Below are 72,089 nucleotides of genomic sequence, written 5' to 3' on the forward strand. Positions count from 1 at the left end.
TGACTGACATCCAGGATGGTTCCAGTCCTTAGCTATTACAAATACTGCAGTGACGAACGTGAATGGATAGGCATCTTTTCATGGATGAAAAAAAGAGATGATTTCCCTAATGTCCTAGCTCAAATTGAGTGGAAACTCAATAGTTGTTAGCTATGAATCTTTTAATCCTGTTAACTTATTTTATTTAGAAAAATTAGCCTATTTGAAAGCTGAGTCTGATTGCATGGCACCAAACCTCAGTAACTTGGGCTAAGGTGATGTTCACTTGTATAGCAAAAAGCCATGGCCTACCATGTTTTCTGAAACATGCTTAATGATAAAAAATATCAATAAGGCCACATATAGCTTCCTAATATTCAATAAATATTTCCAATATTTTATGATTATGTTCTACAAATAGGAGGAACTTTGCTAGTTTAATCCAGTAGGAAGCTGGGTATTCTGGAAATAGATTGCATATATTCTGGAGATAGACTTTCAACTTTGTGTTTATCTTTTTTGTTTATTCGTTTGGTTCAGACTATCATCTTCCCCAACCTTTCTACTCTTCCTCTTTCCTTCCCCTCTTCTCTCATCCCCTTTGACCTTTCATCATCTCTGCCCTTCCTCCTCCAGCTAGTCGCCTCATTTCCTTTCATTTGCAATCTATAATGCACATTTCTTTTCTATTCACATCACTTCTACTATGTTTTTAGTGTGTTTTAATTTTTAATTTTAGATTTTCATTTTAGACATTATTCTAAAATTAGTTTTAATTTGGGAAATTGAATATTTCATTCCTTTGGCAAGGATTTTGTCACTTCATTTAGGTTTGGCTGGAAACCTATATCTTGGTCTTCCTATATCAAATTTTAAATGCCATAATGAACCATTTGAATACATCATTATAATCACAGTTTTATGCCAGTGTTCACATACTACAGTATATCATGAAGTACTTTTGGGTTTTAATGCTATTACTCTAGGCAAAACTTAGTTAAATATAATAAATAACAAAGAGTTATCTAATTATTTAATTATTCAACATAAAATATCTAATTCTAAAATTATATTAATATTTTAATTACTTAATTCTAAACTTGCAAATTTCATTTTGTTGTCAAGTTTCTTAATCAGAAGAAGTCAAAATATCACTATTTGCAGATGATATGATAGTATATTTAAGTGATCCCAAAAGTTCCACCAGAGAACTACTAAACCTGATAAACACCTTCAGCAAAGTGGCTGGGTATAAAATTAACTCAAATAAATCAGTAGCCTTCCTCTACACAAAAGAGAAACAAGCCGAGAAAGAAATTAGGGAAACGACACCCTTCATAATAGTCCCAAATAATATAAAGTACCTCGGTGTGACTTTAACCAAGCAAGTTAAAAATCTGTATGATAAAAACTTCAAGCCTCTGAAGAAAGAAATTGAAGAAGACCTCAGAAGATGGAAAGATCTCCCATGCTCATGGATTGGCAGGATTAATATAGTAAAAATGGCCATTTTACCAAAAGTGATCTACAGATTCAATGCAATCCCCATCAAAATACCAATCCAATTCTTCAGAGAGTTAGACAGAACAATTTGCAAATTCATCTGGAATAACAAAAAACCCAGGATAGCTAAAACTATCCTCAACAATAAAAGGACTTCTGGGGGAATTACTATCCCTGAAGTCAAGCAGTATTACAGAGCAATAGTGATAAAAAACTGCATGGTATTGGTACAGAGACAGACAGATAGACCAGTGGAATAGAATTGAAGACCTAGAAATGAACCCACACACCTATGGGCACTTGATTTTTGACAAAGGAGCCAAAACCATCCAATGGAAAAAGATAGCATTATCAGCAAATGGTGCTCATTCAACTGGAGGTCAGCATGTAGAAGAATGCAGATCAATCCATGCTTATCACCCTGTACAAAGCTTAAGTCCAAGTGGATCAAGGACCTCAACATCAAACCAGATACACTCAAACTAATAGAAGAAAAAGTAGGGAAGAACCTCGAACACATGGGCACTGGAGAAAATTTCCTGAACAAAACACCAATGGCTTATGCTCTAAGATCAAGAATCGACAAATGTGATCTCATAAAACTGTGAAGCTTCTGTAAGACAAAGGACACTGTGGTTAGGACAAAACAACAACCAACAGATTGGGAAAAGATCTTTACGAATCCTACAACTGATAGAGGGCTTATATCCAAAATATACAAAGAACTCAAGAAGTTAGACCGCAGGGAGACAAATATCCCTATTAAAAATGGGGTTCAGAGCTAAACAAAGAATTCACAGCTGAGGAATGCCGAATGGCTGAGAAATCCCTAAAGAAATGTTCAACATCTTTAGTCATCAGGGAAATGCAAATCAAAACAACCCTGAGATTTCACCTCACACCAGTCAGAATGGCTAAGATCAAATAGTCAGGTGACAGCAAATGCTGGTGAGGATGTGGAGAAAGAGGAACATTCCTCCATTGTTGGTGGAATTGCAGACTGGTATAACCATTCTGGAAATCAGTCTGGAGGTTCCTCAGAAAATTGGACATTGAACTACCTGAGGACCCAACTATACCTCTCTTGGGCATATACCCAAAAGATGCCCCAACATATAACAAAGACACATGCTCCACTATGTTCATAGCAGACTTATTTATAAAAGCCAGAAGCTGGAAAGAATTCAGATGCCCTTCAACAGAGGAATGGATACAGAAAATGTGGTACATCTACACAATGGAATGTTACTCAGCTATCAAAAACAATGCCTTTATGAAATTCATAGGCAAATGAACAGAACTGGAAAATATCATCCTGAGTGAGGTAACCCAATCACAGAAAAACACACATTGTATGCACTCATTGATAAGTGGCTATTAGTCTAAATGCTTGAATTACCCTAGATATACAGAACACATGAAACTCAAGAAGGATGACCAAAATGTGAATGCTTCACTCCTTCTTTAAAAGGGGAACAAGAATACCCTTGACAGGGAATAGGGAGGCAAAGTTTAGAACAGAGGAAGAAGGAACACCCATTCAGAGCCTGCCCCAGGTGTGGCCCATGCATATACAGCCACCAAACTAGATAAGAGGGATGAAGTGCAGGCCGACAGGAACTGGATGTAGATCTCTCCTGAGAGACACACCCAGAATACAGCAAATACATAGGCGAATGCCAGCAGCAAACCACTGAACTGAGAATGGGACCCCCATTGAAGGAATCAGAGAAAGGACTGGAAGAGCTTGAAGGGGCTCAAGACACCATATGAACAACAATGACAACCAACCAGAGCTTCCAGGGACTAAGCCACTACCCAAAGACTATATACATGGACTGACCCTGGACTCCAACCTTATAGGTAGCAATGAATGGCCTAGTAAGAGCACCAGTGGAAGGGGAAGCCCTTGGTCCTGCTAAGACTGAACCCCAAGTGAACGAGATTGTTGTGGGGCTGGTGGTAATGGGGGGAGGGTGGGGAGGGGAACACCCATAGAGAAGGGGAGGGTGAGGTGTTAGGGGGATGTTGGCCTGCAAACCGGGAATGGGAATAACAATCAAAATGTAAATAAGAAATACTCAATTTAATAAGGATGGAAAAGAAAAAAGAAAGATTGACAAAACTAAAAGGAGAAAAAAAAAAGAAATAGATATCTATTCTAATCTAAATACTTTTTTTATAATGTGTAAAAATAAATTATATTCTTCTGTCTGATAGAAAAATAAAAGTCCCCAAGGCTAGAAATTTTTTAATGATTTGTTTCCTTGTCCTATGGATAGAGAAAATCCTAATATAGTCTTTCAAGTTTAAGCACTCTAGGAAGAGTTCTTGTCTTAATTAGGGTTTTATTGCTGTGAATAGAAACCATGACCAAGGCAACTCTTATGAGGACAACATTTAATTGGGGCTGGCTTACAGGTTCAGAGGTTCCGTCCATTATTGTTAAGGAAGGAGCATGGCAGCGTCCATGCAGACGTAGGGTCAGAGGTGCTGAGAGTTCCACCTCTTGTTCAGAAGGCAGCTAGCAGAAGAGTAGCTTCCAGGTACCTAGGATGAGGATTTTAAAACCCAAACCCACAGTGGCATACCTACTTCAACAAGGCCACACCTACTCAACAAGGCCACACCTACTCCAACAAGGCCACACCTACTCCAACAAGGCCACACCTACTCCAACAAAGCCACACCTACTCCAACAAGGCCACACCTACTCCAACAAGGCCACACCTACTCCAACAAGGCCACATATTCAAAGAGTGCCATTCCCTGGTGCTAGGCATATTCAAACCAGCATAGCTCTAGTAAGGAATTTTGATAAAATGGAGCAACTAATATGATTGAAAAGAACATACTTCTTTTTCAGACAAAAAGTATTTTCTGAGGACATGTCCTATGTTATGTTGAATAATGCCATGAATATATGAGTACTGTTCTCTAAAGTCAAAGGGACCCTTACTTGAAATTCTGCTACAGTTTAATCTGTACTCTCTTGCCAAAATCTTGTGTAGAAGTTTGCCTGAGCCAGCAACAATCTAAGTTATTAGAGATCTGCCTGGCAAAGACAACGAAAACCTTAGTCTGTCTGCCTCCCTCCCTCCCTCCCTCCCTCTCCACACCTCTCTCTCTCTCTCTCCCTCTCTCTCTCTCTCTCTCTCTCACACACACACACACACACACACACACACACACACACACACACACACACACACACACACACACCACAATGTAATCCAGCCTACTTCTCCCCATGGTCTTACATAAGGTGCTACCCTGCTTAAAACAACAGGGCCAAGAAAATTATGGGAGAAACCTCAGAAACTAAGTCACCAGAAGCTAAGTCAAACCAAACCAAACCAATTAATTTTTCCAAACATTATTAGAAACTTTCCAAAATTGATTTGTGAGAGCAGAAGGCTGGCCACCTAACACCAATTCCTCTGACATGTAGTAATATGTATTTGAAGATTGGCATAACAAAGCTAGTCCAGAAGACAGTATTGATGTTGTTAATAGAATAACAGCTTTCACCAAGTTTTTATTATAATCAAGCCATGTGCTTTAAATTAATAATTTTAATGCATTTCAGTTACCTCTAATAGAATATTATCCTTGCCATTGGAGAGAAAAGTAGGATGAAGATTTTTTTTTTCTGGAATCTCTCTGGCTTAATAAGATTTGATGTAGAGAGAAGAAAAGCTTCACTTAATGTTTTCTATAGAATCCAAAATATAATATTGTATGCAACTATGTCTTCTTTGGAATTAAAAAGTTCAAAAAGAATAATATTTCAACAGGTTAAACTCGAGCAGTCCAATTGGTTTGATTCCAAAAGCACTTCTTCGAAATCACACAGGATGTCAATTGATTATGTCCTACATACCTTAATTAATAGTCATTCCAAATGCAAAGAATGTTTCAAAGTAACAGCTTCCCAATGAGAATGGAGCCCCTCCAAACCAAGAATGACTTAGAGGAGAGTAATAGGAATGAACTCTCAAGATTTGTTTAATGGAAATAATTTTCGTTTATTAATTTAGTTAATTTGCATCTACAAATCTATTGCAGGATCTGAGGTGTGTACAGGGGAAGGAGCCCTGAGTAATTTTCTTATTCATAATGACTGTTCTACTGACAGAAATAATAAATGGCAATTAAGTAATTGCAGATTACTAGTCACACATTTACTTTCCATCTCTAATCAGTTCATTAGCGTAATCTTAAATAGTCGCTAATCCTTGCCTCAAAGTTTTAATAAATAGAATTAATATGATACCCTATGAATACTGTAATTCGGTTTATTTCTATTCACACAGCTGCAAATTCTGTGTTAGTTCTGATGCTCCTATGTCTTTGTTATTGTTCCTCATTTATATAGCTTGGATAGTTAAATACCTCAGTGGAATACTTAGCTTCTGATTTCCTTAGCTCTTCTGTCTCAACACACTTTTTTGTTCAAAACATTGCACCAATCCCTATCTGTGGTCAACTCTTAAGTCTGGTTATCCAAAATGGCAGAAAATAAACAAAAGCTGCCCTCTTGCCTTCGACCTACATTTTTAAATCTAATTTATTTTAGTAATCTCTTGCTATAGCATCCAAACTTTTCATTCATAGATACCCCAAATTCTTACTGTTCTCTTATTTATAGCTCTCCTTCTTTTCCTGAGTTCCCTCATGTACAGTGGTGCTCATTTGGTTCTCTGAAATATATTGATCTTCTTCCCTGTTCCTCTCCATCACTCACAAAGGGGCAGAAGGCAGTTTGCCTGTTGCCGGACAGAGTTGATTATTCTCTCACTACTCACTCTGACAATGCTTCACTCACTCATGTTCTCAGGTCTCTGCCATCTTACCATCGCTCTTGATGTATCTTCTCTTCTTCCTCAATTTCTTCTCAACATTCAGCCTGTCCCAGTGGGCTTCTGCTTGTCTAACTTACTCCTTTTCAAGGACTTGGACCACTCATAGTTTTAAATTCCTTTATAATTTATTTATGTTCAGTTCTTTCTACTTATAGTAGAACTCTCCATACTCTGCCTGATGTTCCCTAACATGATCCAGCTGGCCCTTTTGTATTCAGTACTCACTTTTATTTCCAATTACCCAGCCATATGGCTTTTCATTCCATTAAAAAAATAGGTAAACACTACAAGTCGTTCTTCCCATGTTAGGATTTAAGAGCTGTTCTATTTCTAGTTGATTTTTTTCTTGTCACTCAGATATTGACTCAATTGTTATCCTTTCAGAAAGTGCTTCTCTAGGGGACCATTACAGTTAAATTACCCACTCAGTCACTCAGTATAATGTGTTCATCAGCTTTCCATCATTATAAAAAATATCAATGATAACTTCAAGGAGAGAAAGGTTTATTTTGACTCAAACCTTTAGAGGTCTCGGCACACGCTTCTGGATTGGGGTAAGGCAATACATCATGGTATAAATAGACAGCAGAACAAGAGCTCTATTTAAACATGGCCAGGCATTGAAGGAAAGAGCAAGAGAATGGGTCATTAATCACCTCAAAAGGGGGAATAATATCCTGAGTGACCACAAGAGATCCTGTCCCTTCAAATTCAACCACCTTCAACAGTGCCAAAGACTGGGACCAAAACTATCATAGCCAAACTAAAGTGTAATACCAAATAGCTTCCATTGTACACACATTTGGTCACAGTTAGGGTTACTATTGCTGTAATTAAACATCCTGACTAAAGCAACCTGAGGAAGAAAGCGACTATTCAATTTATGTTTCCATATCACTGTTCATCATCAAAGGAAGTCAGAACAAGAATCAAGCAGGGCAGGGACCTGAAAGCAGGCAGGAGATGATGCAGAGGCCACAAAAGAGTGCTGCTTGCTGGCTTGCTTCCCATGGCTTGCACACCCTCCTTTCTTATAGAATTCTGGACCACAAGCTGAGGATGACACCACCCATAATGGCCTGCGTGCTCCCTCAAAAATCACTGCCTAAGAAAATGCCCTGTTAGCTTGCCTATAGCTGGCTCTCATAGAGGCATTTTCTCAACTGAGACTCTCTGATGATTCTAGATTTTGTCAAGTTGACATAAAGCTAGACAGTACAATATTGTAAAATATTTTTTCATTTGTTAGTTGTTTTCCAATTAGAATAGATTTTCAGGAAGGCAGTTTCTTGTCTGCAGGCGGCTCAGTTTATAGTCATGGGATGAGAACATTGGAGCTCAACACTAGTAAATCTATCAGCTAAATCTATAAAGTATTCCAGTGTTTACATTTGCTCTAATATTATATTTGTTTAAAAAATTAGGTCTCCTTTACTGTCTTGAAGTTACCAAAATTTTACTATACTATGTTGTCTTTATACCCTGAAGACTCTTTTTTCTCTCATGATGGGAGTTTCCTTCTCAGCTTCACTACAGAGAGAGGCAGTCCTTTCTCCTTCAAAGTTCCTCTCCTCCTATGTCATTCTTGAATCCTCTCACTAGCTATTATGTCATTTTCATATTTATTCATGTAATATTACTTTTTACATAAGCAATGACGATGGGTGTCTAAATCATGTTTTTAAAAAACAAAACAGAAAATATTCTTTCAGACCACATTACACATGAAAACGATGTATCCTTTGGATATTTATACCTCAACTAGAACTTCCTACCTCCTCCCAGGGCCCAGGTACCTCCCTCGCTGTTTTATTTTCCTCTTTTCTCTCTTTCCACTTTCATCTCTTCTTTCCTTTGTATAAAATTGAGACCACTGAGTGCTATCTGTTGTAATGTGGACTGATCTCCTTGGTTTGCTCTTGTGCAAGTAAGCACAGCTCCTGTAAATTTATGACTGCAGGCCTACTAGAAGAGGGAATTCCACAGCGTTTCTTCTCATCCTACAGCCCTTAAACTCTTTCTACCTCATTCTCCACGTGTTCATAGAGCATTTGATGGGGCGCAAGAGATAGATTGTCCACTCAAATCTGAACTTCAAGAATCACTTACTTGCAGCATTTGACCAGTTATGAGTCTCCACAAATTGCTGGCTATACAGAGAAGCTTCTTGTGTCAGGGATATAGCAGTAATAATCTATGTTCAAAAAATAAATATTTATGGAGAAGACCTTCCAAATCTCTATTTAGCAAGACATTTAGCAACAGTAGTAGTTTCTACCCTAAGGCTTATGACTTTCTGAGTCATGAACTTTTGGGCAGATTTATAAAACCAGCATGAATTCCCTCATGTGGACCAGGTCTCGAATCAATCAGAAGTGATGTCTTCCTCTCAAAGGGCACACATCTTGTGTGGAAGGTCAGAGTTAAAACATGAGGGAGGGTTTGTTTTTATTGCTGGATAATGGCAGTAACACCTTTTCTCCTTTGCTGGCCCGACTAGTACCTACAAGCTGTAAGAAAAGTAGCCAGCAAGGATGAAGTTTTCAGGTCAGTTCCAACCTCATTTCTCTACATTCACAAAAACAATTGTGTTGTATCTCCAACAATAAGGACTTATCAACTAATTGTATTAGAAATAAAGAATGGTGGCAGTAGCCTATATTATTTTATGGTTCTACCTAAACAATAACTGCTAGGGAGAGATCCTGAACCTGGCACTGAGATTTCCATTTAATAATTCATGTTTTATTTTTCATGGAAAGCACCATAAACTCATGTAGGTATCTACATCTAAATCCTTAAAATCAAAACATTTGTAATATATGTTAACATACATATCACAAAAATTGTGTTTCAATAAAGGTTTTTCATATATCCTTAGTTTAATGTATGCATGACCAACTCTTTTTTTCTTATTAACTCTTTACTATCCAGTAATTCTCTCATCTACTTTCATGTCATGAGTTCTATTATCCACTCATCCCTGAAGACCTAGCTCTCACCTCAACATTTCATAGATTCTTGCTCACTTCCTAAACTCTACAGATACTCCAAGTTAAACACTTATGTCTAAACTTTCTTTTTTAAAATAATGTTATAGTATATTTGTGTAAAATTCATTCAAATTAACAATTTGTAATAACCATGAAAACACCGATATACAATTAGTCAATAAAGAGTTTGGGATCCTGATTACAGTGCAATTATCAATTTATTAGAGGATCATTAGAAAAACCATGACATAATACATCTTTATTCACATTTCAACGTTTTTCAAATTAACCCTTTGATAATTGTTATTTTATATTTTATGTACTTACATTTCAAAGTTATCCCCTTTCCCGGTTTCCTCTGTGGAACTCCTCTATCCCAACCCTTGTACCCCTGCTTCTATGAGGGTGCTCCCTCCACACCCACCTCACTGCCTTGGCATTCCCTTACACTGGAGAATCGAGCCTTCACAGGACCGAGGGCCTCTCCTTCTACTGATGTCAGACAATGCCATTCTCTGAGACATATGTGGGTGGAGCCATGGGTCCCTTCATGTGTACTCTTTGGTTGTTGGTTTAGTCCCTGGGCAGTCGGGTGGGGGGCTTGGGTTGGTTGATATTTTTGTTCTTCACATGGGGTTAGAAACCCCTGCAGCTCCTTCATTCCTTTTTCTAACTCCTCCATTGGGATCCATGTGCTCAGTCCAATGGTTGGCTGTGAGCATCCACCAAAGGTAGGGTTCACATTTGAGGGAGATTATGCAACATGTAGTTCTGGGTCTGGTTTACATTACTAAATGTAGTATTTTCTAGTTTCATCCATTTTTTTCTATGAAGTTCATAATTTCACATTTTTAAAATTGCAGAATAAAATTCCATTGTATGCATGATCCATAGTTTTCTTATCCGGTGATTTCTCATGAATATTTAGGCAGATGATTAATATCTAAGCAGATGACATTACTCAGCAACAGGGAGCATGGATATCTACAGTTCTCTTTAGGAAGATATGAAGTTCTTTGACTTTCCACCCAGAAGCGAGACAAGATTATCATATGGTAGTTCTGTATTTAAGTTTCTAATAAGCCTTTGTACTGACTTCCATAGCTAAAATCTTTTTCAGCTGTAATGAAAACCATAAAATAAAATTCCTGTAATAAGGACTTTACAGGTGCAATTTAGCTTTTAAAAGATCGTTGTCAAAAAAAATCCATACCCATAATATAAATAAATAGAGGCCAGCGAGATGGCTCCAGGTTAAGAGCACTGACTGCTCTTCCAGAGGTCCTGAGTTCAATTCTCAGCAACCACATGAAGGTTCACAACCATTTGTAATGAGATTCGAGGCCCTCTTCTGGTGTGTCTGAAGACAGCAACAGCGCACTCACATACATAAAATAAAAATAAATAAATCTTAAAAAAATAAAAAGTATATTAAAAAGATAATTTAAAAAAAAAAGATCCTTCTCTAGTTGATCAAAATTTCCTGCTAACCCGAAGAAATTTAAAAGAATATAGAGACAAATTACAACATTGTGCAATTTGATCCTAAATTTGTTCATTTTAAATTCATGATTCTGCATAGGTCTGAACTTAAATTCTTGAGATGACCACAAAATATTCAGTTACCCAATTCCTGTGGTTCATTTTTTGTCTTTGATTTTATCCCCGTACCTTTTTTATCTAAATTATTTTGAATATAACTTTTCTCTCTTTTCTATTTTCTTTATACTCTTTAAGAAGACAAGTTATATGTTTATAATTTTTCTACATTTAAAATAATTATTCCAGGATTTGATCCATGCTTTCTTGGATACTTCAAAAGTGATTAAAAACCTAAAATAGAGGGGGAAATTAGAGATGCTTTTACTTATGATTCTAAGTGCTATTGTTTAGACAGTAACATTACGAAGGAGAAATTATCTCTGCCACTGAGCCGTCATGCATATTTATCTTATGTGTATAATGGAGTCTTGGATGTTCCACTGAACAAGAAAACAGTAACTGAAAATAGAAACTTGTATTCTGCTACCTGCTGTAGAGAACAATGTAGACAAAGATAGGGAGAATTTAACAGAGTGGACAATATTGAGGCAGAGCAAACAAATCCTTGAAGGTTCTGATGTCATTTGCAAATCAGAGTAAAGTTAAATAACATGGTGAATGTATGGAAATGTTTCTAAGTATGGGAAAACAACACAACTATTTTATGACAATTATATTCTATTCTCCTATGACTCAAGAAGCAACAATAGATAATACTTTGGGTATATTTTTTTATTCTGATAAAACTCATGTCCATAGAGTTTCTATCTTAATCTAATTTTTATAATTAGTTATCTTTATGGAAGATACATAATTACTCAGTGTTAAAATATGAAAATAATAAGATCCAAGATTCCATTGATGAAAAATTTGATTTTGCATTTTGTTACCAAGAAAAAATTCACAATACTATTTTGTTGACCATATTAGTTTATGACATTCCTTAATTAGTTACTTATTAATTATATTAATAGCTTATTGATTAGAGATTTTGTGAAAAGTTATGATCCTTTGTGAGGTTGAAAGAAGGCAGACAGCTTCCAAATAGGCCTCACCTTTGGGTATAGTGTTCCTGTATCTTAAAAGGTACTAATAACACTTAGTAACTAATTAATAATTACAACTGTAATAAAAGTTACTAATACATAGACTTGACTTGAATTCTCCAAGCAAGTCAACACTGTTGATTTCCTGTCTTCCCTTTCTGTTTATGCTCATATTCATTATGCGTGTATACAACACCCATTTCTGTCTTTTTTAAAAAAAAATATTAGATATATTTCTTTACTTACATTTCAAATGTTATTCCCCTTCCCGGTTTCCTGTCCATAAGCACCCATCCTCTCCCCTCCGCCTCCCCTATACAGGTATTCCCCCATCCATCCCCCTTACCACACCCCCATATTCCCCTGACGTGGGGGTCCAACCTTGGCAGAACCAAGGGCTTCCCCTTCCACTGGTGCCCCAACAAGGCTATTCTCTGCTACATATGCAGTTGGAGCACTGGATCAGTCCATGTATAGTCTTTCAGTAGTGATTTAGTTCTTGGAAGCTCTGGTTGGTTGGCATTGTTGTTCTTATGGGGTTGCAAGCTCCTTCAACTCTTTCAATACTTCCTCTAAGGCGGTCCTGTTCTCAGTTAAGTGGCTTGCTACTAGCATTGACCTCTGTACTGGACATCTCTTTCAGGAGAGATCTATATCAGGTCCCTTTCAGCATGCATTTTTTAGCTTCATCAATCTTATCTAGTTTTGGTGGCTGTATATATATATGGGTCACATGTAGGGCAGGCTCTGAATGGCCTTTCCTTGAGTCATTGCTCTAAACTTTGCTTCCATATCCCCTCCTATGGATATTTTTTCCCCTTTTAAGAAGGAGTGGGAGCATCTGCATTTTGCTCATCCTTCTTCTTGAGCTTCCTGTGGTCTGTGGATCGCATCTTGGGTAATTTGAGCTTTTTGGCTAATATCCACTTATCAGTATCAATGAGTGCATACCAAGTGTGTTTTTCTGTGTTGGAGTTACCTCACTCAGGATGATATTTTCTAGTTCATTCCATTTGTCTGTGAATTTCATGAAGTCATTGTTTTGGATAGTTGAGTACTCTATTGTGTAGATGTACCACATTTTTTGAATCCATTCCTCTGTTGAAGGGCATCTGGGTTCTTTCCAGCTTCTGGCTATTATAAATAAGGCTGCTATGAACATAGTAGAACATGTGTCTTTGTTGTACGTTGGAGCATCTTTTGGGTATATGCCCAAGAGAGGTATAGCTGGGTCTTCAGGTAGTGCAATGTCCAATTTTCTGAGGAACTTTCCAGACTGATTTCCAGAGTGTTTGTACCAGTTTATAATCCGACCAACAATTTTATCTTAGCCATTCTGACTGGTGTGAGGTGGAATTTCAGGGTTGTTTTGATTTGTATTTCCCCGATGACTAAGGATGTTGAACATTTCTTTAGGTGCTTTCAGCCATTCGAAAATCCTCAGCTGAGAATTCTTTGTTTAGCTCTGTACCCCACTTTTTAATAGGAGTTATTTGACTCTCTGGAGTCTAACTTCTTGATTTCTTAGTATATTTTGGATATTAGCCCTCTATCAGATGTAGGATTGGTAAAGATCTTTTCCCAATCTGTTGATTGCTGTTTTGTCCTAATGACAGTGTCTTTTGCCTTACAGAAGCTTTGCAGTTTTATGAGGTCCCATTTGTTGATTCTTGATCTTAGAGCATAAGCCATTGGTGTTTTGTTCAGGGAATTCCCAATGAGAATATGTAAGTCACTTTGGCTTATATCTTTCTTCTTTTCCTAGTAAAATTTTTAATTAACCAGTATGCTAAAAAACCAGGTGTTTAAATAAATGTGTGTGTGTGTGTGTGTGTGTGTGTGTGTGTGTGTGTGTGTGTGTGTGTTGGGATTAATATATTCAACTGAGTGTATTTATAAGAAAGGACAAGGTTTAGGTAAGAATATTTGGGTTGCATGTTATTTGACATGCTCTAAGACAGAAGTTTTGTATAGAATGACATGTAGACAGAGAGTGTGTATGTTTTTCTTCCCTTCATACTATCTGCTATTTTCCTGCCTGGGCAACTATCCTACCATATATATCTTGAGGTCAATATAAGAAGGTATTATTTTAATGAAGTAGGGCATGGAATAGTGTTTTGCTTCCTATTAGCTGTTAACTGACCTATATATCTGTAACTGCAGGAACGGAGCAATGCTCCTCAAATGGGACAGTAATGGGACTGTGTTCCTCCACACCCGTGATGTCTGCCATCTTTCTGCAGAAAACAGTGGGTGCATTTTGATTCTTAATGTGAGAGAAAAAAAATCTCAAGGGAAGGGAAAAGCATGCTGGAATAACAATGAGAAAATTGTTGCTCTACATGACATTTTATTTCTGGATGGCTAGAAAGATCAATGTACTTGCCTGCAGCTCATGAATTAATATCCTCAGCTATCAAGAACGCAGACACCGTGCACGGCAACTTGTTCTTCATTGTGAACTTCTTGTCATAAGTAAAGTAATAATAAGGCAGCTTCCAAATAGGTGTCACCCTTGGGTATAGTGTTCCTGTATCTTAAAAGTCACTAATAACAGTAATACATAGACTTGACTTGAATTTTCCAGGCAACTGAGACTATTTCTACTATACATGTGGAAAGCACAGACTCTAGGCTACTGTGCCTTTTATAAATTATCTTTCTAGTCCTGCTGATGTCATCATCTTTCCATCTGCTCTAATGTGAGGGATAGGCTGGGTTCTTGAAGAGGGATTTCATTATTATCTTATATATCTCATGTCCGTGGTAAAGAATACAAAATTCTAATACTAATGTTTGTACAGTATAAAAGTGTGTTACAAATGTTACACTTGTCCTTGTTTATTCAAAAAAAAATGAAGTGTTTACTAAGATTCAGCATTGTGCTAGGCATAATGCATGCAACCACTATTTCTGTTTGCTTTAAGTGGTAAAAACATTGGAGACAGAAACTTGCTGTGTCACAAATGCAAGAAGAAAGTGCAATTTCCTAAACAGAGCAGTCAGGGATATTTTTCCTAGATGTAGGTGAAATTAGACCCATATTACATAGGATGAAAAATATACATACATGCATTGTAGCTAGGTAGCACATCAGCCAGGTAAAGCATTGTAAGTCCTCAAAGAAGGGATGTTGCTTTACCTATATAATTGTCAGAGTCAAAATCATTCTTCAGTACCTCAAAGATAGTATGACATAAAATGAAATGAATTCATAAGAATAAGATGAGCAGAATGATTGTTCTTGAGAGCAGTGGAAATACAAAAGGTTACTAAGGATTTCTGTAACATTTTTGAAGAGGCCAATTGTAAGAGGAATGAAAGACGGTGGTGTCATAATGGCCTTGAGTCTGTCATAAAGGAGCCTCACAGGATCTTCAGTTCTTTGCAGAATACGGCACTATTTGAATGATATGCCAACAGTAAAATATCTTCTTACTGGCACCTAACATGACGTAGTCTTGTGAGACAGCAGTGAATTCTCTTTGCATTCAAGGTGGAGGATGTAAGGCCCTGACATTTAAGAGCATCTAGCATAACAAAGAAAGCACGGCGATCAGAAGAACTTACCTTCCATCTATTTAATTTTCCCTTCATTCTATAGGCAAATGTGGAGTAGATAGCCAAAGCCACTGACACTGTTTAGCACAGCTGCCATTCTTGGAAAACTTTAAACTTTATCCTTCACCCTTGTTACATCTGCAGTTTTCTGAACTTCATTTATAGGTTTATTATTAAAATAGCATATATTAAAAACAGAACAAAATGAAAAGTAGTTATATCATATTCCTTTATGGCATAAAGTTAATCAATGTGTGTGTGTGTGTGTGTGTGTGTGTGTGTGTGTGTGTGTATGAATAAAAGCAAAGTGATCTACACTATGACCTCGCAAAGAAACAATTTCCAGTATTTGTCTATCACAACTCCCTCACCTATGGTGAGGTTATAGGGAACAGAAGATGAGAGTGTGGTTTACTCAGTGAGCCCAGTTGGGATGCCTCATGTCCTATTTTAATTAAGCCATTTTGAACCAAATATATCCACCACCAAGGAGCCAAGGTGATGAATCAGCATTCAAAAAGCCTATATCAGGAAAGTTTGAAGATCTCAATTGAATCCCACCAACCTGTGTAAGAATTGGATGTTGGTGGAAAACATCTAATTCCAGAACTTTTCCCGCAGTAGATTGAAGGTGGACCCCAGAGAACTTCCCAAAGGCCTGTGGGAAGGCTAGCCTGGAGTACTAACATTTAAAACTAACAAGTGAGACAGCAAGTCCACGTGTAGAAGAAAAGAAACAATTCCCCAAAGTTATCCTCTGTGTTCCACATGCTAATTAAGTATCTAATTAATTATTAAAATATATTTATGAGCAAATTTTGTTTGTTCCTAATGTCATACATAGCTAGTGTTGTCCTCCCTTACATTTATAGAATAAGTTAGACTTGCTAACTAATAACTAATAAAAGAATCCCATAATTAATTAAGTTTCAGAGTTTCAAGCAATAGCATTCAGGGCTCTCTGGACTGTGATTGTACTCTTTGGTTCTTCTCTTTCAATTTCCTGAGCCCAGAACTGTCAGATATCTGTTCCCACTCTTTCACTGAAACTACTCTCAAAAAGGTTATCAATGGTTTGTGTAAACAGGTCATTCCACACATCCCAGCGAGAGCCGGCCACAGTTTTCACACAGGTGAGCACAAAATCCTGACTGAGATACTTTCTGTTTCAGAGTATTCTGCTTGCCTGGGTTTCCCCTAACAAATTCTTTGATCCTTTTCTCATATTGCCAGTCTTTAAATTGTTATTTTATTTTATATTGTGTGTTTATGTGGGGGTGTGTGATGTGTGTGTGTGTGTGTGTGTGTGTGTGTGTGTGTGTGTGTGTGTACTTTTGGATGCAGGTGTGTCAGAAGGTACGAGCATGTGGACCTGGAGATTAAAATAAATATTAGTGACTTTCATTGCTTTCCTGCTACTGTTTGAGAGTTTGAGAGGGGGTCTCTCACTGAATACCAGAACTTGTGTTTTGGGGAGTGGATGGTCTTCACGCCAACACTGCAGTTACAGGTACTCATTGCTACTGCTACACCTGGCTTTTCCAATGAATAATGGGAATCAGAACCCAGGTCCTCCGCCTGTGTGCCGGCATTTAGCCCTCTGTCTTCACACTTTGTGTCCCTGCTTACTGACAGTCTGCAAGGCAATAATTGTAAATTTGCTCAAAGGTGGCTGAACTATTTTACTTTCGCTCCACTGGAATGTCGAGTGGGCAGCTCAGAGCCACAGAGAGGTACTCCTAGGATTTCCACCCACATCTGCATTTGCCCCAGATCCTTATTATATTTTCTTCACCCCAGTTATTAGTTCCCTGTGACTGCTCTGAAAAATTACTACAAGTTTTGTAGCTCAATAAAGAAAAATGTGTTTTCTGACAGTAGCAGAGGGCAGAACATAAAATCAAAACCAAAACAGGACAGGATGGCCTCCCTCTGAGGCTCTTGGGAGCCTTCCTGTTTCTCCTGTGTTTGGGGGAGGCTGACAGGCCTTGAATTATAGTTTCATTTCTCTGTCGTATAAACCATTGCTTATATTTCCCTCTCCATTCTATTTACTAGTAAAATCTCTTTCTGCTCTTTAAACACACACAACTTTGCCCATGGCATGTCTGGCTCAATTGTTTAATTCAAGATGTTTGTTTGTTTGTTTGTTTATGTCATCTGGAATTCCTGGGCTGACTCACACTTGTTAAAGGGCTTGCCTGCATTGCCCTGTCCCCTATCTCTTCTATTCAGTTCCTCTCACTTCTCCTCCTACTTCTCCTCCCCTTTCAACTTTCTCTCTTTGACTCTGTCTTTCCGCCCTCTCTCCACTACTTCCCTCTGACTGGATGCTTTCTTTCCCCCCTGTTTCTGTCTCTTCCTATCTTCTAGTTACCTTCTCCACTTCGATTTCTCTCCCATTCTCTCTACTTCCATCCCCATTCCTAACGACCTCTCCCTTCTCCTGGTGTCATAGGCAGCTTATATGATTGCTAGGAATTGAGGAATATACATCTACTGGGTAGGGGTGAAATAGTGCTTGAAACAGATTTTAAGATCTTGCTAGAAAAATCCTGTTTAACACCATTAACTCTAATTAGGAGAACACATGTTGAAGGTCCATCACCAAACTTTCTCCTGAGCTCATGGTGGTGTGGATTATATCTCAACATTGACTTGTGACAGTAAAACTCAACTTCTGCAGTTATTCTCAAAATTTTATTTTTGGTGACAGAAAATACATAAGTAATAGTGTAAAATATAAATGACAAGGATTGAAATCAGATGCAAGAAATAAAGGTCCCAATTAAGCAAAAGACAAATAGGGATGGCTAAGAAAATTCATCACTTAGAAATTTCTGATCTTCCAGTTTCCACCAGTGACCCCACAGCTGAACCTGTGCCACAGCTCTCCATATCCAAATCCCACCAGGATTAGTCTCCTAGGAGTGCTGACACATCGGAGAGCACAGGTGAGACCATCACTTCTGTTCAAATACCTGGACCGACAGGGACCTGCCCAGAGCCTCAGGATACAGGAATCAAGGAGTAGCCTGGAACAGGATCTTTCTGGTTTTCCTTCTGTACCCTGGAGCAGATCCTGGGCCACAGCTCTCCATATCCAATTTCTGCCCATAGTGAGCTGGTCTCCTAGGAGTGATGGCCCCCAGGTTACAGAAGAGACAAGCCATAGTCAAAGAAAGCAAGGCCAGCTAACATCAGAGATAATCAGATGGCAAGAGGCAAGTGCAAGAACCCAAGCCAACAGAAATCAAAACTATTTGGCATCATCAGATCCCAGTTCCCCCACCACAGCAAGCCCTGGATACACCAACACACCAGAAAAGCAAGATTTGGATTTGGATTTAAAATCACATCTCATGATGATGATAGAGGACTTTAAGAAGGACATCAATGCCTTCCATAAAGAAATACAGGAGAGCACAGGTAAACACGTAGAAACACTTAAAGAGGAAACAGAAAAAATCCTTAAAGAATTATAGGGAAACACAACCAAGCAGGTAAAGGAATTGAACAAAGCCACCCAGTATCTAAAAATGGAAATAAAAACAAAAAAGAAATCACAAAGGGAGACAACCCTGGAGATAGAAAACCTAGGAGAGAAATCAGGAGTCATAGAGGCAAGAATCAAGAATCAAGGAGCAACCTGGGACAGGATCTTTCCAGTTTCCTTCTGCACCCTGAAGCAGACCCTGTGCCACAGCTCTCCATACCCAAATTCTGCCCAGAGTGAGGTGATCTCCGAGGAGTGATGGCCCACAGGTTACAGGAGAGACAAGCCAGTAGAAGATAGAATCTCGGGTACAGAACATAGCATAGAAAATATTGACACAACAAAGAAAATGCAAAATGCAAAAAGCTCCTAACCCAAATGTCCAGGAAATCCAGAACACAATGAGAAGACAAACCTAAGGATAATAGGTATACAAGGGACAAAGATTTCCAACTTAAAGGGCCAGTAAAGATGTTCAACAAAATTATAGAAGAAAACTTCCCTAACCTAAAGAAAGAGATGCCCGTAAACATACAAGAAGCCTACAGAACTCCAAATAGATTGGACCAGAAAAGAAATCCCTTATGTCACATAATAGTCAAAACACCAAATGCACAAAACAAAGAAAGGATATCAAAAGCAGTAAAGGAAAGAGGTCAAGTAACATAATGGCAGACCTATCCAAATTAAACCAGACTTCTCAACAGAGACTCTGAAAGCTGAAAGATACTGGACAAATGTCATACAAACCCTAAGAAAACACAAATTCCAGTCCAGGCTACTATACTCAGCAAACTCTCAATTACTACAGATGGAAAAACCAAGATATTCCATGACAAAAGCAAATTTACATAATGTTTTTCCACAAATGCAGCCCTGAAAAGGATAATAGATGGAAAACCCTAACACAAGGAGGGAAATTACACCATAAAAAAAGGAAAGAAAGTAATCTCCTTTTAACCTACCCAAAAGAAGATAGCCACACAAGCATAATTCCACTTCTACAACAAAAATAACAGGACAATCACTGTTCCTTAATATCTCTTAACATTCATGGATTGAATTCCCCAATAAAAATACATAGACTGATTGACTGGATATGCAAAGAGACCCAGCACTTTGATGCATACAGGAAAAGTACCTCAGTGACAATGACAGACCCTACCTCAGAGTTAAATGTTGGAAAAAAATTTCCAAGCAAATGGTCCCTAGAAACAGGTTGGAGTAGCCATTCTAATATCAAATAAAATTGACTTTCAATCAAAAGTTATCAAAGAAAGATAAGGAAGAACACTTCATACTCATAAAAGAAAAATCTACCAAGATGAACTCTCAATTCTGAACATCTATGCTCCAAATGCAAGGTCACCTACATTCATAAAAGAAACTTTGCTAAAGCTCAAAGCACACATTGCACCTCACACAATAATAGTAGGAGATTTCAACAACACACTCTCATCAATGGGCAGATCATAGAAACAGAAATTAAAAAGAGACACAGTAAAACTAACAGAAGTTATGAACCAAATGTACTTAACAGATCATCCTAAAACAAAAGGATATACCTTCTCCTCAGAACCTCAGGGTACCTTCTCCAAAACTGACCATATAATAGGTCAAAAAACTGGCCTCAATAGATACAAGGAGATTGAAATAATCTCATGCATCCTATCAGATCACCATAAACAAACTCAAAGAAAAAAAACACATGAATGATCATTTAATCACCTCTTTATGATAAAAGTCTTGGAAATATCATGAATTCAAGACCCATACCTAAACATAGTAAAGGTAATATATAGCAAACCAGTAGCCAACATCAAACTAAATGGAAAGAAACTTGAAGCAACCATATTAAAATCAGGGACTGGTCAACGCTGTCCACTCTCTCCCTATCTATCTGATATATTACTTGAGTTCTAGCTAGGGCAATAAAAGTGGTCAAAGAGATACAAATTTAAAAGGAAGAATTCAAAACAATCACGATTTGTAGAAGATATAATAGTATACCTCAGTGACCCCAAAAATTCCACTAGAAAACTCCTAAACCCGATAAACCACTTCAGCAAAGTGGCTAAATAGAAAATTAACTCAAACAAATCAGTAGCCTTCCTTTACTCAAAGGATAAGCAAGCTGAGAAAGAAATTAGGGAAATGACACCTTTTATAATAGTCACAAATAATATAAAATACCTTGGTGTGACTCTAACCAAGTGAGTGAAAGATCTATATGACAAGAACTTCATGTTTCTGAAGAAAGAAATTGAAGAAGATCTCAGAAGATGGGACGATCTCCCACGCTCATGGATTGACAGGATTAATATTAGAAAAATGGCTGTCTTGCCCAAGGCAATCTACAGACTCAATGTAATCAATCCCCATCAAAATTCCAACTCAATTCTTCATAGAGTTAGAAAGAGCAGTTCTCAAATTTGTTTGCAATAACAAAACCCCAGGATAGCAAAAACTATTCTCAACAATAAAAGAACTACTGGAGGAATCACCATCCCTGACATCAAGCTATATTACAGAGCAATAGTGGTAAAAACTATATGGTATTGGTACAGAGACAGGCAGGTAGATCAATGGAGTAGAATTGAAGACCCAGAAATGATCATACACCTGTGCTCACTTGATCTTTGACACATGAGCTAAACCATCCAATGGAACAAAAAAGGATAGCATTTTCAACAAATGGTGCTTGTTCAACTGAAGGTCAGCATGTAGAAGAATGAAAATCAGTCCATTCTTATCACCCTGTACAAACTTTAAGTCCAAGTGGATCAAGGACCTCCACATCAAACCAAATACACTCAAACTAATAGAATAAAAAGTGAGGAAGAGTCTCAATTACATGGGCACTGGGGAAGATTTCCTGAACAAAACACCAATGGCTTATGCTCTAAGATCAAGAATGGATAAATGGGACCTTATAAAACTGCAAAGCTTCTGTAAAGCAAAAGACACTGTCATTTGGACAAAATGGCAACCAACAAATTGGGAAAAGATCTCTACCAATCCTACATCTGATAGAGGGCTAATATCCAATATATACAAAGAACTCAAGAAGTTAGACTCCATAGAACCAAATAACCCTATTAAAAATGGGGAACAGGGCTAAACAGAAAATTCTCAACTGAGGACACTCTAATGTATGAGAAGTCCCTAAAGAAATGCTCAACATCCTCAGTCAACAGGGAAATGCAAATCAAAACAACCCTGAGATTATACCTCACACCAGTCAGAATGGCTAAGATCAAAAACTCAGGGGACAGCAGATACTGGCGAGGATGTGGAGAAAGAGGAACATTCCTCCATTGTTGGTGGGATTGCAAACCTGAGGACCCAGCTCTACCATTCCTGGGCATATACCCAAAAGATATTCTAACACACAGCAAAGACACATGCTTCACTATGTTCATAGCAGTCTTATTTATAGTGGCTAGGAACTCAAACCAACCCAGATGTTCCTCAACAAAGGAATGGATACAGAAAATATTGTACATTTACACTATGGAATTCTACTCATCTATTAAAAACAATGACTTCATGAAATTTTCAAGCTAATGGATGGATCTAGAGAATATCATTCTGAGTGAGGTAACTTAGTCACAAAAGCACACACCTGGGATGTACTCACCGATAAGTGATATTAGGCAAAGAGCTTGGAATACCCATGATACAACTCATTGACCACATGAAGCACAAGAGGAAGGAAGACCAAAGCATGGATTCTTCGGTTCTACTTAGAAGATGGACTAAAACATTCAAGGGAAGTAGAGGGTGGGAGGGACTTGGGAAGAAGAAAGGAGAGGGAGGCAAAGAATAGGGGCACAATCGGGTATGGAAGATGTTCAGGAGATTGAGCAGAGGCTTTTAGCAATGGCGGATGGGGAACTGAGGGTACCGACCAAAAATGTCCCAGATTCCAGAAAAGCAAGAGCCTTACAGGACAACACAGCAATGACATTTGCTGAAATAGTACAAAAAGGAGAGTGAAAACCTGTTGAGACCATATCCAAAGTTAGGCATGACTCCCTGGTTGAGGGGTGGGGTCACCAAAATTTTAATCCAGAATTGCTCCTGTCTAAAAGAAATACAAGGACAAAGCATGGAGCAGAGATTGAAGCAAAGGCCATCTGGAGACTACCTCACCTGGGGATCCATCCCAAGTGCAAACACCAAACCCAGACATTCTTGTTGATGCCAAGAAGTGCTTGCTGCCAGAAGTCTGATACGGCTGTCTCCTGAGAGGCTCTGCCAGATCCTGACCAATACAGATGGGGATGTTCGAAGCCAACCATTGGATTGATCACAGAGACCCCAATGGAGGAGTTAGGGGAAGGGCTAAAGGACCTCAAGGGGCTTTATCTGGTATCAATTGAGGGGGGAAGCCCTTGGTCCTGTAAAGGCTTGATGCCCCAGTATAGAATAATGTTAGGGGTTTGATGCGGGAGTGGATGGGTGGGTGGGGGAATACCCTCATAGAAGCAGTCTATGGTGGAATGGAGATGGAGTTTGCAGAGGGTAATCTGGGAAAGGGGATAACATTTGAAATGTAAATAAATAAAATATCCAATTTTTAAAAAAGATGAATGATGGGAAACAGCCTGTTACCGAAACATCTTAGAGGTGACACCTTCCTCATGAGGGTACGTTCTCTTTTTAAAATTAAAATATAATTACATCATTAAATAAAGAAATTTTTGCCCTGGCTATGTTCTTTGTAACCAGGCTTATAGCCCCTTGCTTGTATCTAAACTAATGGAAATTTCAACTCATCATCTTACAAATAAAATATTTCCTAATTCCACTGTATATTTTCTTTGCCCTATAACACTGATTTTATTTTTGTAATAAGACCCAGATAAGGGAATCTGCTTATCTGGTAAATATAGGGAAGTTCTCATTTTTGAAGGGATATTATTAAAGAAAATATTGTGTGTACTCTGAGAGAGTGAGTAGAAGCATGTTTGTGCTGGATCTTAGATTTCATATAAACAGAGAATGAACATATCAGTCACCATATTCTTATTCATTCACTATAAAAAGACTGTCAGATGAAGTAAGGCAAATTAGGATGCATTAAATGTTGTTATTTAATCTTTTCAATCCATTTTGTTCCCGAGAAGATATAATTAAAGGAACAAATTGCATTAAATCAATTTGGTGTTTGCCAGCTTTTATTTTGAATAAGTACAAGGTTCAGCAGCAGTAGGTGACTTTTTCACATTTTGTCCTGTGTATTTCTTTGTTAAATAGCGAACACTTTTGTGCTTTAGATAATACTTGTTTGCTACTTACTAGTTTTTAGTAACTAGTGATAACTATGTGATGATGGCCACCTAAATGCAACTACACATTGCAACTTTTCCTTGACTGGGGATAAAGTGGTCACGTTTGAAATCTACCGCTAGTCATTGAGAAATAGCACACGGGGAGTTCAGAGAGGTTAAGAGCACTTGCAGCTCTTGCAAAGAACCTGGGTTAAAATTCCTAGCAAACTTATTGCTCACAATGATCCTTAACTCCAGTTCTAAGGGATCTGATGCCCTCTTCTTACTTCTAGAGGCTCAAATCATGTATATGACTTACATGTATAGATACATGAAAAGCACTTATGTATATAAAATAAAATAAATAGATCTAATGCAAAATATAACATTGTGAACTATTGCCATATAACATCTTTGCAGCAATGAAGGTTCTTGTATGCAGAGGACTCAGACTAGGGTCTTACACATACTGATCTCAGCATTAACTTATATCCTCAGCCCCTGAATTGGAATTTTAAATGTCAAAGATCAAAGTGTTCCTTATATACTGTTAGAATAATCACACCCACAAATTATTAGCACAGTAAACTTCATATTAACTGCCAGATGTAGGAATACATGTATTTGGAATAAATGAGATAAATTGTGGAGTATTTTAATAATTCTGCCAAAGAATACCCAAAAAGCATATATTTATTGTGTGCTACCACCCAGCATGGTTTGACTTAGAATTGAATATAAATGATATGAAAATATTTTTATAATGTATGTCTATAATTACTGATCACTCATTATTGTTTCTAACTATAAGTAGTTGCACAGCAAGTATAGTTTAGGCTCATGGCTTTTCATGACATGGGGATATGGCTCTCTAATGACATTTTATTACTTTGCTTCTGAAAATTTATTGAACGGGAAAAGGCATCTTGTGTACTGTGTCCATTTTAAATGTGAGCATTTGCCTCCTCAACAGAGTTCTATTTTAATATGTTGACTATTAATAATTAAAATGTTTTAGCCTCTGGGTACACAGTAGTAGATTAATAACTACATCCACTGTGGTAAAAAATATAGCATAAACTTTAGCTAATCAATGTGTAAAGGGGATTTGGAAGGAGGACCATTTGTAAATGTACATATTGTAGAAGTACGAGGACTTAACATCCCATCTCCAGAATCCACATAAAAGATGGACATACAGCATAAGTGTCTGTAATCCTAACACTCCAAGGGGATAGAAAGCCAAGACAGAAGAATCTAGAAGTTTATAGGCCAGCTGGCATTGCCTATAAAGCAGAAAACACCAAGAACTTTTATACAAAATGGACTATAAAGACCAATACCCAAGGTAGCCTTCTGTCTTCAGCATGAGCACAGCACCACTGCATACTCACACGCACACACTCATATGCATACACACACGCACACGCGCATGCGCACACACACACACACACACACACACACTTTTGCAAAGATCGTGAATCTACTATAGCTTCTTTAGTCTAGAATAAATGAACAGTTCACAAATGAATAAAGTTGTGACTTTTGTAGCATGTTTGTATGGAAATGCCTGCAGGTGTACTTTTCTGTCAATTATAAAAAAGGTCTACAGGGCTGCTTTCCACCATCACTCTTCATTGTATGGCTTTCTGGGGCAGCCACTGAAGATGCCACCCATTCTTTCATCAAGAGTGTGTGGGCAGAGAAACTCTGAGATATGCCTGCCTCCATCCTCTGTTGCTGGATATATATATATATATATATATATATATATATATATATGCATGCATAATCATGCCCAGTTTTAATATGGGTCCTGGGGACCCAAACTAAGATATTCAAGATTGTCCAACAAGTGTATTACTCACCTCTCTCAGCCAACTCTAGAATCTTATTTTTGATCTGACAACATTTTTCTCCTCAAAAAAAAAAAACACATGTGGTTCTTTTTTGTTGTCTCCCAGGGTATCATCTCATCTACCCTCCATTCTATTGCATTTCAACTGCAAGGCATTCATCAGTGACCAGAGAGATTGAACTTAAATATATACTTCTTGGTTATTTAGTTTTTGTTTTTTTTTTTAATGTAATATCCTTGTAGGATGATGTCACAGGTGAGGCAGGTACAGGATAGAAGGAGGCCTGTCATTGGAGGAGAAGGAAGGATGGGCGGGAGAGAAGTTTGAAGGAAGAGGAAGAGATTAGGAGAGAAAGGAGGAGAGGAGACGGAGAGAGGAGAGAAGCCGTGGCGGGACAAGATGGCAGGTGACGTTAAGATTCTGCTCTGTGTATTTACAGGTTGTTATTAATGTTCTCAAGGGATGGATACTACCGGGCTTTGTATGTTTAAGTGGGCAATTATATCTTACCAATTGGATCTAAGATTATTGTGTTGTGTGTTCTTTCATGTGAAGGTTTGAGTGTAGGAAAGTGTGCGGCTGAGATGTGTGTCCGCCAAGATATCTAGCAGATATCTTGGCACCACGGTACAGAGCTAGCGGGGTAAAAGACACCATTACTCTTTATTATTTTTATATTTTTACAACAACATATCCTCAGAGGTGCAAAGGTAGCTACTATATCAACTGACAGACCTGATCATTTAGAACTGGCAGCTTTATTACCAGCTTGCCAGAAAACATTGTTAAGCTAAACTTAACATTGGCTTAACAAACATACCTATATGAGACTCTTGTACTTTTGTTGAAAACAACCATTGAAGAGATGGAATAAGAAAAAAAAACACAATTAAGAAAATATGATACATGTGAGCAGTCTGTAGACCTGATGTGATACCTGCTGGTCTCTAACGTATTAAACACACTAATCTCTCATTTATAGAGACACAGAACACTTAGGATGAAGTCAAAACAGTCCTTTCCCACATAAGTCCTCTTTGTAAAAATATGATATCCTAAAGTCACAAATCTATAATTTATCTGGAATTCCATGTGGGAGTCCCATATCTTGTTCTTAATGTCTCTGAGTCACCAGTTACCTGTAGGTTCACCCAAGACTGCTGACTATCACAGGTCAAATTCCTGATTCACATTACACCTTATACATTACACATTACACATTATAGGGGAATTAGTATGTTTCCTATACCTCAGTATGGTTCCCTTCCCATCTCCTTCTTCTAACTCATCAATAGACAAGTATATTTTAGATGCATCTGAATAACTGATATGCCAATGATCTATATTTTACAAGTAAAAATATATGAGGTTGCAGACATCTTTGAAAAACACAAATGATGATCCATCCACTGATTGTGGAAAACTGATGCCCTTCTTGTATTGAAATGCTTATGATTTAAGAAGCTTAGTATAATAAGACTTGAAAGTTTTATTTTGATGAAGATAAACTATATGCTTAACAGAGACCATTAGTTATATTTTGTAATGTCTCATTATCTCAAAAGTGGTTCATTCTCCTTAAAGAATTTCAGAAGGATTTTTAAATGCATAAAAGAGGAGACAAAGAAATGCTCCTTGGTCTATTCAGTACTATTCTAGACTACAGTGCTGAACAAACCCTCTTATTAATTCAAATAATTCATCTACAGTACAGTGAAACTTTGCTCACGTTTTATTACTTACTGTAGATGAGGAAGTGATAATATGTAGTCACTAATTTTGTTTGAATGACATTAAATTATTTCTTTTGAGTAGAAAGAAACAGCCCCCACACTTATGGTTATATTTTTCTGAGGTCATTTACTAGGTTTTAATCTAAGAAGTAATTTCTGATATTCTTTCTTGAATGACTAAATACTCCATTCTTTGTACGGTCACTGACTATATTATCCCACTCTGAATTTCAATTTTAATAATTATAAGTTGTATGCTTTTTACAATGTTTTAGTATCATTTCCAAGAAACACTATTGAATAATATATATGAAGGAAAACTATAATGATGATATTCCCTCAAATAACTGGCTTCACAGTTGGTCTGTGTTCAATTAGCCTAGGTTGTAAATGATATGCTTGAGGAAAATATAGAAAGAGCATTTAAAAGGGTCTTTGGTTTCAGAGAGAAAAATGGGTCAATCAGCATTGATTGGATGTGGGAAAAGGAAATGGAAGAAGAGCAGAAAGTAGAAAAGAGAGCATTTGAAATTTTCAGATGGGAGCAGGATGATGAGCTAAGCATCAAAGCTGTGTGGAGGAAAGGGTGGGAAATGTGCAGCTTTAATTGCTTGTGCACTCTAGATCAAACCAACAAAAAACAGCCATGGCTTAAGACATTCAGAAACCTTCCTGAACCTCTCTCCTATGAAGAAATTACTTGATAGTATGATAGTATAATATTTATCTATTTTTAATTATTGTGTTAGGGAATATTTCACTTAGAAGAATAAAATCTTTGTACCTGTTTAAGCATTCAGTGGCCAAGTTTTGACTCGCATCTCTAAAACGAATGTTGTTTCTCAAGCAAGGCTGAAAAAAATTCAATATCCAATCATTTGCCATGACTACAGAGTTAATAACTGGGAAAGGACATCTAGAATTAAGCGAATTCTAGTGAGAAAAATCTTGCTTATGCAATGAGGTTTGGGTAATTTAGAGATTTATAATAAGTTAATAGAGCTTAATAGAGTGAAAAAAATCACTCATGATTTTACATTTTATATTTGCAAACGTATTTTCAGTTTTTCCATTCATCATTCATTCATTCATTTTTCTGTCTGTCTGTCTGTCTGTCTCTGTTTCTCTCTTTCTGAGTGTGTGTGTGTGTGTGTGTGCGTGCGTGAGTGCGTGTGTGTGTGTGTGTGTGTGTGTGTGTGTGTGTGTGCGTGCATAAAATCCCTCTGTGCTTGTGATGGTGCAATTTGTAGAACACGTGTGAGAGTCGGTTTTCTCCTTCTACCATGTGCTTTCTGGGAATTGATAGAACTCAAGACATTCAGGCTTGGTGGAAACACCCTTACTCTCTAGTCCATCTTGGGAGTCCAAGACCTAGTTTTAAGTAATAAATCCCACATACAATAATTTTGTTAGTAGTATTTGTTACAAGGCCTATATTTAACCAACTAATTCAGACTCTAAATAAACATTTATATGGAGAAGATGATATTAGAAAAAAATTAAAAAGTCATTCTTCCGTATCTACCAATTTGCATTTATCAGGATCATCTAGATAGGGACCCTGAGTACCTTTGTACTGTGGGTTGCCATAGTACTATTGTAGTTTGACATTAATTTTTCTTCCTCACGAGGAGTGGATCAGGTGATTCATGTGAACCTTCTTCAAATAAAGGCTAGAGCCTGTGATTGAGCAGGCCAAGGGAAAGGTTGGGCTGAAGGTCTGAGAGAGTGGAGGAAAGGTCAGGGACAATGAAGGAGAAGGACAGAGGAAGCAGAGGTGGAGGGAAGATGGAGCAGAACCACTTGACCTGGAGAAGTCCCAAATAGCAAGGGATCTCATAACTGGGGATATATAATACAAATATAACAACTGAATTGTATATTTTTGCCTGAGGTGTGAAGTTTACTGCAACACTTTACCATTAGTCGGGTATTTAATTAAACTTAGGACAATTGTCAAAGTGCATGGAAGCCTCAAAGTTGTGTTTGACTCATCATTGGAATCTGCCACGTTGTTGTGCAAAAGTATTGCTGCATTAGTTCAAAGCAGTTTTCTTCTCCCTTCCTTGTGTTTTTTTTATGTCTCAGAGTTAACTTGTGAGCTATGAGCTGGTGCGAGTAGAAATACATTTGAACTCCTTTTATAATGCGTGTTCGACTGATTTCGGATCAATATTGTCACTCTTCAGGACAATCCCAGTCTAGTCAGAGGTAACACTTAATTGGAAATAGGGGCAGTGCTATAAGACACAGTAAATGCCAGGACAGGTCACATGGTATAGTTTTACAATATGAAACACTCAGAATTGTGAAAACATGAGAAATTAGTAAGTACTCTTGTTCCATTGAGAGTCCAAAACCATGCGTCTCATAAAGAACGCCAGACAGTAAGTTTACACCATTGGAAAGCATGATCTGTCATAAGAGCTATGCTGTGAGTGATGGTTTTCTCAGCTGAGACTAATGACCCAGAATTCCAAAATAGAGTGTCACAGAAATATTGCAGTGAAAATATTGAATTTAGATAACGTCCCTTCTCTCCTCACCTAGGTGAGGGAAACCTCCACTCTCATCCTTCCTGCTTCAGTGCAACATTTTAAAAAGTCAATTCTCAAGGAAGGACCCACATTCCCGTTGCTCCACTTATGCGATAGGACCTACTGTTAGCACTTTTTCAATATGAGCGAGCATTAGAAGATAGTCAAATTAAGTGAGGAGCCTGGCTGCATCAAAAACGAAGATACTGAGGAACAGTAAAGCAGGGCCCAGACATCCAGATGCCAGGGACCGAGCGCCAACTGTGCAGCTGACTTGCGGGTGCCTCCTTATACATTTTCTGCCTAATTCTGCTATTAGCAAGGCAGCAGTGACTGCAGGACCAGGAATAGGGTTCCTCTAGAATTAAATTAGTTTTTGTGTATACAGTATTTAAATAGTGTGAGTCATTTGCTACTACTCTAAATAGGTCTATCCCATTAGTCATGCTATTACCTGATTGGGCACTTTGATTTGTATATTGAAGGACATTGAATTTCAACGCCGATAGTTCCCGCTTTTCCTGTTCTCTTTGTCCTTCTGATCCCTTTAAAGGGAGGATAAACAAAACACTGTCTTTCTCATATTCAGTGGATAGAAAGTTCTTCTTACTATAGAGGTATGAAGCTGTTTCTACGCACAGAACAGTTCTCCAGTGGATGCCAGCTAGAAGCCCCATGATTCAGTCTCATCCTGTTTTCGTGGAGATGGTGGCAGTGCCTACAGTTTAGAAAGCTCAATTGGGAATGGAATCTGTGGTCTGTCTTAGCTATCCTTAGGGCTCTAGGATCCCCTTAGGAGAGTCCAATTAGTTACAAGGGTTAGTGTAACTCACAAAAACAGTTCATTACATTTGTTGAATGATTTTTAAAAGATATAGTAAATAAGATAACAATCTCGGATGCAACATAATTGGCAGAGAGATTGTCTAGCATCCACACTATGCTGGGTTCATTTCCTAGCACTACATAAAGTGGGCATGGGGTAATGCACCTTTAATCCTAGGACTCAGGTGGGAAAGGAAAGAGAATCAGTGGTTCAAAGCCAGGTTTGCCTATAAAGCATGTTTAAGTGAAGCTGGAGGTAAGTAAAATGTTTGTTCAAAAACAAGCAAACACAAACAAACAGAAATGAACCAACACACACACACACAAATAAATAAATAAATAAATAAATAAAATATACAAAAATAAAATCATGTACTGAAGATATTTTATTCACTTTGAAGGAAAGGAATTCAAATAGGAACATTGTCACTGGACTTTTCTGCCAATCTGTGTTAGATAATGGCACAGACACACAAACCAAACACAGATTCAGTTAATTATTTAAGCAAACACACAAATAACAACAGCCAAATGCAAGGAGAAATAATTAAAGTGGGATACCGACATTGAGAAGGAAATAGAACTGTGCTTGTGGAGTTGTTTGTGCAAGGCTTTCTTGAAGTCATACTTATCCATCTCCCCAATCACTAAAGTAGGGAGGCCCCAGCAAACACTAAGGAAAAACATTACCATAGACAGAATCATAAAGAACAGCTTGATGCTGCCATGACTGTTTTGCGCCAAGAGCTTCCACAGTCCCTTCACAGCTGAGTAGCTTCTCCGAGATCATCTCTAAACACTAGACACCTCAGGCCCCTAAAGCATTATGTCCCACACTGATGAACCTAGGCATGTGGGATTTTATTATAGTTATAACATATGATAAATGCTGGACATCTTCCCAACCTTTTATAATTGAGGCATGCCAATTAAGGCTAGCTGTGAATTATAAGACAAGGTCAATACACTAGTCCAAATATACACAATTCTTTTGCCTTAAAATTGCTTTGGACCCAAGGAAATGATGACTCAGAGGATAAATGTGATATCTGATAATCTAAAGACATGAGTATGACCTTCAAGCTCCACACAGTAGGAGAGAGATACAGCACCCAGACACAAATAAAAACAAAATAAAAGTAAAGATATCTCTGAGATTGTGCAAACAATTGATCAACTGTTAACATTTTTTTCAGCTTCTTGCTGGATTACTGTAACTTTGTAAAAGTTGAATGGATATTAGTGATGAACATTCTGGTAATGATTATGTTCAGAGCACATAGCACTGTAATGCATTATTCATAAAAATAGGGCACCTCCCCGAGAAAGCACCAGGTGAGGAATTCCATCTCTGTCTAAATTAACACACCAACAACTACTTCCTATCTGATACATACTGGAAAATGGCCAGAAACTTTTTTTTAAAAAAAGTGGAATTGAAATCCATGTTCCGTCATGAACACAGTATTAGTAGCCTTGTGTCAGGGAGAGGGGGAAAGCTTTATGACAGCAACCTCCTTACATTATATTAAGGCTTTTTACTAATACCTAGTGAATACTGACTATACAAGACAATGATATACAGAAAAGTGAAAAACTGCCACAAATTGCCAATGCCTATGTGTCTGAATGGTCATACTTTAAACTGCAATATAGTAATCCTTTCCATTTTGTTGTTAATTTATATTAAGAAAACCTATTCATTGTTCCATTGTTATGTTGTGCTAAATATTAAAAAAAAAAAAAAGCCACCACACTATCTCTTGCAGGCAGGCCGGCGGACCTGGTGTGTTCTCAGCAGACTCTTTGACCCTGAGTTCTGAAATCTCTCCACCTGACTCAATAAGTACTATGGCGAGTCATTGCCATGCCAGCTCCAGGAATCCAAATTCCATGGCTGGCTGGGGTGCAGTCTGGAACCCAACTTAGTAGCTGCATGAAGGAAAACACCACACAGTCTTAGTTTAGAACCAACAGGTTAGCATGATTGTGCAGCAACTAGCCTCCTAATTTGTAAGCCATTCTATTTTAAATCTGCCGGCAATTCTTGGCGGATCTGCCATCTAAACCGGGGCCTCTTGTTTGTCCTCTAAGCTCTCCCAATCCATAAGCAAGTCACCTTTTCCTGCCTCCTCTCTTCCCCTCTCTGACCTGGAGGTCCCACCTATTCCTCACCCAGTGATTGGTCCCATGAAATCTTTATTCATCAGGGGGAAGGTCCTGCTACACTGTTATGTTCAGAAGACAATGTATCAAAAATTAAAGCAGAAAGATGTTCTTCCTTCTGTAGAAGCTTTATATGAACTTTACTTATCAAGATAATGGCAATGGCACTGGGGAAGCATCTATCAGCTATAATAATATCAGTTACAATACATACCACAGACACTGGGTTCAATCCTCAAGTCTGCCTAAACCTGGATGGTGTCATACAAGCCTGTGACATTAGCCCTATAGAGTGAGAAGCTTGTGGGTCAGAAGGCCAGCCAGTTGCTGGCCAATGTGAGTTACCATGACTCAAAATAATAACATAAAAAACACCTTTGCTCAACAAAATCATGGGAATAAGTCAAAGTATTTATAAAAGTCAATAAGCTTGTTTCATCACTTTAAACCTATTCATGAGACCAAATTATTTTTGAAATTAATAAATATTACTTTATTATTTGCATATTCAATAATGTTGTTTATCCTATTCTGGATAGATATTGTCTAAATTTGGCTTTTTCATGAAATATCTTGATGTCTTCGTCTATGATGATTGAATGTTTTGCTGGGTATAGTAGTCTAGGTTGGCATCTGTGATCTGGCATCTGTGGTCTCAGAGTCTGCAAGACAACTATTCAGGCCTTTCTGACTTTTCAAGTCTCCATTGAGAACTCAGGTGCAAGTCTAAGAGGTCTGCCTTTGTATGTTACTTGGCCTTTTTCCCATGCAGTTTTCAACATCTTTTCTTTGTTCTGTGTTTTTAGTGTTTTGATTATTATGTGGCACAGGGACTTTCTTTTCTGGTCCAATCTTTGGTGTTCAGTAAGCTTCTTATAGCTTTGCATTCCTGTCCTTCTTTATGTTAGGTAAATTTTCTTCTACAATTTGTTAAATATATCCTCTGGGTTCCTGAGCTGGGGATCTTCTCCTTTTTCTATTAGTTTTAAGTTTGGTCTTTTCATAGATGTTTTACATTAAGAATTTTTTTAGATTTAACATTGTCTTTGACCAGCATATCTGTCTGTTCTATTGTATCTCGACCCCTGAGTTTCTGTCTTCCATTCTTTGTATTCTGTTGTGAGGCCAGAGAGATTCTGTTCACTTCCCTGGATCTTTCATTTCCAGAATGCCCTTGGTTTGCATTTTCTTTTATTGCTTCCATTTCTATTTTCAGATCTTGAACAATCTCTTTTACCTGTTTGTCTTTCTTGTCATTCTTCAAGATACTTGTTCATTTCCTCTAAATATTTTTTGTTGTTTCCTTGATCCCTTTAAGGGATTCTTTGTTTCATTTCTTCTTTAAGGCTCTCTATCATCCTCATAAAGTTGGTATTTATGGTCATATTCTTGTGGTTCATTTGCATTAAATTATTCAGGTCTTGCTGTCATAGGGTAGCTGGTCTCTGGTAGTGCCATACTACCCTGGCTGCTGTTGACTGTTCGTTTACATTGGCACATAGAAATCAGGATTCAGGTGATTAAAGGTCTAGGTGCTGATTTCTGAGTTTGTCTTTTGTAGGATAGGTGTTTTTTCTTTGGTTTCTGTATCCTCTTTATCTTTGGGACTTTATGGACAGGATTTCTGGTGGCCTGCTTCAACTCTTAACTATTAGGAAGTCTCTGACCAGGTTGGAGCTTTTCTTCTGGCAACTGGCTTGGCCTTATGTGCACCAGGGGCCTCTGTTCTTTTGGATGGTATGACCTGCACTTAATATCTAAAGTCTGTTCTGACTGGTATGGCCTACATCTGAGTAGCTGGAGACTAGAGGAATTGGGGCAGGGACCCAGCCACTGAGAATGTAATGGGGTGGGAGGCAGAGATAGTAGAATGGGTCCTGGGAAATCAAGTCTAGGACGTGGGGTGTTTCAGCTGACAGGCAGGTAACTCATCTATTATGAGTGATGTGGCCTCTACCTGAGCAGCAAGATTCTCTACCTTATTCTGAGTAATTCTTATGGAAATAATAAAAATCTCTGCAGGAAAGATAACATTAATGCAAATATTTTTATAGATGAAGTAAAATTATTTAATGATAGTGTTTATTAAATTTATAAAGGGAAGGAAGCATGATCTGGCAAGCTCTATGCTGAATGCTTTTTTCTTGACGACTATGACAACAATCCTTATAAACCAATTATCACTGAGAAAATGACAATTTATATTTTTCTCTCCTTTGGGACCAGCTACTGCCCAGACTGCTCAAATAAGTTGGAAATGTCATTTTCCTGCTTTTGACAGACTTCAGGAACATGTTGAAGGGCAGTGTGTGAGTCTATTACCAACCTTCTGTCAGGAACCTGCTTTCTTCAGATTTTTGTACCATCTACAATGTTCCTTTTATTTGTGTGGTCAAAACCAGCCTTTTGTGTCTCAGACACATTTCAGAGGTCTGGAAAGACATGAAAGGATGGCATCCCATTAAGATAATGACCTGAAATCTTCATTCATTTCTTGTTTATCAGGAAATCAGAGTGAAACATGCACCCACTGTTCCCTGACAGAGCTGTTTAGAAAGGGAAAACATTCTACTGCTATAAGGCAGATGGGAGAGTAGATACTGGTTTAGGGAATTGTTGGTCTGAGATATACACATAACACAATGTAACTTGATGAGAAATGTGGATTCTGCCCATAGTGGCAGGTTCATAGCACAAAGGAGCCCTGTGGACCTATAAGTGACTAGAGCAATGGATGTAGTGTTTGGTCCCTGTCCAGTTGCTGAGATTAAGTAAGGTATCTGCCTGTTCTCAGGTTGGGGGGGGCTAATCTTTGTTACTTCATCTTTTATACTCTTTGATAATGCAGAGTTTATAGGTTAATTGATATTCCTAGATAATAAAAGTGTCTTCTGTTCTAATGGCTGCCAGTGGCTACTAATGGACCTGTGGGTGGAGTGTCTTCTGTTCTATGATTGGCACTAATAGGCTGTGAATGACGAATGGGCATCAGAAACATCAAGTCATGATAAAGTTTTTGTCTTCCTTATTCTGCCCATTTTGTCAGAGTAGAGACAGCTTGGTATTGGAGTTATTAGTGACTCCTGACTCAAAGTAAAGCATAAAGAAAACCCATGAATCATGGAAGGAAATCCAGTGTTTCTGGTACATGAAAACTTCCATTCACCAAGAGTGTAGCACCCACACTCCATGGGTACTTTCCAGCTGGAATATTTTCAGAGTTTTATTTTTAGTTTTGTTTTGTTTTGCTCTTGTTGTTGCTTTAAACCTGTCATTGGGATCTTAATCGCATATGTGCTTATGTCTTTATTTTTATTTTGAGAAGGCCTCATATAATCCAGGATGTCTTTGAACTTGCCATGCAGACAGTGATAGCCTTGAAATTTTGAGCCTTTTGACAATGTCTCTTAAAACCTAGAATTGTAGGCTCATACCACTATCACATTCAATTTTTATTATATTATTTTGAATGGATAAAAATCTCATAAGATAGCTTTATTGTGAGCAAATGTAAAAATCCTTTACAGTGTTAAAGTCAGAAAAGTCACGGAGGAATCATGTGACACTTTAGGTTTATTCAGTGTCTTTAGTTATCAAGGTATTAAGAATATATTATCGAAATACTCCAATATTTGTGATTTTGTTTTAACAATTCAAAATACCGATTCTTTAACATTATTGTGTTCAAAAGGTAGAATGTATTTTCTAATAATTAGGTGTGTGTGTGTGTGTGGTGTGTGTGTGTGTGAGTGTGTGCCCATACACTACAATTCATGCACAGAAGTCAGAAGACAACCTACAGGAATTGATATCTTCAACCACTAATTGGAGCTGGAGATTGAATCCAGATCACCAGGCTTAACAGAAAGAGCTGTATAACCTGCCTTTAAGGTCATTGTGCCCATAGGGAAAATTCAGGCAATATGTTTGTGTGAGAGTTCAGAGAGAGAAAATACATCTTGTCCATGGCTGTAATAGTTGTCAATAATAATAACATCAAATAATAAAAATACAAATACAGTATTTATAATACTATAGACAAAATTCAAACACACACACATTCATTTTATAAAGTTTAGGAGAAAATATAATGCGTATTTGCACCTCCATTTCCTTTGGATGACATGATGATACAAGCTGCCAGTAACATTTATATGTAAAATAGTTTCACCAGACCTAGGATAGCAAATGATAACTTAGCAATAATTCCTCAGATAGCGATGACTATCTGCTATGACTCAGTGACAAAATGAAATGGTTTGTCTGATGAAGCATCATAGATTCTTCACCTTCCGTAATGTTATATATGCCTGCAAGCTTGCTTCACCCAATCACCCTCCTCTCTATAACATAAAGCCAACTGACATGTTCAAAGAATGATGTACTCATAAAATGTCCCCAAATCCTGCTTACCATTATTAATAGCAAATGAGTCCTTTTGAAATAAAGGGGGCTGTCAGGCTATTATTGGATATCTTCGAGTATTTTCTGTATTATTCCATAAAAATGGTTTTCTAGGGCAGGTTATTAATTAAAAAGATTGCAGTTTTCCCCTTTTGTAAAGTATATCTGTGAAGATGTCTGTGAGCTCTACCCTCTGAAATCATGAATTAGTGACACTTTTACACTGCTGTCATTTATAAATCACGATTTCAGGTAATAAGGCAATGTCATAATTTTAAACATTAGTAATGAGGCCTATAAAATATCTAGTATTAATGGAGAACGCTCCTTTGACCTAGGGGCCTCAAGCTAATTCAAAGTCAAAATGTAGATCAGTTCCTTTAAAGGTATCTTATTGTGAAAGCAGAGTTGGTAATGCTTCCCTTGCTGTGAATTTTTTTCTCCAGCAAGGTTTTCATCTAACTCACTTTTCAGAAGGAAAAATTACTACTGTTGAGTAGTGAGAGGCATACACCCAGCTTGGGTCTCTGATTCCTGCAGCTCTGGGCAACCCTGGTGCTTGGCATCTGCATTCTGACCTTCCCTCAGTCTCTGAGGGACTGATGACAGGGTTCAATTTTACTGCTTAGTATCTACTAAACAACAACTCATTCACTTAGTAAGTAAATGAGCTCAGACTATTATCAACTAGAGAACAAACAGGTTGATTTAAGGCAAAATAAAAGTATAATTAAATTACCTACTTCCCATTATCATGAATTCTGTTTCAGTTCCTACAACCACAGTATTTCTTTTCTGCCTTCCCCACAGGTCTTTCATTAGGCTGTAAGGAGAAATCACACTTTTTCAGGCTTACTTATGATTTCTATATTTATAAAGCCTCATGACAATGTGAAAAAATATTACAAAAATGTTGAAGGTTTACTAAAAATGAAAGAAGTTAAAGGACAAAATTGAGTACTTCAGCCTTCTCGTAACATAGTATTTACCCTCACACCCTCTTCCTCCTTATATGACATCATGTGGGATGGATGTCTCCAAGTGACACTTTGGGAACCATCATAAACTTGACAGAATGGAAGTAAATATATCTGTTCAAAAAATAAAGCTGTGAAGTAAATATATCCCCCTCCAAAAAATATAAAGCTGATAAAGGATGCTGGAACGAATGTGCTATTCCATATAAGAGTCTATAATATATCAGGAGCAAATTCATAAAGCTTAAAGACTAGGCTGAGCATAAGGACTTTGAAATATCCTCGGTTCAGAAAACTAAAATATTAACAACACTATACATAGCCTTATACACTTGTCTAAATCACCTATCTATTGATGCCATTTTTCTCAATTATGTATGTGTAGCACTGGAGTAAAGAGTCTGAAAGGCAGTATACATAGAAATATTCAATTATTTAAATTTTTCATGAACCACCTAACAGCTAAATGATATATTTAAGTCATTATAATGTTGATATAATATGGAGGGCATGAGGACACGCCTACCATATGAAACTTGAACTGCATGAAGGGTCTCTCTTCTACTGTAAGTTGGATTTTAATGTGAAGATTTATGACAGAGATCAGTAATGGAGGAGTAGAGCTTTGCCCAGCATCTCCATGCTCTGCTGCCTCACCAATGAGGGATGGATGTGGGGATGCCCAGTCAATGCTCTTCTTTTAAATGCATTGTCAGTTGGTCCAAACCATTGTGTGGTTTACTCATGGGAAAATACATTTCAAAAAATACATGAGAATGAGTAGATTTTTAAAAAATACTTCATGAATTACTTACTATGTGTCACCACCCCCCTCTGTATGTATGTGTGTGTGCATGTGTGTGCATATGCATGCATGTTCAAGTGCATGTGTGTGCATATGCATGTGTGTCATAATTCCCCCTCTGTGGTGTGTGTGTGTGTGTGTGTGTGTGTGTGTGTGTGCATGCACATGAGATTATTGGGGACACATACCTTAGCACATGTGTGTGGTCACATAAATACTTTGGAAGTTGGTCCACTCCTTCAGCAGTAGGTTCTGGGAATCAAGCTTAGTTCATCATGCTTGACTAGAAAGCATTTTCACCAACTGAGCCATCTTGCTGGCCCCTAAAAAAATTAGTTTTGAAAGATAAATTACATTAAAAGTATACATACTTGTATAATTTATCAATAATTTCATAGACAATATATGCATATAATTCATATCTTCAGTCTTCTCTGAAAAGAACTTATATTTGAGCTTGAAGCATCATCATTTTCTAGTTTCAGAGGCATAATTTATTCATTTGCTTCTAATTTTCACATGCAGGTGTCCATGACAGACATTTAGACATCCGTGCTTCATTGGTGACATTTGGAAATCAAGCATTATTGAGCTGCCTGTTTGTCTCCCAACCTGCAGTGAACTGAACACATACATGATCCTATCCCATGCTTTGCTTTTAGCTGAGCCACTCTCCAGAGAACTAATTTCTTTTTTACTCACAAATGCAATTGTTACACTCAAAGGCAGTTAATAAGCTCGTACTGTAACCTTCATTAGTGATTGTGGGCTAAGTGGACAGTGCCATGAGACAGAAGTGCTAACACTGAGGTAGCCCAAACCCTGTGAAACTCATGAGTGAGACCAGTAACAGTGGGCCCAAGTTCCTGTCTATCTCTCCCTGCTCAGGAACCAGTGAGAGGATCATGAAAATCAGTCATATAAGTAAAACACGTAAAGTCTTTCCCCATGCAAACAGAGCATCCCTTGCATCTCAAACTGATCCAATGAGAATCATCTACCTCAGAATCCTACCCCATTCCTCAATGTTTATAAGGTCCTCATCCACATGGAATAAAGTGCGCAAGTTATTTCACTCAGAATCATCTGAGAGTTGCTCTTTTATTGATCTGTAATACTTCAAGGAAGAGATTTCTCTCTTGAAGCATCCATTGCTGGACCTTGGACTCTCCTGGCAGGCTGGGCTCATACCCATGTAATCCCTGCCACTGCCACCACCTGCCACTAGCCAGTCCTGGCACAGGCATGGGTGCTGCCATGGTAACAGGTGAGGCCTGGGACCCTGGCTACCTACATTGTATAGGTTTCCCTTCTGAGTGCTGTAACTCTGCTGTTTCCAGCTGGACCAGAGACACTTGGAACCCTGGTTCCTTGAAAATGGCAACCTTAAAGCAGGCTGGAATATGTCAATTTTTCAGAAAACAATTATAATCAAAAAAATCTGATGCTGGACCTTCAAACCTAGTATGGGTATAAGACCTACACAATAGAACAGATTCCCTTGTTTGCTTATTTATTCTGCTGTCTATTACTTTTGCCAAATACTTGTACAACACACACTTTAATGCTTGTATTTATTAATCAGAGAGGATACAATCATGGTCATGAGGCTTTCTTATCTTGGGGGTTTACATTCAGCAGTTGAGAATAATAATACATTCATAATAGTGATAGCTAAATATATTTACAGTATAACTCGGCTTCACACACAGTTTCGTGAGAGACATCACCTACTGTAAGTAAGTTCATAAGGATAAGATAAGACCTAATTAGGAAAGTAAGGGATGAGTTTTGAGGGACTGAAGAAAGAAAAGGACAAAATAGATAGTGGACTCGGGCATAATAATTGATTCTGTGCTCATTCACTCTCTGTCATGTGCTCATTCACACAGTCCCTGCTGTGGGCACTGAGAATACAACCAAGAGGAGCTTTTTAATTGTGGGCTAAGTGGACAGTGCCATGAGACAGAAGTGCTAACACTGAGTTAGCCCAAACCCTGTGAAACTCATGAGTGAGACCAGTAACAGTGGGCCCAAGTTCCTGTCTATCTCTCCCTGCTCAGAAACCAGTGAGGAGACGTGAGAATCTTTTGTTTACGGATTTTGTACTTTATTCATCAGAGAACTATGGGTACTTGTGGAATAAACAATCTTGGTAAATGTGAGGGAGATGATTTGTGCTCATGGTGAAAGAGGAGCTTTTTAAATTTACAGTAGCAAGTTTGAAGAAAGACGAACTGGACAAGCTTTCTTTATAATGATCAGAAAGAAGTGAGGTGTGTGCTATGTGTCATGGACTTTAGGGAGAGCATTACATCCCAAAGTGACAGTTGTGCTCTCTGGTAAAGCAAGTGGGAGAATTAAGAGAGCAGTGAAATGATGCAGGCCAGAACCCAGTGAGCTGTGGGAAAAGTAGCAGTAAATGAGATTTGAGATGTAAGAGCTTGAAAGACTATGCCAGCCCTTTGAAACTATCTGGAAGACTTTGGTGTTACCAAAGTAAAAGACCGAAGAGGGCAGGAGGCTGTGAAGTCCTGCATTGTACAAGTACTGTATACACTCAAGTCCTGATAGCTTTAGTCTAGACAGTTTGTCAGGCACAGGCTTGGAGGCCTGGGGGGAGGATCACAGTCTGGGAATTAAGGAGAATACTACTAAACAATTCACAGAAAAGATGACTGAGGTTGTTATTTGAGGGGTATCCCTGAGGCAGTCATGGAGGGGAGGATGTAGAAAATGAAGAAAGAGGCTGAGTTAAAAAAAGTTTGAAAAACTCTTAACAGACTCCATGTAGCAAGAGCGAGAATATAGCTAGGTCAGGAGAAGTCTGAAGGGGCAAAGTCCACTTCATTTAGACCTTTGTAATACATTCTGTTCTGTTCTGTTCTGTTCTGTTCTGTTCTGTTCTGTTCTGTTCTGTTCTGTTCTGTTCTGTTCTGTTCTGTTCTGTTCTGTTCTGTTCTGTTCTATCTGTGAGTGTATTAGTTTAAACATAGATTAAGTAACAAAGCTGTGGAAGTAATATACATTTATATGTCACTACCAGAACCAGGGTTCTAGTTATTCATTGGCTATGTGACATTAATGGTCTGCAAACCTGGAACAAGAGCTCTCCCAGGTACATCCCAGCTGTGGGTAGAACTGAATTCCTCATAGCTGTATGACTAAAGTTCATCTTCTCTGAGGGGCAGCCTCTAAAATAAAAACTCCATCCCCAAAAGCAAAGACACTGAAACTGAGCCCAAAGTTTTCAGAAGCCAGAAATGTGAAGACTGCATCTGAAAAGTGACTTCCTTGACCCTAGATCCCAAAGGTTGTAGAAGCCAAACAGTTGCTCCTGACCTAATAAGCTGAGTGGATACATAGACATATCACAGACCCCACAGTCTATTTCCCCATTCTGCTCCTAAGGGTCTCCCATTCAGCTCTCTTTCCTGCCCTTAACACAAAACGTCCAGCTTTAAGCAAACAATATGATTTCCTTCTAAACCCAATCATGTGCCTAGACCACAGTATAGTCAGATCTGGAGAACCACATTCCTTGAATTAAATTAAGCCAGATCTATGTGTTTCTGGTCCTTAAATTCTTGTTTCTTTCTAGAAACATAATTTTTACTATCCCACAGCTTCTCCTCATTGAAATCATAACCTAGCTACTTTGCTGCCTTTTGGCCAACAAGGCAGTATCTTATCTCTCTGTTATGGCATCTTATTAGTTGTGACTGACCCAGGATCACTTCCAAGTTTGTTAGCAATGGTGAATAAGCTAAGAACAGTGGCATTGCTACAAAATTCGCCAACATCCAAAATGTAGATGCATATAGTCAAATTATGATACCTCGTTGCTTTGATCTTATTCGGAAGAAATTATCATTAATACTCCAGGGAAGAAATTGTCCAAGGCCTTTTCACCAGATGCGGGGTATCTTAGAACACTGTCTCCAAGATGAATATACTTATGCTGGTATAGTTCTCACAAGTATCAATTCCTCTCTACCTTTTCTACAGACTTCAGTGAGCAGCCTGCAGGGGAGAGTTATGGGAAATTGAGAAAAGTTTACTTGGAAATTGAAAAATACTGGAAAATTTATGAATAAGAATCAGAGAATGAGGGAAGAGGTAGAGTCAGAAGCAGCCATAGGTAGTCACAACTAGCTCTAGGCTCTGGCCAGGAAACAATATGAATAAATATGTAGTGCTATTACATGACCCAAGAAGGTCAAAACGATGCAGAGATAGCTAAAGGAGGAAATAGAAGAAAACAATGTTATATACATGCAGGATTTATAACATGAGGAACTGTTATAAACTGTAGCAGCTTCCTCTGAGACTGAAGCATGCTACCCTGCAAGGAAGCTCTGTAAAACAGGAAGTAAACAACTCAAAAGGTTCATGAAGTCCCTGAAACTGACCAGATTCAATAGGCTATTCCCTTCTTTAGAGTATTATCTTATTTTTGCTGAGAGGAAACACCAAGACTAAAACAAAAAAAGAAAAAAATAGTTGGGAGGGTTTGTTTAGCTTATCCTTCCATACTGCTGTTCATCACCAAAGATATTCAGGACAGGAATTTAAACAAGACAGTAACCTTGAGGCAGGAGATAATGCAGAAGTCATGGAGGAGAGCTGACTTCTGGCTTCCTTCACATGGCTTGCTTTAACCTTTCTTATGAAACCCAGGGCCATCAACTCATGGATGATCCCACCCACCCTGAGCTGGGCCCTCCTCCATTAATCATTAACTGAGAAAATGTATTACAGCTGGATCTTGTGGAATATAAGCAGTAAGGATGGGTAAGAGTCACTCTCTGACAAGCCGTACACCAAACACTCCCAGAGAATCTCAGCTTTCAGGAAGAAGCAGAGACTTACCACACTGCCTAGAAGAAATAGTCAAGATGAACTGCCAGTAAGAGGCAGAGATAACCTGACCAACCTGCAAAGGAAAATCTACAACCTGATAAACTGCCCATAGGTTGTACAACATGCGCCAGGTTTCCATCTTTCATGAGCTGTCCATCCTGCTGGACTTGGATTTGGTGGTGCAGCTATCTTACCTCAAGACATATTCCTAAAAATAACCCCAATAAAACTGCAGGTTCACAAAGTTGTACTTTGGTGTAGACTGGCCATACGTCAGTCTAGTGGTATAAGAGTGAGACCATTCGCAAGAGTACCAAAAGAAAAAATTTGAGTTCAGAAAAGGAAGGAATGAAATGTAATGAGCTGTAGGTTGATGTCATTATGCAGGTGAAGGCAGGTACAGGATAGAGCAATGCCTATCATTGGACGAGGAGGAAGGATGGGCAGGAGAAAACTTTTAGAGAAGACAGGAGGAGAGGAAGAACAGCTAGGAGAACATGGAGGCAGATACTAAGATTTCTGTATGCACATTTCAGGTTGCTATGACTATTCTTAAGGGATGGATGTGTACAGGATTTTGTGTGTCTAGATGAGCAAACTGTATCTTATCTAGGTGGGCAGTTTATATTCTTATCGATTGGTTGTAAGTTAATTGTGTGGATATATTGTACATTGAACATTTAGCACATAAATCTGTTTGTTGGGTTCCAGTTTGCTGAGTAATGCTTTCACTGGGTGTTGGGAGGGTGAACAAAGTCTGTGACAGGAAGCCATGCCAGGTTATAGAATGCTTGGGGCTAGCAAGCCTGGGGCCATGCTAACATGGCTGGTGGAACACTATGTAAGTCTCGGGCATGGTAACAACTGCTAAGGGGACAGTGTGTGGAAGCAGTAACAGAGAAACAGTAAGAGCGCCCAGATCTGCACAGAGCGGAACCGGTGGAACCAGCATAAGTGCACTTTTTTAATTTTATTGCAACAATGAGCAGTACAAAAATATGAAAGCCATAGCCCAAATTGAGGATATGAGGTCAGAAGAAATAAATGATCTGCAAGCAGAAGAAAATAACCCAGGCCAGAGGATGGACTCGGAGGCAATCTATTATGAAGGCTTTGTGCTGAGAAGATGGGAGGCTTTCCATCTGACTGGATCATTCTCTATAAACTCTTGGAAGTAAACAATGAGGCCAGTTACAAAATTGCCTGTCTTCTGAAATCATATCTTACTAGTAATGTTTGTGTATCTTCCTTCCTTGTCTATCCACCATTTGACATACAATGGCTAAGTATCCAATGATGCCACAGCAGGGTGTTATGTAAAATAATATGGAATAGGGGTTGGGGATTTAGTTCAGTGGTAGAGCGCTTGCCTAGCAAACGCAAGGCCCTGGGTTCGGTCCCCAGCTCCGGGAAAAAAAATTAAATAATATGGAATAGAGTTATGCAATATGAATTTTTCAGAGAAAGACTGAAGACAACCTGGATGGGGTCAGGAGAGTCAAGACCTAAAATATGAATATAATGTGCCTATCAAAAGAGAACAGGTGACAGTGAGGCTGTTACAAGCAGAACCAGGTTTCTGAAAGTTCCCAAACCTTTGGAATGTGACTCTGACCATAAAGGTAACTGACTGAGTCAAAATTATATATATATATATATATATATATATATATATATATATATATATATAATCTCAATGTGATTTGCATCATCAGAGGAAAAAGAAGAAACTCAGAATCAATTAATTGTTGAAGGTAGGTCCTGTGAAGAGACAGTGAGACAGTGGCCACCTGAAATCCATGGACAGTGGGCTCGCAGCAACTTGAGGCTTTCAGGCCAGCAAGGAAGTCGCTGCCTGTTGTTTGCAGGACCCAGTCCATATCATTTTGTGATGGCACTGAGACAGAATGGGACAGAGAGTAAAATTCACCCCAGGAAATATAAACATCCGTATGTGCGTGCCAAAGTTACTTCTTAGAGCAACAGTTTGTGCAGCAAGAGTTTAGAACTTGTTACAGCTAAGTTAATAAGTAAGTGCAGGTAGCTACCAAGTACTTCAACTATTGAGTTATGAATTCTGGTGCAAAAATTATAAATTATGCCTCAAATTCAAAGTATTTACACAAACGATCAAATATCTTGCCTAAAATTAGATGTTAATAGATAAAATATAACTTGAATCATGTAACACAGCATATCCCATGTTAGCTAGAAAGCATTCTCAGATAATAACTTACTTGGTTAAATTGCTTAAGAAGCTTGTATATGTAACCAGAGGCATTGAAGACTCTGTAAAGACCAGACGGCTTGAACAGCACTGAGGGACCTCCAGTGGACTCTACATTAAACTAAACAGGCAGGAAGGAAAGGCTCCATGAGCAAGAGCACTTGCTCTTCTAGAAGATCCAGTTGGGTACAGGGTCTAGATCTGGGAATTTCATTACTACCAGTAACTTCAGGGGATCTAATGTTTCCTTCCATCCTCTGCTCATACCTGCATGTACATATCACACATTCACAAAGCTATGCATATACAAAGATATGTGAATAAAAAGTTAAAAAGAAAACAATCACCATGCCAGACTCTATCAAAAATGCCGAGTAACTCACTGTGTCATGAAATAATTACTGTTCTAACGATAAAGGTCAGAGTAGCTAATCACATAGCAGTAGCAGACTAGAGTATTATTTCCAAAAAAGCATCATTTCCAAATAGGAATTTTTAATTCCCTGAACAGCACAGCAAGAGGATAAGCAGAATCCAAGCAGATGAGAGAGGTTGTCGTTCTGTGTTTGAGAAAGGTAAAGAACAAAGTAGAGTGAAAGTCACAGGAGAAAGCAGATATGAAACACATTACAGAAAAAATGTATATGATGGAATGAGAACACGGGGTAGGGAGACAGGGAAGAAAATTGTAAGAGAAAGCCAAGAGTAGGAGTGGGGAAAAAAGAAGTATTTAGTAGTATTTTTAAAGAAGTTTTGATATGTGATGTACTATGCCATTGCTTTAGAAAATACATGTGTCGATCCTTTGAGGTGCTCTGTTCTTTTGGTAGAGTTATATCTATCAGAGCACACACACACATGCATACATACATACACATATAAACACATGCACACACATATGTATATACATATTATAGGAGGTATATTTGCTTTTATGCTTTTGTATAAGTTTAATATCTTTGACTATTTTCTTCCATGACCTATGCTTCTACTGAAATTTTAAGTTTGACTTCAGAGAAAATTACTTCAGAGAAGATTACATGTATGATATGAAAATTGACTTTCACGCATTAAAAGATGTTATGGTGAGCCTCTGTCCCTTTCTTTGTTTTACCTTCAGTTTTACTCTCCGTGTGCTCTTGACTGACTTGCCTTTTTCTCCTTATCACAGGCATATAAAGTTAATCAGGACATGTGAGCAAAGGAAAAGATTCCTCCTGGTATTCAGTGCATGAAACACTGCTCATGTCCTATTCAGCTATCATAGCCCATCCTTCTTTTGCTAATACTCATCCATCTCCTGCCATTGTATCTCCCAGAGCACCTTAACCCTCTTATCTCTTCCGCAAACCTTGTCTGTGGCTCTACTCTCTCTTCAACCACATTTAGCTAGATGTTTAATCATCAAGCAGGATATACATTTAAACTATTATTTAAACAAAACATGTAAGTTGTACACACATGCAAAATGGCCAAGATCTCACCATTAGAATAATGAAGACAGGCACATATAGACACACATATATTCACAGAGTATTTATATGTGTGTGTGTGTGTATGTATATGTATATGTATATGTATATATGTGTGTGTTTGTGTATATGTGTGTTTGTGTGTATGTGTGTGCATTGCTATGTGTGTGTGTGTTTGTGTATATGTGTGTGCAATATATTATATATAGAGAGAGGAAGAGACAGACACATATATAGATATACATATAGTCACACACATAATCACATATATACACACACAAGGACTTATGGAGTCTGCATATTGTTATTGACATTTGACAACTTTCTGTATATTAAGGAGAGGCATCTGTCTCTCTGTATGGCTTCTATCTCAACCCTTCTCACTCATCAGAATAGAACAGGGTACATCGTTAAAACAGCAGCTGCTACTTGCTACCTCTTCCATGGCCTTTTCAGATTTATGTCTTCAGCGTAGGAGGACATTCTGAGAATTTCTAAGAAATAAAGCCTGCCCCAAAATATTTATGAAAGTCCAGTTAGAAAATCATAATTTAAGAGATAGAAATGATAACATGGTGTCAAATATTACTAATGGCTAACATTTGCAAATGTTATAATCTACAAAGAGATAGTTTAGTAATGCATTTCAAAGACATGTAAAGTCTCATACCAGAAAATTACCTCTAGGGTTTCTTTGTATAACTAAGTGTTCATGAGATCATAAATTGTATTCTGAGGGCTGAGGCAGGGTAAGGGAAGGAAAAGGCTCTCCGGCCAATGTGCAGGAATAGTTAAAGAATAGCAAGATACTTTTGGTTGTGAGCCTAGCATTTAATGGAAGTAGAGACCACCTCTAGTAGATAGGAATGACCCCTAGTTGAAAGATAGGGCCACCCACATATCTCAAAAATTGTAACCCAGAAATATTCCTGTTCAAAGACAAGACAGGGACATAAAATGGAGCAGAGACTGAAGGAAAGGTCATCCGGAGACCGCCCCACCTAGTGATCCATCCTCTCTGCAGACACCAAACCTCTACATTGTTGATGATGCTAAGAAGTGCTTGCTGACAGAATCCTGGTATGGTTGGTCCCTGAGAGGTTCTACTAACACCTGACCAATAGAGATGCAGATTTTCACAGTCAACCATCAGACTGAGCCCAGGGACCACCGCAATGAAAGAGCTAGAGGAAGGACTGAAGGAGCTGAAGGGGATTGCAACCCCATATGAAGAACACTATCAACTAACTGGTCCACCCAGAGTTCCCTGATACTAAACCAATAACCAAGGAGTATACATGGAGCGACCTGTGGCTCCAGATACATATGTAGCAGAGGACTGCCTTATCTGGCATCAATGGGAGGGAGGGATGCTTGATGCTCAAGCCTAGGGGGATGCTAGAATGATAAGGCAAGGCAGGAGTGTGTGAGTGGGTGGAGGAGCACCTTCAGAGAGGCAAAGGGAAAGGGGGAAAAAAGAGTATGGGATGGGAGGGGGCTTGCGGAGAGGTACCTGGGAAGGGGGATATCATTTGAAATGTAAATGAATAAGATGATTTTTTTTTAAAAAAGAAAGAACAACATAATCTAGAAGGCGCTGCCATGCTTAGAGTCACAGCAACAAGCAGAGTAAACAACAAAAACTCCAGTGAGAAAAGAAGTAGCCAAACAGCTGCCTGGTGGAAATTGAAGTCCCCTTCAAAGCAGCAACTCTAAGGAAGGCATTTAGACAGGCATGGGAAATATGTTTTTCATCCTTTCTCTTGGAAGTGGAGTCTTAGTTTAAGTGGCTTCATGCTGTAACTAGCTTGGTTTAAAATGTGCAATTTAATCTGGCGATAACACCTAGCTGACTATGGCTAGAGTGCTTGAGCCAACCATTACTTCATGGAGCTCATGCAGAGTCACACAATGAAGGAAATTAGCGAGCAAGCCTTTTGTGTTTGTTGGGGAGAAAAACTAACAAAATTTAAAATGTAATCAAACGTGGAGATTGTATTAAAACATTGTCAAAGAGAACAGCATAATATATTAATTAGCATACAGAAAGGGATATGATTTGGAGAGTCAACCTTGTACTCATTTCAAAAACGTCTCCCATGATCAGGAAGGCTTGGCCATGTTTTGTCCTGTTGCTTTGACATAAAGGATATATATTCTAACAAAGATGAAATTTTGCCCAAGCCTATGAGCTTCTTCCCTTTGGAACACAGCAGGCCCATTGAAAGAGAAAAATACTAAGAGGACAAAATAAAAAACATGAAACCCAAATTGCCCTTTTCAAAATTCAATCGACTTTTGCTATTCAAGACTGAAACGTCTCAGAAATTGCACTTTTTAACTTTAATTTACACCCACAATGTTGTTTCCTTGTTTGGCTGGTACGGTATTAATTCTGTTTTATTTAATTTTTTTTTGTTTGATTGTATATTTCTGGAAAGAGAAAGAAAGACGTGGTGGAGTTGGGTAAGGGGGGAGGTAGGAAGGATTTGAGAAGAAACAGGATAGGGAGACCTGTGATCATAATATATTGTGTGAATTCTCAGGAACAAAGAATACCTGTTTTTGTTCGTAAGAGGTTTGCTTCACAGACAAATAAACAGAATCTTAAAATGATAATTAATAAACAAATTCCTGCGATTTTATGGTTGAATTTACCTTGTCTTTTCTTTTATTAGTCACACGTGAAAGTTGAACTCACATCTCATTCAACTAAAATCAATTCAACTAAAGTTATTTACTGCAAATTTCCCACTGAAGAGAAGGATTCTACTGATCTTGTAATACTTTTTAAACATTTATCTTATTTTTAAATAGTTTATGTTTGTGTGTATGTGTCTATGTGTGTATACGTGATTGTATGCTTGTGTGAGCTTGTATGTGTATGTTTGTGTGTGTGTGTTTGTGTGTGAGTATGTGTGTGTGTGTGTGTGTGTGTGTGTGTGTGTGCATGCACATGTGCATGGATGTATGTTCAGACGCCAGAAGTGGGCATCAGCTCCCCTTGCGCTGGAGTAGTAGGTGGTGAGGATCCTCTTTTGTGTTTCCTGGGGCCTGATCTTTAGTCCTCTGAGAAACCAGCAGGCATTTGCAAACCCTAAGTCATCTTCTGAGCTGTACAAGATTTCTAAATAGGTTTTATATGCAAAGCACTGTTCTGTTTACCAAGAAGGAAAAAAATGATCAGTTTAAAATTTAGAGTATTTATCATCACACAGGTGGACATATCACCACCATATTATAATTTTTGGAAACTATTTCTTTTTGTCTGTTTATGTACTTCTGCTCATACATATACACTTACCAAAGCTCAGCTGTTCAGAACGATAGTAATATCTAGTACATGCCGTAATTTTGAGTTTGATAGATTTGTGACCGGACAGAATAGGGCTTAAGGTTCAGGCAGTTTCATTAGAAACTTTCATTCAGCAGTTGAGCAAGCCTGTGCCATGCCTCAGCTCACATTCTGTCCTTTGACATTGTCCGTTGGTCCATCACTCTTTGTCACTTTGCCCTTTGGGATGTTCCTGAGCAACACTCATTATTCACACTGTCACAGTCTTTATCTCCAGCTCTCATTTAGCTTGGGCTGGCCCTCCTAAAACAGCCTTCAAGACAGAGCCCTGTCTTCAGCCTCACTCCTATTCAATTTATTCCACCCTCAGCATCTGAAATTATTTCTCTCAAAGCAACATGGGCTCCCTTCTCACTATGCTGAAGAAGTTGCCAGTCTTGTTTTCCCTTATATCTGATTTGCTGATCCCAGCCTTCCAGATGCTTAGCCTCCAACCTCGTTACTGCCTTCTCTTTTCTGCTTTTGCTCCTGTGACTAGCTCTTGTCGGACGGACTGATATAACAACATCTCGGCACCTGCCTTGCACATGCATGTATTTAGGAATTCTGTTGCAACTTGCTTTGCACTATTGCAGTTTGCCAAGTTATTATAGTACATTGCGATGTATCATTTATTAACCGTATTTACTTTTGTTTCTCCTTCACATTTTCCACCCTGGGCTCCGTTTCTTCATGTTCAAAAGGTTTACATGCCTTAATAATTCATCGTCTTTCCAAATTGTATGTTATGTATTTCTTGAGAGCTGAGTCTTGAATTTCTTCAGAGGTGCTGATGAAATCCATCCACAAATGGGTCTGATAGAGACATGGGACTTTGCAAATTCTAGCAATCAACTCACAATGCCTTAAACAGGATTCGCGTGGTCCCACCTACTCTAGCTGATAACATTTGAAAACGCATTCACTTTTTTCCTACTCTCTATTTATATGTTTTTAGCATGTTAGAACTTTTTGTTACTAAAAAACCCACAGTATTTTTGTAATTTTTGCGTATTGATAGATCTGGCTTCTGATGCACTCTTTAGCTCATTGATAAGTATCAGGCACAAAGCACACATTTAGATCGAAGGACATGCACTGGTGTCTTCGAATGGCGCACGTATCTGTAGATTTCTGGGTTAGCACATGTATGAGAGTCTAAAACGTTTCCCTGGCCTACTTTTCTTTAGATATTTTTGTGACATGATTTTTATCTGCTGGTCTGGATTCAAATCCTCTGTAATTGCCCTGAATCCAGTTAGATATTAAAATAAAGTCTCTTACCAATTTGGAGGTCCTATACTTTGTAACTCAGCATTCTCTTACCTCAGTCTCTGATTCTAGGTTTCAAAGGCTGCGTAGAAATGGATTCAGAACCCTTTCATTTTCCCAGTCTTAAAGGCAATCACTGGCGCTGAAGCAAAACTTGTGAAATACTTCCCTTCCTGAGGAATTTTAGGTTTCTTCTGGCTGTAAATGGCTCAGCGGGGTGTTTTGAATAATAAGGATGCTAATGACAAGAACCAGAGCTAGCATTTCTCACTCAAAGTCCTGTGCAGGGCTGACCTCCCATGGAGAATTTGTAAAGAAGGTCTCTGGCATTATGCTATACTTTGCACAAATTATAGCATTTAAACCTTCTAAAACTCCTAATGGGACCATTTAACAGGTAAAGGAACTGGGGTACTAAAAGGTTAAATAACATAGACAAGATGACCATGCAGGTACTGAGACCAGATCCGCCTGGAGCCAAACCCTAGTTCATACACCGTTCACTAGAATGCCAAAATATTGTGCTTCTCTGGACACGATGATTTATAGGGAGAAGGAAAATTATTTGAATTTGTTGCTACTAGAAATTTTAAGGACTTGCTAATGGTGCCTGAATAGTCTAGTGATAAATATTCAACCTGGGGATTTTTAAAAGACCAAATTACAGCAAACCATGTTTTTGCAGATGTTAATGCCTTTTATGTGTGACTCTAGAATCAGGCAGCAGTCCAGAGTGAAGATGGATCCGTGTGTCCTTCCCTCAATGAACAGGTTACACTGCGGCCAGAGTAAAGAAAGTAGCCTAAGGAGATGAAAGCTGGAAGCAGGCAGGACTACATCATTTCCTCTTTGCAGCTGGATTGAGCACAGTTTGAACTTGGCTGCTGTAATCAGCTGAGTTTTAACTGGTTGTTTAAGAGATTTTTCCAGTCTGTTTGCTTCCAAAGTTGGGTTACAACTTATGAAGAAATCTTTATGCAGAGCTAAAATCCAGGCAGAGGGATAGGTCAAGTGTTGGATGAAGAATGAGAGAAACTAATAAATAAAAAAGAATCTACAAACGAGTTCATTGATTTACTTCTTTTTTCAAATGAAGCTGTACTTTATAGTTGCACAAACTACATTGTTTGTTGTTGTTGTTGTTTTGGGTCGTTTGTTGTTTGTAGCACTGTCAGAGGAAGCATACTCGTTTCACAGAAGTAGCTATGTGCAGCAGATAGTTTTCAGAGTAGTCTTCTCCACACGTACTTAGGGTCTCTTCTGCTGTAAAGAGACAACATGACCACAGCAACTCTTATAAAGAAAAGCAGTTAAATGGGATGGTTTACAGTTTCAGAGGGTCGGTCAGTTATCATCATGGCAGCGTTCAGAAAGATATGGTGCTGGAGAAGAAGCTGAGATCTGTCAGAAGCAGGAAGGCCAGTGAGGCTGGCCTTGAGCATCTGAGACCTCAAAGCATGTCCCAAGTGACCCATGTCCTCCAACAAGGCCACACCCGCTTCAACAAGCGCTCACCTCCTAATAGTGCCAGTCCCCGCAGACCCAACATTCAAACACATAGGTCTGTGGGGGAACATTCCTACTCAAATCACCACACTAGGTATTCAGAAAGACTTCAATTTTTGATAAATAATAACTAATGCCTAGGAATATATAGAAAGCAACACTTTTCTTTGCCCACAAGGACATTTGTTAATATGTGCTGCTAACACATTATCTGTGTTCTAAACTCTCTGGATAGCTGTGTGTTAAACTTTTATTAAATAAGTCTGTCATAAGAATGACTGATTGGAGACAAAGAGAAAAAATGTGAAATATTTACTCCAGTGTTACTTTTTATAAGCTATAATAAGAAATGAAACTAGCCATTAAATTTAATTAGCAGTCACTCTAATGTACTGTACAAGAGTCAATTATAAAATGACCTAAATAGAAGAAGAGAACAACCTCTGGTAATGCCTTTCATTTTCTTATGATAAGCTTGAGGAGGCAGTCTTAGAATCTCCAAACTTTGAGTCTAAAGTTCAGAGGCAATATAGAACAAACTTATTTATAATCTTATAAATGTGAGTCACTTTTCCATGCCAAATTGTAAGCACTATCTGATGCTAAGGGACAAATCATCTTATATGTCACATGAATGGAACTTGAGCGAATTTCATATCCTTTTGTTCAAAATAACACCTATTTCTTGACATTCATATAAAGCTTTGAGGCATAATTGTCAACATTTTTCCAATTTCCACATAAAATAAACACATCCTTTACAAAAATCCTCTCTTCACCGCTTTTCGTTCTCTTCCACCTCTGTTCATTTGTTTGCATTTGTACATCTGTTTCATCTTTGTGTTTAAACATCAACAAAAATCCATATTCAATATTGATTTTATGAATATATTTCTCAAAAGCAAAAGCCATTTGATGAGAACCTAAGGTGGATCTGTGGGCAGTGGCTCCCCAGGACACACATATTGGAATGAGAGGGCCTGCTCCTGAAAATTGTACTCACATGTGGCATGAATGTCACCCAACACACTTATTGCAAGTCACAGAGAATGTATAAATAATGGTTTATTCTTTAAGTAGAAGAGATTTTAAACTCTGATGTATGGAGTAGGGAATGACAGGGTGAAGAACTTACAGAGTCAACTGAGAATCCTCTGCCACGGTGACATTTTCCTAAAGAGTTCTGAATGCAGTTATGTGCAGGGGACTAGCTTCACCATGAAGAGATTCAATACCCACCACCTCATCCATCTGTCTGGGTCGACATCAAAGGTCATAAATCATCTTTGTGTTATATGTACCCTTGACATCTGATGAAAATGGTGCTTTACCTCTGAAATCTTCTCTAAAACCCTTAGCCCCAGTCTAATAATAAGAAAAACATCAGACAAAATCCACTAGGGAGACGAGGTAAAAATTTGGTCCAGGACTCTTGAAAACAGCCAGTGTCATCACAAAGAGTAAGAGGTTAAGATTATAGCAATCAAGAAATGACTAAAGAGTATGACTCATAGGCCAGGGATTGGATTGTAGATTGGGGTAAGATTATCTGAATGAACCATGGGTTCATTTAGTTAATGTATTGCTATTGATTCATTAATAATAAGAGATGTTCACATACAATGTTAGTAAGAAACACTACAGCAGGAAAGAGGTATATAGAAACACTACTGACTGTACTATTTTTATGGAAAATAGTTAAATAAGATATAAATTATTATTGATGATGTTGCTTTTGATCCTAATTTTATTTGCATTTTCTTCTTTATAGTCTTGCATATTATCAGTAAATACAGATGCTTCAGCTGATATGTTTGATTTTGAAGAATCAGAGTTTGAAGAAATGGGAGTCTTGTGGCCAGAAGGCTCCCTACATACATTTCTGGGATTCCTATCATCTTCCTTCCTGTTTCCCTCATGCCGTATGTCTGGATTATAGTCTCTCCTCCCTCTGTTCCTCCCGGTTCATCCTGACATTTCCTCCCCTCTGATCCCATTTCCTGTCTCTCATTAGAACATTACAGGCTTCTAAGTCATAACAAGCAAACATGACAATGTAACATATAATAAGAAGAAGCAAACAAACAAGCAAAACCACATTGAGGCTGGACAAGGTAAAGTGAGAGGAGGAGGAGAGTTCCAAGAGCAGACACAGGAATCAGAGGCACACTTGTTCACACACCGAGGATTCCTAAAATCACTAAGCTAAAACTACACAAGATACCCTGGGCCCTCTATCCCCTCTGGCTTTTAACTTTTTTACTGTCTCGCCTTAAGAGGGGTTCCTTCCCATCACCTTACAAAATTGGGTGGACTCCCAAGTCTCATAAACCCTAAACAACATGTAGTAAGCAAGTTGTGGGACTTCCCTGCAAGCTTTACATCTGCCAAAATAAGTGATTTAGGTGAAGGAAGAATGACATTCAGTTCAGCCTGATTTATGTAACTGGTGCAGGCCAAGACTTGCTGGAATCTGACATTAGTGCATCAATATCATCTATATTTTTGCCATATCTAAGCATAGCACAATTTTGGAAAAATCCATATAACAATGAACTCTGCCCCACGAGTACAGTAACATTTAGGACAGCTTTACATTTATGAAGTACATATGGCTTCAACTATAAGATGGGTTGTTTTGACTTAGAAACAATCCCGAGTGGAGGGAGATTGCAACCCCACAGGAAGAACAATGTCATTGAGATGGGTCACCCAGTGCTCCCAGGGTCTAGGAGACCAACCAAGGAGTGTACAGAGAGGGATCCATAGCTCCGGATATATATGTAGCAGAGGATGGCCTTGTCTGACATCAATGGCAGGGGAGGCCCTTGACTTGATCCTGTGGAGGTTTTGATGCCCCAGTGTAGGGGGATGCTGGAGCAGTGAGGCAGGAGAGGGTGGGTAGGTCTGAGGAACAGTCTCATAGAGGCAAGAGGAGGGGGCAGAGGGCAAGTGTAGGATGGGAGGGAGGTGACGGGGTAACCAGGAAGTGGTATATCACTTGAGATGTAAACAAGTGAAATGAGTAGTTTAAAAAATGGGGGGGGGGAAGATAATGGTCAAAAAAGAAGATCTGAGGTCAACTTAATACCTGCTGGAGTCAGGATTTGGCCTGGTCCTAAACTAACATATGGTTCAGTCACTTAGACTGTTTTAAAGTACAAGTGACAATTCTCTAAAGGAGGAGTATCACAGCCTAGAGGTAATGAGCAAGGATTTAGGAAAACGGGTCTGGGGATCAGTAAAACATAAAGTCTGGGTCATTTGAAAGCAAAGGATCATTGGGTGGCAAACTATATCCAGCATTGCCCTAGAAGGTCAGGTTAAAGGTCATTCCCTTTGAAGAATGCCTATGAGTTTAACTTCTCTGGTGTCTCCAACATTTATCTGTGCATAAACGCTTTTTGGTCCTCTACAACCAATATCCCTAAAGTTTGTGTTCATCATTTTAAGATGCTTAATAGATCTAGCCTTGGATAAAAATCACCAAATCACTCATGTTTATTTTGTGAAATTCATTAATAATAATCATCCATTTTAAGTTAATGTTGAAATAATGTTCTTTTTTTTTTTTTTTAAATAAGAGGGTGTTGGCTGTTCTTTTACTGAGAAGACATTTAGGGGGAGGAAACGTTGTCGACATGCCTTTAGATGGAGTCTATGATGAAAAAACGAGTCTCTTATTCTTTCCAGGTCATCATCTTGAAAGAAGCAAGGGAACAGAGAGAAAATTATTCTTAATCAAACCCAAGTAGGAATTATTGGAGTTTGAGAAGTTCAATATCAAAATGGAGACAAGGAAGAAGTGTGATTGAAATGGGAACAAGAGGCTATAGAGTGAATTTAACAGTGAACTGAGTTTCGTGGCTAGGTAACATGAAAAATATGAGGACGTCAGAGGCATGAAATGAAGCATTGTTTCAAGTTGCCAGAAAAATGCCTTGTATCTTAGTGTATGTCTGAAAACATACGAGTGACACTATACAGACTAAGAAGCTTGTGCACAGGTGTGTGTGTTTGTGTAGTGATAATTAATGAAAAACAGCCATGAAATTTCAAGGGAAATAGCAGTGTATATGGGAAATTTGAAGGATGGAAATGTTCTGCCTAATTATATTATAATCTCAAATTTTAAATATTAAAAATTTTAAATAAAATAAAACCACAAGTCTGTCACTATGGAAAGCCGAGAAATTGGACTTTGTATAATGGTACATGCTTTGTAATTAAAGTTTCTACTTAATTACAAGTGTCAGTTAACCAAGTTATGTGACCTATCTTATTTGTTAGTCTGTGAAAATGCACCTTATTTTAAATGTCCTGAAGGAATCTAAAGTTCTAAAGTTTTCATATACAAATCTTTAACATTGCTTTACTGATTAATATGCTATTGAAATTAATCATAAAAAGACATATTATAGATAATGTAGAATTAAAGATATGTATGTTTTTGCAATGTTCACATATACAGTTGCATAATTTGGTTTAGTTACATGTAACCATTCCTCTGCATTCAGATTACTCCCTTAACTGCAGGTTTTGAATTATTCAACATGCCACACTGTTACGTAGATTTCTTGTAACATTGATATATTTTGTAATAACTCAAGTCTACCTTTGTTCTTCCTGCATTTTCCTATGAATAAAATTACTCATTACACAGTAGTTTCACAAATTTCTTTCCCAGCATCCATATCAGAAAGGAAGGGAGATTTTAACAAAACATGCTAAATGCAAGAGTCATGATTAGACCATGTGCCTCTTCTTCTAAATCTCAGAGGAAACTACACTGCATGGATAATTTAGGTTTTGTACATATAAAACCAGAAAATCGTCTTCACTACAATAATAAAATTTGACACATAGCAAGGAGTGAACTATTTTATTCTGAGACATCAGTCCTTAGTGAACTATTTCATTCTGGAACACTGTTAGTCCTCAATCTAAAATGTTCCAAATAATCTGAAAGTAGGCACGTCTACCTTTAATGATTCTAGTTATGTTCAGATTTGCTTGTGTATGTTTTAAAATGTATCCAGTCCTCTCCTCCTGAGGCTAGAGAAAGAAGTATAACTATGGGAAAGGGATCCAAAGGTCCTCCACAGTCAGAGACAGTCCCTGCTCCAGTTCTTAGAAGACCCACATGAAGAACAAGCTGTACATTTGTTACAAATGAGTAAGGGGCCCAGGTAAAGCCCATAATACACTTTGATTGGGGATTCGGTCTCTTTGAGCTCCCATGTGCCCAGACTAGTTTACTCTGTAGTCCTTCTTGTGTTGCCCTTGACTACTCCAGCTCCCTCTTTCCTTCTTTTTATTTATTTATTTATTTTATTCTTGTACAAGACTCACCGAGCTTCTTGGCAGAGGATGGCACTCTCCCATGGGATGGTCTCAAGTTGGGCTAATTATTGGTTAGCCATTCCCTCAATCTCTGCTCCAATTTTATCCCCACAATTCTTGTAGTCAGGACAAATTTGGGGCCAAAAGTTTTGTGGGTGAGTTGCTGTCCCCGTTCCTCAAGTCCTACCTGGCTACAGGAGGAACCCTCTTCAGGCCCCATATCCCCTACTGCTAGGAGCCTTAACTAGGATCACACTCAAAGACTCCCTTGAGTCTCCCCAATTTCTGAACTGTCCCCAACACTAATTCTCGTTCTCTCCCTAGGTATTCACCTTCTCTACACCTGATCTCCACTGTATTCCCCTCCTAGTTTCCTCTCCCACCTCTTCGCCCTGGCATTCCCCTACACTGGGACATCTAGCCTTCACAGGACCAGAGGCCTCTCCTCCCATTGATGCCAGATAAGGCCAACCTCTGCTACATATGCGGCTGGAGCCAAGGGTCCTTCCATGTGTCCACTTTATTTAGTGGTTTAGTCCCTGGGAGCTTTGGGAGTTCTGGCTGGTTGATACTGTTTCTCTTCCTATGGGGTTTCCAACCCCTTCAGCTTTTTCAGTCTTTTCTCTAATTCCTCCATTGGGGTCCTGGTGCTCAGTCCAAAGGTTGGCTGTGAGCATCTGCCTCTGTATTTGTCAGACTCTGAAGGAGCCTCTTAGGAGACAGCTATAACAGGCTCCTGTCAGCAAGCACTTCTTGGCATCAGCAATAGTGTCTGGGTTTGGTGTCTGCATTGGGATGGATCCCCAAGTGGGGCAGTCTCTGGATGGCCTTTCCTTCAGTCTCTGTTCCACACTTTGTCCCTGTCTTTCCTTTAGACAGGAGCAATTCTGGGTAAAATTTTGGAGTTGAGTGGGTGGCCCCTTACCTCAACTGGGGGCTTTGCCTAAGCTCTGGATGTGGTGTCTACAGATTCTCCCTCCCCTTTATTGGATATTTCAGCTAATGTCATCCAAGGGTCCTGGGATGACTCTTGCTTTCCTGGCATCTGGGACTTTCTGGTGGCTACCCCCATTTCTTCATCCCCCATTGCTACACACCTCTGTTCACTTTTCTGACCCTCTATATATCATCCTAGACTCCTCCCATACCTGATTCTGCCCTGCTTTTCCTATCTCCCTCTCCTCTCTTCCTCCTAAGTCCCTCCACCCTCTACCTCCTGTGATTATTTTCTTTGCCCTTCAAATAAAAAGAATGTGACAATTCAGACAAATTCTTAAATGAACTTGTCCTCTCTCTATCCATGAGCAACAATATAAAATAGAATTTATGTCAAATGCACAAAGGTGCAGTGAGTCGTGGCCATTTCAGTTCATAGTGTTAAAGACTAGCTCATGAGGAATGATCATCATTTAGTATGCATCTTCCATTAAAGCAACACTGCCTACCCACCTAAAGCACCTCAAACAATAGTTCTCTGAAATTATGTGAAGGAACACAGTAAATTTAAATAACTTAAAACATAGCTTTTTATAGACCCAACAAGCAGTTAAATACAATTTTTATGTAAACTAACTAACTTTATAACATATTTTAGTCACATCCAGACAGTACCATAAGCTCTGTGCAAAATAGTCATTTCTGTAGAAACACATTGATAATTACAAAATTGTACTGTATATTGGTCCCTAAAGAAAATGGGGGAGTCTTAAGCATTTGAATCCTATGGGATTTATACTCAGGAAAAAGTATAACCACATCAGGTGGGCAGTAGTGTCACATGCCTTTAATCCAAGCAATCAGGAGGTAAGAAGATCTCTGAGTTATAGACTAAATTGTCTATAGAGTAAGTTCCAGGACAGACAAAACTACACAGAGAAACTCTATCTCACAGAAACAAAGAAAAGCACAAACAAAATAAATAAATAACATGTTATATTATATATGATGTATCACATATGTCTAATATATATACATATACAAAATATGTATATATGCATATATTCATATATTATATATATATGTCATACAACAAGGATCTAAGGAGATTTTCCATAAAATATTAAACACTTAAAAATACATCTTAAAGTAATCTTTGAGTCAAAGAAGAGATTTATTTATTTGTGGGCATTTAAGAACATGATTACAGTACTTTTCGCCTTAGATATGCTGTGGTCTGCATGAAGATAAAAATATACAAGGAAGATATGGCAGCTATACACATCAGAAATGTTTCCACCTGTAAAGCAGGGCTTGCTATGTGACTGAGCATTGACGATCACTTGGTGCTTCTGCAGTGGACAGAGGTTAGGTTCATATCACCTACATGACAGTCACAATTAACTTTAATTCCCCTTCTAGGAAATGTGATTCATCTTCTCATTTATAAATGTTCCAGGCACACAGCTAATTAACATACAAACATACTAGCAAACAAAAGAAACCTTTTTTTAAAAAAAAAGGATAGTTATGTAATTTTCAGAAAAAATGGTGCAAAGGTAGATAATTATGTTAAACAAATCAAGTGAGTCTTGGAAGACAATTACTGCATGTTTCTCTCATTCGTGGTTCTTAGCTTTCAAATGATATAATCATAATATCATGATAAAGGCAGTACTGACATAGATGGAAGCAGTCTAGCAGACTAAAGAGTGAGGGGAGGGAGTGGAAATGGAGGATGTTCTAATTACCTTTACAAGTTTGCATGAAATTGGCCTAACATGTAGCATAATTTTATAAAGAACCAAAGGGAGAGAGAGAAAGATACAAAGAAACAAAAAAGAAACAAAGAAACAAAGAAAATCAACAGCTTAAAGTCCATAGAGAAACAATAACAGGTCAAGAGTGGGAATTCCATCTGCAGAGGAGGGTCTTCCCAGGTCTCCGGTGCAACATTCTTCCTGCTCTGTTCTGCTGGTTCATATGATTTTCTAGTAGGAAGCTTGAAATAAAAATTAGATCAAGCAAAATGCCATTTCTCTGCCAACATTTTGGTGCAGTAACAGAGAGACATAAGGGGTCTAAAACACTTGGCTGCTTTTCAACTCAGGAATGGTGAGAACAATTCAGAACAGTCAGTTAAATTTTCAATTTAGATTAATAATGATATCCAAAATCAGGAGCCAGGCATGGCAACTCAAATCCATAACCTCTGCACTTGAGAGTTTGAGGTTCCTGGCCAGCCTGGCCTGTAGAGTGAGTTCTAGGCTACGTACGTTGGCTTATAAATATGTGTAATTATAGTCTTACACATACACAAACACACACACACATACACACACATACACACACACACACACACACACACCAGTATTTCTGCTACAAAATTGATTAACTAATGAGAAAATGTGTATAATAACTATATCTATTTAAGAATGTCTTGTATAATTCAGAACATATTATGCACAGTAAATACACACATTTCCATTTGCCAAATCTAAAACTTTTTTTAGTAAATCTGTGAATGATAACCTGAAGGTATTATTTGCTAAATCCCTGAGGTTTCAGGGAACAGGAAAAAAAAGTTCAAATTGAAAGCTTTTAATATTATTAAGTATGAATCAATCATTCGCTTTATTTATATGATACCTATAAAAACATAAGTTCCACAAAATGATTACAAAATGAAGCAGAACAATAACATATCATTAATCTTGCCACAAACAAAAGGATTGTGACAATGCGACAATCTCAATAAACACAAGACTTAGTTACATCAAGGAAGAAGAAGAGCGAAGTTTGGCGTCAAATAATATTTCAATGAGAATAAAACTGTTGAGCTAAAAATATCAAAATACATTTGTATTTCAATTCAATATAGATGCAATGGGATTCTTCCATTTATATAATACTGTTGTATTGGTTATCTAAAATATGCCTTTACTGCAACTGACAAATACTGGGTATTTAGAATTGTCCTGTTTTTACTTGAATATACTTTTTCTATAGTAAAGTTGAAGACAGTAAGAACATTACACATGCTTGGGAGCAGAAACATCTAATGTCTACTTCACAAAATGAACACCCATGTTTACTACTGCTCCTTTTACAGTAGTGAGGAAATTGATATAGCATAGATGTCTATCAAAATTTTAACACAGAATTAATCCTGTCTGAAGAAAATACAGAAACAAAGAATGTAGCAGCGACTGAAAGAAAAGCCATCCAGAGCCTGGTATATACATGGGGATCCATTCCATCTACAGACACCAAACCCAGACACTATTGCTGGTGTTAAGAGGTGCTTGCTGACAAAAGCCTGGCATAGCTGTGTCTCTTGAGAGACTCTGCCAGAGCCTGACCAATACAGATGTGGATGCTTGCCGCCAACCATCGCACTGTGCACGGGGACCCTAATGGAGGAGTTAGGGAAAGGACTAAAGGAGCTGAAGGGGTTTGCAACCCCATAGGAAGAACAAGAATATCAATTACCCAGACTCCCCAGAGCTCCCAGAGACTAAACCACCAAATGAAAATTACACATGGAGGGACTCATGGCTTCAGCTACATATGTAGCAGAGGATGGCCTTGTTGGGCATCAATGGAGGAGAGGCCCTTGGTCCTGTATGCTAGATGCCCCAATGTAGAAGAATGCTAGGGCAGTTAGGTGGGAATGGGTGGGTAGATGGGGGAGCACCCTCATAGAAGCAGGAGGAGGGGGTATAGGATAGTGAGTTTTTGGAGGGAAAACCAGGAAAGGGAATAACATTTGAAATGTAAATAAATAAAACGTCCAATTAAAAAAAAAGAAAAGGAAAAAAAGAATGGGTAATCAACATATGATTCATAGGCATGATGGAATTTTAATCATCTCAGAAGAGACAGACTTATAAAACACATAGGAAAAAGAGTAGGACTGTCAAATATCATGTTAAGTGAGCAAAGCAGGTAAAGAAGGCTGAATCCAGCATGCTCTCTCTTATGTGTGGATACTAGCTGCTGATCACATCTGTGTATTTATTTATGGGAGACTAACTGTAGGTTGAGGCCAGAGATTTGGGAAGGATACAATGAGGATGAGGACCAGAGAGATGATGTGGAGCTCAGAGGGGTGGACTAGCACCAAATATAGGCGCAAACACTGTAACAAAAGTCTGCTGACTTATACTCCAAATCAAAATAAAGAGAGGTACATTACTATTTAATATTTTATTCTCCTGTTTTCTAAATGTTCTAAATTTATGAATTCTTTGCCTTAGTGAAACTGTATCACTTTGTTGTTTGAAAGATTTCTTGCATTGTTAATGCTACCTTTCTTTAAATCTTTTTGGGAGGGATCATAATATCATCCATTTCTTCCTTCCAACTCCTTCTCATGTACTCCATTGACTCTTTTAATCTATAGTCTCTTTACACACACACACACACACACACACACACACACACACACACACATTTTTCTAACTATATGAATACAGCCTGTCCACCCTGTATAATACTTGTATATACTTGGTTTTACAGGCAACCATTTTGTTTTGGATAAATAATTGGTGTGTTCTATCTACTCTCAGCATTCCTAATTTACCTGCCATTCCTTGTTTAAGTTGAGGCTTTGTGAGCATTCCTCCATACATAGTAGTATACTTATTGTCATTTTTCAGGACATGCTTTGGAAGACATGTTGATGAAACTCCTTGGGGATAGTTTCTGGCACTTCTAGGAGCACAGTCTCACTCTGTGATGGTTTGAATAAGAATGACTCCCTTGGTTGGGGATTTAGCTCAGTGGTAGAGCACTTGCCTAGCAAGTGCAAGGCCCTGGGTTCAGTCCCCAGCTCTGGAAAAAAAAAAGAATGACTCTCTTAGGTTCAAATATTTGAAAACTATATCTGTACTTGGTGGAACTGTTTGGAAAGGATCAGGAGGTAGACCTTCTTGGAAGTGGGGTGTAGTATGTCACAGGAGGTAGATACTGGGTTTTAAGAAGCCCATACCATTCCCAGTTAGCTCTTCACTTTATGGTGGTATTCTCAATATGAAACCCATCAGCTACTAATCCAGCAGCATGTGAAAGAGCCTGATGTCATGCTTCCCACCATAATGGTCATGGACTCAACTTCTGAACCTGTGAGGCAAATAAACTCTTCTGTAAGTTGCTATAGTCATGGTGTCTTAGTGTAGCAATAGAAAAGTAACTGAGACACACAGAAAATTCCATGTTTCCCTGGTGCCTACAAATGTTGTGCCACTTATTCCATAAGGAACCCAAACCTTAAATAGGGGAGTGGTGTTGCAGGTGTATCAGTTGCAACTGGGCTCCACGACTCTACACTTCAATTAGAGTCAGGGGCTCCTCGACTCTGCTGTATTTTAAACACAGGTAGGGATTATGTTAGTTTAGTAAAATGGTAGTTGTGGATTGATCTCAAAGACCTATGACTTCACTAGTCCCAGATAACTGACTAGGATTCCAGAACCAGGCCTGATTTCCCTCTTGTTGAGTGGGTTTTGAGTTAAAATAGGGATAGATAGTTATGAAGAAATCATGCGTGATACCTCTGTGTCCTTAATGTTATCCTGATATGCTAGTCATTATTTTTGTAGGCATCATAGCTGATTAGAACTTTTGGTTGTTTCAACCTTTTGGAAGCTTACGTGATACTTTCTGGTACCATGAAAACTAGTCCTTGGGAAAGAGGTATTCATGTCAGTTCCAACTCAGTCACCAAGAATTCATGAGTAAGACATAGTTAATTCATCTAATGACACAATACACACATATAGAAACTCATGAGTGAGATGGAGTGAATTCATCTAATGACACAATTCACACATATATAAGGGTCGCCCTTTTTCCCAATAGAAGTAAATTTAAATATTAAAAAAACTGATGACATTGTTTTTGTAAATGTCAACAACCTCATGGCATACATATTCTTTTATTTCTTTGGAAAATTGCATTTGTTCTCCAAACGTAATATCCCAAGGCCAATAAAAGGTATTAAAATTGATATAACACAGCCATATGTATTGGCCAACCCACAAGCCAATGTTTCAGAGGCTGCAGAAGCAAGCTCATCTCTTCAGTTCAGGAATTAAAACGTATTCCAGGCTATATAGTGTGGTAGAATAGTACATGAAAATATTAAGAAATTTGTATAACATCTCATAGATTTTGTTACACAATATTAAGAAAAACCATGGAACATTCTTTCAGAAACTTTCTCCCTACACCATCTCACACACAAAGAGCATGCATCAAAGAACAATCACTAACTGTTGGATCCCTTCATGATCAGGTTAATTGAGGAAATAACCAGTCTTGGTTCTTATTCTGGATAACATGCAATTTGAGTTTCATGAATCACCAATCCCTGGGTAGTGCCTATCTTCTAGTATCTATTTTTTAAAGCATTGGCTGAGGCATGCCTCCACAAGAAAAGCAACAGGGAAGCATTTTCACCTGCAATTTCAGGTGAAATCCCAGTCTCTTCTAGGTAATAGAGATGGCTACCTGCAGCTTATAAGAGAGAAATTCCCAGAAGAGAGAATTCTTCTCGCAAGTAACACCATGGTGTCTTAAGCACTCAGAAGTCAATTCTCAGAGGTTTCCAAGTTCTAAGAGAAGAAGTTAAAGTTTCACATGGACTGGTAAAGCTGATCCTCTGTGAGCATTGGAGTACAGTAAATTTTAACAACAGGTGAGTGGAAGCGTTATGAGAACACTGTCCTAAATTGTTACTTCCAATTTCAGAGTCCAGGGAAGGCATTGGGAAGGTCATACTTAACTTGAGAGGAAATCATTATATAAAAACTAAAGATATCAATATATAAACATAAAAACTACATTAAAAATTGTGCCATAACAAAGTAGAAACTCACATTTCCCTTTTATTAAACGAGTCTTTATTTGTGTTTGACCCACATGTTTCAAAATTTTAATTTTATTTATTCTCTCTCTCTCTCTCTCTCTCTCTCTCTCTCTCTCTCTCTCTCTCCAACCCTTGTGTGTGTGTGTGTATGTATGTATGTGTGAGTATATGTGTGTGTGTATGTATGTGTGAGTATATGTGTGTGTGTGTGTGTGTGTGTGTTTGTGTGATGTATGCATATGAGTGTGGTGTGGCTGCATGCATACAATGGATGTGTCATATTCAAAGCACAAGAATTTGAGTCAGTTTTTGACTTCTAAGATAGGTTGGGAATAGAATCCGGCTTATCAGCTTCTCATGGAAATACTTTTGCCTGCTGAGTATCTGACAGTCCAAGTTTTGATTCATACCTAAATATTATTATTATGTTAATTATGGACACATTATAAATTAGTTGTACCATGTTTCCAAATATTAATCTAGTTTAAAAATATATTTCTTAATATGCACCTTGAAGAAATTCTTAAACGACATTATACTAATTTAGAAATGGCTTCTTAATGCTTTTTCTCCAAACAATGCTTTAAATTTTAAACATTTAATCTGTAACCATGCGACAGAAACACCAAGTTTTATAAGGCACAGTGTTAATAGAGGGAAGAAAGCTCCTGTGCACAACATCAGTGGTGAAATTGTATTCAACTCGATGTGATGTGTATTCATTTCTTCTCGTTTGCATTTTCAAACAATTGTGTTTAAGTTGAAAAGTCACTGGTCATAGGTGCATAGTCATACAACCATGTGAAAAGTCATGTAAAAATCGAAAAGGTTTGATGTCCGGAAGATCATCTCTAACACAGTAAATGAAGGAAATTCAGGAACAGTTTAAATGGGCCGTGCTTTGTGAGCGACAGAGGATTTGATGAAGATGGTAAAATAGCCAAGAAATACAAATGAAACGGAAAAAAAGAGAAAAGAGATTTATAAATCAACTAATTTACTTTTCAAATGGAAACTAATTTATTTTATTTAAAGTTCTCAGGCACCTTTCTTCTACTGGTATTTGTTTTTCCAGCTCATTAAGTTTCTGAATGATTAATCTTTACTCTCTAAGGAAAGAGAATGAGATTATTTAGTGAAGTGTGGGAGGGCTGAGCCCCTCAGGACAGAGCTTAATCCAACAAGAGGGAACGCAGAGCTAATGTTCCTGTGCCATCGACACTAAGGAAAAATGATATTTCTTCTTGATTTGTAGTGCACTGTAAACAGAGTGACTCCTGTCTATGCTATTTACCTGGTGGTCTATTGCATGTATAAATGTATCTGTCACAGATTTATAGTTGTAAACATGAATTCAACATGCTGTATTTTATTAGCTAATTTTGATAGTAAAATAATGAGGCAAACTTTTATTAGAAAGCATCCTAAAATTACATTATGTACAGTTTTAGCCTATTTCTGGGGAAAATCTGATAGCTTATTGTGGTTATTGATTCTTAAGCCCATAAAAGTATATAAACTGCTATACTCAAAATAATTATTCCTAATATTTTATAAATGAATGTTCTTCATGTGACAAATCATAGCAAACTGGCTCCGAATGTGTGGGACAGTCAGAGTTTAAGTCCTCTGCAAATAGTTCAAGTCCAGTCACAATTTCTCACAATGAAGTCACCATGTGGACATGTGAGAATTGAGAAACTCTAAGTCAAGGGCACATTTAACTATCATCTTCAAGGTGTTTAAGATGAATATATTCTGGTCCTTCAGAAGCTTTCTAAAAATTTCAATATTGATAATGTTTATGAGGATCACAAATATTTTTAACTTTAATTAAGATAATTGTAAAATATTACCTTTTATAAGTCAAGTCTTCACTGTTTATAGAAAGTTCATTGCTTAACTGAAGAGGCCTATGGAATTTCTATTTTATCTTTTAGAAATATTATGTTTGCATTTTTACTTATATTTGTGATCTATTTTTGAGAAAATTTTAGTATTTTAATATATAAGAATGTTTGTGCAACATTACTAAATATTATAATTTCCATATCATTCACATTTTAAGATACTAAGCTTTTTATTAGTTCGTTGACAGTTTCATGAGGCTTTTTTTTTTTTGGCATTTTTAGGGTGATCACACGATAGATTACATTTAATGAACCAGATCTGTAAAACACTCAATTCATTGAATTATACAATTCTTTTATATCTGGTTTGCGGTTTGATATATTGATGAGAAGTTTTCAAGGTGTGTTTAGAAACTATATTGATGTGTGTTTTCTCTCCAGTTTGGGATGTCTGTTTTAGAGTATTAGGATAATTTTGGCTTCATAAAATGAACTTGAAGAACCCACTTTTTCTCTTTGCTGGAAAGACATTTGAGAACCTTTATCATTTCTTCCATAAATCTTGGTAGAATTTTCTAGAGAACTCAGCTTATTCTGCTGTTTTTGATAATTAGTACTGGGAGACGGGTGGGCACTAAAGCAATGAACTATATATGTCTACTTGTGTTATCTAGTTCACATACTGTTTAAAACTCTCTTGTTTATTTTGAGTCAGAGATAGTATAAATCCCAGGATGTTTCATTCTCTTTTCCCAGTTTTCTTATCTTCCCTTTTTCTTCCCTTCCTTTCCCTTCCCTTCCTTTCCCTTCCCTTCCTTTTGCTTTCCTTCTCTTTTCTCCCCCCTCCCATCTCCTCCCTTCCTTTCTCTTTCCTTCTCCTCCTTACCCTTCTTTTCCCTTCCCATAGTTTCCTTCCCCTTTCCTTCCCTTATTTCTTTCTGTCTTTTTCCTTTAGTTTTGCTTTTGAGAAAGGACCTCTCTATGTAGCTCTCACTGGCCCAGAACTCAGGACAAAATCCAGGCTTTCATCTACCTTTAAACACTTATGCTAGCTCAGCTTGCCAATTATTAGCTTCAGACAATTCTAGACCATTATCTCCCATGCCATGGCTAACAGAATGAACAAGGAAACTCCATTTCTAGGGAGAAATAAAGATGAAACAGTAAATTCAATGAACCAGAAAAACAAGAAACCAGAAAAACTCACAGGAATTAGTAAAGAAATCAATTATAACATTAAATATAAATGATTCAACTCCTTAAGAAAAATGCATATGTTACATGACTGGCTTTAAAACATGAAATAACATAAGATGTGTCTTATTCTCAAGAAACACATATCATTAGCAGAGACCTTGGCAAACTGAAAGGTAAGGGATAAGTTTATAATGTATATTAAAGTTTCAACCAAGGAGTTATAGTCTGAAATGTAAAACAGATATCATATAAAAGTAATCTGAGAAGATAACGACATGGAGATTTACAGAGGGAACAATTTATTGGAGAAAATGCAACTTCAATCCTATATGTACTAAATATAGATAGATCATAACATAGACATCAATAAAGATGGAAATGTTAGATATATCCTGATATATTGTGGATGAATTATAACCTCATTCTCATCTTTACATAAGGCAACCCACAGACATCACAGTGATTGTAAACCATAGATAAAATGGACTTAACAGATAATTCTTAAATATTTGTAAATGGACCATATAAAAAATAAAAATAAAACCATAGCTTTGTAACTTCACAGATGTGAGCAGGGAACCAGAGAGACAATTCCATTTATAGTTGCCACAAAAAAGGAAAAGCAATACCTTTCAATAAACCTAGCCAAGAAATAGGAAGTCTTCTATATTGAAAACTTGAAAATACTAAAAAAAAGGAATTTCACAATCAATGGAAGAATACATTGGAAGATGGAAATGTGTCTCCCACACACAAGCTGACAGTGTCAATATTGTGAAAATGGCTACACCACTAAGATGGTCCGCATATCCAATGCATCAAAGTGTCCGTGTCAATGTCCATGGACATAGAGAAAACAGTGCTTCATGTGGAGGTGTCAAAGAATCCAGATAACTACGAGAATGGTGTGCAGCAAACAAAGCATGGCACTGGTCCTCTAACAGACATTAGGTCAGTAAAATAGGACCAAGACGCAGCTCCCCACCTCTATGGCCACGTTGCTTTTTTAAAGATAGGAAAAGCAGGCATAGAAGAGAACAATATTTATCTGAATACATCAGATATCTGCATGCAGAAAAAAATGAAAGTAGATATATACCTCGTTGTCTTAAAACAACACACAGAAAATGGCCAAGTATTTAAGACTTGATACTGAATCTGTTTAGGAGAAACACCGGGAAAATATTAAAGATTTGGGCATAGGAAAGGACTTCCTGAAAGAACTCTAACAATTATAAAGATAATACGACCCAACAATATAACTTCTTGGAATATGCCCAAAGGAACCCCACACTAAAGAGGTTAAACTTATGTTAACTATTTTTAACCACCAAATAAATAAACATGTAAGGTTTGTGTTCATTATGTTGATGATCTCAACACACACACACACAGACACACACAGACACACACACACACACACACACACACACACTGTATCAAATAGCTACGCGGGTGTTCCTCTGTATTTTCAGTTGCTAATTGTTGTGCCAATAGCGCCAAGGCCTGACAGGATATTTTGTACTGTTAATTGTGCAGCCCATTACCTGCTTTCTACAGGTAAAGGTTTGTCACCACCTAGTGCGATGTTTGAAAGAAAAGAGCTGGCAGCTGAGGCTGGAGAAGAACCAAGCAGACAGAGGAGTTG

This window comes from Rattus rattus, chromosome 1, assembly GCF_011064425.1.
Source record: "Rattus rattus isolate New Zealand chromosome 1, Rrattus_CSIRO_v1, whole genome shotgun sequence".
NCBI lineage: Eukaryota > Metazoa > Chordata > Mammalia > Rodentia > Muridae > Rattus > Rattus rattus.